Source organism: Larus michahellis, chromosome 6 (genome assembly GCF_964199755.1).
Source record: "Larus michahellis chromosome 6, bLarMic1.1, whole genome shotgun sequence".
NCBI classification, from domain to species: Eukaryota; Metazoa; Chordata; class Aves; order Charadriiformes; family Laridae; genus Larus; species Larus michahellis.
This window is the reverse complement of record NC_133901.1, coordinates 20,385,140-20,457,228: the sequence shown is the minus strand read 5'-3', so window position 1 is coordinate 20,457,228 and position 72,089 is coordinate 20,385,140.

The following is a 72,089-nucleotide window of genomic DNA, read 5'->3' as shown; positions in this document are numbered from 1 at the left end:
GTCATCTTCACCCTGAAAGCACTGTCTGGGATTACGCAATGCATTCAGTAGATACAATACAACTACACACATACAGCAATACATCCTGAGGAATTAGCAACAACTCCAGAAAAACACATCTGAAGTGGTCTGGAACTTTCCACACATAGTGGGGGTTTTATACATCCTTCCAACTCAAGATAAGAAACAGTTAAATTATTTTTAATCATCATGCCGTATTTTATTTAATAAATTGGTGTAAACACCAAATTAAATTCTCTGCCAATGAATTAAGTTGAAACAAATGAAAATGCTTTGATGACGGAAAAGTTGGAGAAGTAATGCAGGACAAATATCCAGATTGAAAGAATTAAAAGCGAGCAATAGATTTTGGTAGGCTATTATAGATTTAATTAATTGTCAACTCAAAAAGTATACAATACTAAAACCATCTGTAATACTGAAAAAAATTAAGCAAAGGGAAAGTGTAAAAGCCAGTAATATTTTTATTAAAAACAAATCCCACCCATATACACAGGGTTAAACATTTACAACTAAACCACACAACACAGTATTTGCATCTGCGCCAGCGGTCCTGATACAAGTGTTAAGAGTCTCATCTGACTCCCTGCAGGGAGAAAAAAAATCCTAATTATAAAAAAAAGATACTAATGTAAACCTTGAGTGCTGCAGATTTAATTCAGATAAGAATTGGACTTTAACTGCCTAGACAGAGTCATTAATAGAGGTCTCATTTTGGATATAGTTTTAGAACTGGATTGTTTGCCCTTGAGCAGCTGGCACAAATCTGGCTCACTAAATGTTCCAACAGGAGACTGCAGTTCCTCCCTCCATGGCAGCACAGTCTCTGAACCTCATTTCTTCCAAAATCATGAGAAGGCCAGAGTTATAATATGTACTAAATCCATTGTCCCTTCACATCAGTCCACAGAAGTGGAGCTGCAGGCTAGAAGAAGTCTTCTAGATCACCCCGACTGCTGATATAATGGGCAGGAAGGGTCTTTAAAAGGACAAGGCTTCCAGTGCTCCTATAAACAGGGTTCCCTAATACCTACTATCTGTAAGTATTAATCAAAAACTTGATTAGACACAAGTACTCTTGCTGTAATGTTAAGGGTGACACAAATAAAATTAAAATAAAAAGAAGCAGTCCTTCAAATAATTTATATTTTAACTTCTGGATGTTTTCTTACTAGATTTCTCCACCAGTGGTTTAAAATCTCAATATTTTAACATTCATGAGTGGGGAGGACATCTCTTAAGAAAACTGCATTTATCAAACTAATGGTAGACTACTTTCAAGCTTAATGCATATCTGTCTATGCTTGTTAAAACAATTACCTGGTCTTCTTACCACTTAATTGGTCATTTACTCCTCAACAGGGATATCAACAGTTATGACAGCTAACACCTAAGAAAAAGAATCTCAGAAGGGAAAAACCTCTTTTCTCAGGCCTTAAACTGTTCTCCGAGTCACACAGATCAGGACACAACCATTAAGGGAGTGAATTTTGCCACCTCTACCTATTGAGAGATTTCTGGGATGCTGTTCTTTAGAGGCAACTACCTGTGTCATAGTCTGATTTGGTAAGACAGCTTCCAGTAGTTTACAGCTTTTGTTCAGTACAAATACTATGCTACAGTCACAAACAAAACATTAGACTTAATCCAAAATGATACGCAGAAAGAATGAAGGAGCTGCAGTACCAGCTTTGCTTTTTCTTCATTCATATCTTCATTTCTGACCTCCATTCACTGAAGGGAAAATCCATGCTAGAAGGAAGCGAATTAAAGAATGAATTGCTAAGTCACAGATTCAATACAAAGACAACAACACCTTACTTTCCTCCGGAAAGAGGGAGGACACAGCCAGAAGAAAGGGTGTGCTGCTGAGGTGTGTTTGTGGCTCCTCAGATCAGCTGTCAACTAGAGCCTGCTCCCAGTTGCTGCACCTCAACACTTGAGATGTGTGGAAGGAAAAAAAATGAATAGTATCAGGATAGGGCAAAGCCAAGCAAGACTTCTAAGCTATACATACACTCCTGAGATGCTCACCACATTGATCACATACACCAGCCCTTTGCCCAAACTGTCCAAATGCCCGTACAGGGGAAGCAAAAAGACTTCATTTAACTCCCGCATATACAGAAATTATTGTTAAACATAGTGGATTAGCCCTCTATTTCAAACAGAGGAAAGCGCTCATAAATCAAGCACAATTTAGCACAGCAAGGTATATTGGTTTGTTTTATTCTGTTCTTTCCAATGTCTTACTAAGACGGGAAAAACTAGTCCCTTCAGTAGCTATTGGAAATGATCCATAATAACCATAATCTGCTAAAAAGGTAATCTCTTCAAAAAAACTACTAGATTTAGCAAGACCTGACTTTGGGCAGTTGGCCTTAGCTGTCCACAGTTCACGGATAATTCTTCCTGTGCTTACAGGCTTCGTAACACATACTACACAGCTGATCTTTAATCCTCACTTCTGTCTTCCGTATATCCTCTACCAGTAAAACAACAGCCTGTAAAAGAGATGCCTCTTTTTTCAGATGAAAAATGGCCTATATCGTGGTCTTGCTCTCAGCATTTTGTTTTAGGATACAGAACTCAAAAAAAAACGAACCACCCAACACTTTTATAATTACTACATCTGGGGCAGGGGAGGAAACCAATGGTAATACTGGGAAATTCCCCTTCCAGATTCTCAAAATTATTCTCCTATGTTCCAAGTGAATCAGCTACTGTAAATAAGCTATTCCTCCACTTAGGCTGTAATTCTCTGGCAGGTTCCTGTAGCCATTGAAAAATATGCAGATTATTAACTTTTCTTTGAACAAAATGTCCTGGAATGGAAATTCATCACTTCATTTACGTACAATAGAAACATGTTCAAAGGGAAACACCACCTGTTCCTAGCAGATGGTAAATTAGCATTGAAAAGGATCACCTGTACTGGAAACCCTATTTTCTAATTCTACCATCAGGAGGCAAATCAGCAATGTAAGTCACAATGACGCGCTATCTGATTTAGCACTTGCTTTTCCTCCAGGAGCATGCCTGTAGCGCATAGTGCTAAGCATCCATTCTCTTACACGGATGTCCATTCATCAAACTTGCAAGAAGCGTGCCAAGCCTGCATCATGGCAAAATGGACTTGGATGTAGGCCATTGCATTTACATTTATTAATGACCCTTGCTAAGGAACTTCAATACATGATATACTAACCCACTTCAGGATTTCTTTACAAATACATGTAGTTATTATTCCCCCCAGCTTTCTTCTTTTGTTTTTTTTGAGGAAGCATCCAGGACCAAAATTGAGATTGATGCAATCACTGCTCTCACTCTTGATCTTCATCTGTAATGCCATCTGACAGTCATATGTGCAACAAAAATTGAAAGTAACCATGAACGATGTAAACATCATCAATCTTTAATGAGGCCTTAATATGTGAAGCTTGTACTACACTGTGAGTCAGAGACCATATCCCTTTTCCACCAATCTTCAGCCCACAGTGAGTTACAATACTTTGAAATTTTTTCAGTGTTATCAAGGCTGCAAGAAAGTAAGAAAGGTGCTTCTGCACTTAAAGCACTTTTATTTTATTAAAAGCCTTTCTAATGTGAAAAATGCTCACACAGTCACTCTTGCGGCAGCTACATTACTGTTATTTTCACCGCTCCAAGTACAAAATGAGATTATGAAGGGAGTTCAAGAGCTGGATTGAAATCCAATTCTGCAGCTTCTGAACGTGAGTTAATGTAATATTGTAGGATTTGGAGGTACGGGCCTCAATAGCTTAATCTACAGCTTTTTCAAACATCTGGGTCATTGGCAATGTCACTGGTGCTTTTATTCTAACTAAATCAAGGGGATAATCAGGAGTATAATCCCTGATCAGTTACTTGCCTGCAAGTCACCAAAAATACACTTACAGCAATGAATCCATCTTTCTGTGAGAGGCCTTGGTACAGCAGCTCGTATTAACCCTTTCAAAATATGGGATGCACTGTTAAAAGAAAAACCCTGGACTTCCGGAGGGCGGACTTTAGCCTGTTCAGAACACTGGTTGAGAGAGTCCCTTGGGAGACGGTCCTGAAGGGCAAAGGCGTCCAAGGAAGGCTGGACGCTCTTCAAGAAGGAAATCTTAAAGGCCCAGGAGCAGGCTGTCCCCAAGTGTCATAAGATTAAAGGGCGGAGAAAACGGCCAGCCTGGATGAACAAGGAACTTCTGATGGGACTTAGGAATAAAAGGAGAGTTTACCACCTTTGGAAGAAGGGACAGGCAACTCAGGAGGAGTACAGAGATCTCGTTAGGTTCTACAGAGAGAAAATTAGGAAGGCAAAAGCCCAGCTGGAGCTCAACTTGGCCACTAACATTAAGGACAATAAAAAAAACTTTTATAAATACATCAACAAAAAGAGAGCCAGGGAGGATCTCCATCCCTTACTGGATGCTGGGGGGAAAGTTGCAACCAATGACGAGGAAAAGGCTGAGATACTTAATGCCTTCTTTGCCTCCGTCTTCAATAGTCAGACCAGCTATCCCCAGGGTGCTCAGCCTCCTGAGCTGGAAGATAAGGATGGAGAGCAGAACAACCCACCCACAATCCAGGAGGAAGTAGTCAATGATCTGCTTCTGCACCTAGACACACGTGAGTATATGGGGCTGGATGGGATTCACCCAAGAGTACTCAGGGAGCTGGCGGGAGAGCTCACCAAGCCTCTCTCCATCATTTATCAACAATCCTGGTCAACGGGGGAGGTACCAGATGACTGGAGGGTGGCTAATGTGACGCCCATGTACAAGAAGGGTTGGAAGGAGGATCCGGGGAACTACAAGCCCGTCAGCCTGACCTCGGTAGCAGGAAAGATCATGGAGAGGATCATCTTGAGTGAGCTCTCACGGCAAGTGCAGGGCAGTCAAGGGATCAGGGCCAGCCAGCATGGGTTTAGGAAAGGGAGGTCCTGCTTAACCACCCTGATCTCTTTCTATGACCATGTGGCCCGCCTTCTGCACGCGGCAGAGGCTGTGGACGATGTCTGTCTGGACTTCGGTAAGGCCTTTGACACCGTCCCCCACAGCATTCTCCTGGAGAAGCTGGCGAATCATGGCATAGACAAGTGTACTCTTCGCTGGGTAAAAAACTGGCTGGATGGCCGTGCCCAGGGAGTTGTGATTAATGGGGTGAAATCCTCTTGGGGGCCGGTCACCAGTGGTGTCCCTCAGGGCTCAGTTTTGGGGCCAGTTTTGTTTAATATCTTTATCAATGACCTGGATGAGGGGATTGAGTGCACCCTCAGTAAGTTTGCAGACGACACCAAACTAGGTGGGAGTGTTGATCTGCTTGAGGGTAGGAAGGCTCTACAGAGGGACCTGGACAGGCTGGACCGATGGGCCAAGGCCAACTGTATGAGGTTTAATAAGGCCAAGTGCCAGGTCCTGCATTTCGGTCACAACAACCCCAAGCAACGCCACAGGCTTGGGGAAGAGTGGCTGGAAAGCTGCCCAGCAGAAAAGGACCTGGGGGTGCTGGTGGACGGCCAGCTTAACATGAGCCAGCAGCGTGCCCAGGTGGCCAAGAAGGCCAACAGCATTCTGGCTTGTATCAGGAATAGCGTGGCCAGCAGGCGCAGGGAAGTGATCGTGCCTCTGTACTCGGCACTGATGAGGCCTCACCTCGAGTACTGTGTTCAGTTCTGGGCCCCTCTGTAGAAGAGGGACATTGAAGTGCTGGAGCGTGTCCAGAGGAGAGCTACCAGGCTGGTGAGGGGTCTGGAGACCAAGTCATATGAGGAGAGGCTGAGGGAACTGGGCATGTTTAGCTTGGAGAAGAGGAGGCTGAGGGGAGGCCTCATTGCCCTCTACAACTACCTGAAAGGAGGTTGTGGAGAGATGGGTGTTGGCCTCTTCTCCCAACTGAATAATGACAGGACCAGAGGAAATGGTCTGAAGTTGGGGCAGGGGAGGTTTAGATTAGATGTTAGGAAGAATGACTTTACTGAAAGAGTGGTCAGGCACTGGAACAGCCTGCCCAGGGAGGTGGTTGAGTCACCATCCCTAGAGGTATTTAAGAAACGTCTAGATGTGGCACTTCAGGGCATGCTCTAGTGGCAGAGATTGTAGGTTTGGGGGGGTGGGTGTGTTTCTGTGTATGGTTGGACTTGATGATCTCAAAGGTCCTTTCCAACCACGAAGATTCTATGATTCTGTGATGTCTTCAAGTCTATCTGAATGATAGTTTAAGAATAAGGGCTAAAGAGCAAGAAGGGAAGCAGGTCTCAAACTGCCACACCAAACACCTGCCCAAATTGCATTCAGTAAAGCTAGAGAATTCTTAAAAATGAAATATATATATATATATATACATACACACACACTCTCTATGTATCCGATTCAGGCACTGAAATAAATGGCTGAGCCTGGGCTTCCCCAGATGCAGGCAGCTGAAAGTTCTGAAAACCCAGCTGCGTTTGCAACAACAGTATTGTGTTTGCCACCTGGTGGCTGGCTACCAACAGCAAGTCTAACAGTTATAACTGTACCTGGATCCACTCTGCATTTAGCTTCCAAACCACTTGCATTAAAATAGTAAGTGGGTGGCAGAAAGAGAGCTCTCAGTTCTTCTCCCACCTTGTTTTGTTACCATCCTGTTAAGAAATGATACTTGTGCATTGTTTTTTTTCTGTTTCCTGCCTGATTAGAAAGAATACCAGCAGTATCACTGGGTTATATGGCCAGGTGTAGGCACAGAGTGGGAAAAGCACATCAGTTGGATTGTAACACACAAAACTGCAGTACTGGCTATAGCAGAAGATGAATCATTCAACCACTGCAGAACTGGGTGTTTTTGCAAACGCTCCTGAAAGAGGCGAGCTCACCATGCCAGTGCAAGAAAGCTGCACAATTGTTTTCCTAATGTCAGCTAAACCACAAGAACCTGATGATTCCTGTGGATACACAAATACAGATCCTTCCTGGACCTGTCTCAAAAGCACACCAAGTATGCTTCAAAGAGTAAGCAAGTATTGCTCAACCCTTCATCCCTTTTACTGCATCTGGTATTCATTCACTATTCCGTTACAGAGGATGGGGAAAAGAACTGCCAGATGGCCTTCACTCTTCATTTAATTCTCTTATCATGTTTTTCCCTCGCTCTCCTTCCCTATCTTTGCTCCACCCCCAGCACTACCTCTTGGAGGACCTGCTCTCTGCTGCTCTCTGACCCCTACCAAGTAATATTACTATTTAAAGATTCTGTAAAAGTGGAAGAAACGGGCCAGAACCACAACCCCACCAGCCAGGGTAACAGAGCCACGCAGTGGCCCTGTGATGGTGTGGTGGTGGACGCACCAGGGGCTCGGGGCGTTCCTGCTCTGCACGGGAAGATGTAACTGAGAAACCAGCAGTGACACTCATCTCCCTTCAGATCCATTCTTTTTTCCACCTTCCACCTCGGGTCTTGGCAAAGGATGCATCACTGAGCACAGTATTCAAAGCAAGATCTAGTACACTACCACACAAATACTACCATCATATTTTTCTGCTCTTCCATTTTATGTTTTTATATCACCCTAGACTCTTACTGGATTTTATGATCCCTATGGTACAATGAGTCGTCTACAGAAATACTTGTGTCTTTCCCACATGAAGTTAAAATTGAATCAGTACTGTAAATGTACAAATGTTACTTTCTTATATGCACTCTTCTGCATTAGTCCACATTGCATCTCACTGCCAAAGGTTACAGTGTGGGTTTTTATTGTTAACTTTCCCAGTGAAACCGAGGTAGAGGTAACACTTTAGAATTTATATTTTATTAGGGCCTTCTGAATTTCCTTGGTTTTCTTCTGATATTTGACAAATATAAATAGCAGCATTATATTTTATCAGTTTCCAGATTACGAATGACTTTTCAGAACAGCAACTCATGTGCTGATGCTTGCGTTTTAGCCTAATTAACAGTACACAGCATGCGCAGCACACATTCTGTCAGGCATTTGGCATGCAAAGCAACCCTGTGCACTGGACTAGGGCAGCGTTCCTCAGCTTCGGCTTGCTGACACCTTCTAGAAGTAAAGAAATGCCCACGTTAGAAATATTGATGCAAACTCTGTAGCAGTCATAATGATACGTGTTTATAACTTCTCTGTGTGTGTACGTATATATGAGTATGTCAAGAGGTTGACAAAACATACAACCTTGAAAATGAAGACTGTACCATAAATGGAGCAATACAATTCCTCACGCTAATATTTTTTTCAATGCCTCGTCTCTGTGCACTCTCTTCAGGCTGAAATGACGTTAACAATTACAAATGACATAATTGACCCTTCTAATAATCTTTAGTGAGCCGATATTATCAAAATGGCAATAATCTGAAAACTGGCACACACCAGCCTGTAGACCTTTACAAAAATCTCTGCACTGCCATGATATCTCCCAAAAAACAGGTGAGCTAACAGGTCAGAAGTGCCAAAATGTTCAGAACGCCTCAAACGATAGAAACCAACGGAAAAAACTATCAGCAGGAAGGTTGTAACAAATAAACAAAATCCCGCTTGGACTAACAAGAAACAAAGTGTTCTGAAACGTAACAGATTGATACGTAAAAATTATCAAATTAGGGAAGTGGTCCTACACAGCAATATACCTCACCAGGACAGCCCCCGACACAGCAGGTTGCTGCCTGCTGCTCCCATCACTTGTCACCTTGTTAGCACTGCGCCTAACATTGAGCTACTTGGATTGGAGAATATGATTCTATTCCCACAGAACTCAAGTGGTTTGGCAACAACTTGTTTAGTGTTTTTTGTCTTACTCTTTTCCTTTGGCTTATGGTAAAATTAGCAAACCCTTGATGCTAGAATTTCTGCACAGATCACTTTTCCTTCCATTAAAAATTTCAAATTTAAGCCACATGCACCTTTTCCTTTCAGGAAGCAGGATGGAGAGAGCTGGAAATTAAAATCTCAATATTCCATTTATCTCATTTGAACCTTAATAACAAGGCTTAGGCATAATGTAATCTCTCCTGTCTGGCTTTGATTGGCTTCATACGATCCAAACCAAACATAACTCACAAAAAAAATCTCTTCCCAATTCAATAGGCTCCTTGTTACCTACTAACCAAGCATATAGCTGCAGTTATATGTTTAAATAAGAATTTATCCAATATTTGAACTATGTGAAGATATCAATCCTGAAAGAAATGCTGTAATGACAGACAACACTTTTTTTTTGTTTGAGAGATTACCCTTTCTTTCAAATTATTAGCATTTTATCAAGAACTGTTCCGATAATGCACTTGCAAAGCCTGGACTTCAACTTGAAATGCACTGCAGCCTTTACTTTCCAAGGTGAAAATCCTCAAAGTTCTACCCTTTACAAAAGTTGGTCTAAAGAAACATGCATGCTTCGCTGTCTCACAGCCATTGCTATTGATCCATTCTCTTCCAGATGAATTCCTACAAAAGGTTTACTCAGGAGACAAAAGAGGAGCACTGGGCCTTCCTGTGGCATTAATAACAACAAAAACAAAGACTGACTTGCAAGTTCTTTGACTTTATCAGAAAAAATTAAAGTTATTTAATCACTATATGTTATCAGAGACTATTTGTGAATATTATCCGTCCCTTCCACTTCTGGAGGACATTAGGGAAAACAGATATTACCTAACAGTCCACTGTGGTCAGCTCGGCACTGAAGTGGAAGCTTAGCTTTCTAAAGGCACTAAAGTCAATGGAAGATTAAAGTTGTCATAAATTGATCATGCAGTAGGGAAAATGAAAAGCCTTCCTGATTCTCCTTGCCACAGAAACGCAGAAGTTGAAGGGACCTCTGGCGATCATTCATCTCAACTAACCCTTGTGCTCAGAACACAGTCCACTACAGCAGGTTGCTCGGGACTATGTCCAGTCGGGTTTTGAGTAGCTCAGATATGGAAGCTTCACAATTCTGGGTGCCCTGTTCCAGTGTTTGATCACCCTTCACAGTAAAACATTTTCTTCTTATGCTTAAGTTGAATTTCCTGTATTTCAATTTGTGCCCGTTTCCTTTTACTTCAGCCAAGTAACCTTTTTACAGGCGAGTAGGAAATTTTATTTGGTGCAAACAAACTGAAAAAAAAAATAGACCCCTTTGCCTCCAGGTTACTGCAAAACATGGCCATGCTCCTACAGTCCTTGCTTATGCATGGCTATTCGCAAGAAAAAGGAGGCCCATCCCACACCGGGTCTAGAAAATACAGCGTTAACCAGATTTTGAAGCTACGTTGTACCTTGGATCATGTGTATGATGTGGAACTGCTCCTCACACAGCACCAACTACTATTACTTCTGTTACAAAGACACAAACTTCAGGATTACAGCAGTAAAACTGTAATTTGCCCTCGGCCAGAGTAGTGCAGTTTGGGTTGTTTTGCGTGTTTGGGGTTACCCAGTACTGCAAATGAGAAAGTGAAAACATTTAAAGGCAGAGACCTTGGAGACAAGGAAAGGCTGGAGTTTTCCAGCTCTGAACAAAAGCAACGATAAAAAGCAATAAGGGAAGAATGTGCTAAACCAACACTGCTACTAGAAATTCTAGACAAGAGCAGCAGAATGCAAAAAAGCTTGATAACAGTTTGGCAAACAACAATCTTTACTGTTCTGGGTTTTTTTTCCTCCTTCTCCTTGCTAACCTGGACTGTACTACTTCCAGCATTGTCCTGGCCAAAATTAAATACAGAAGCCTTCCCTCACAGTACATTTTTCAGCTGAAACGCTATTTTAAAATTATAGTAGGCATACAAGAGAATTTATATCCTTTCAGTATTTATCTTTCCTACAGGAAACAGGTATTAAGGACTATATTAAAGGCTCCCTAAGCAACACAAGCTTGACTAGGTTCGCACAGACTGTCAAAGACAAAGGAAAAGTTGCTGAGCCGTTACAAGTATGGTGGTTTTTCCTGAGACTTGTCCTAGAACAAACTCAGCTGTCCAGTAGTTTAGGAGCTGTAGGAAGGCTCCATAGAGGCATGGATACATGTCCTAGACATGTAGATGCCTTCCTCAACATGCTGGAGCTCCTCTAACTTCATGCTAAAACTTTGATGGAAAAGTTGTCTCAACTATTCTCTGATATTCTCAGAGAGGTTCTAGCACAAGGTGTCCACATCAGCACTCAGTCTTTGTCATACACTCTGCCATCAACAAGCGCGAACAGGGGGAGAACTTCAGATCTCCATGCATGGTCCAGTAACCTTAGTCCTGATACAAAACCACCATCCCTTCCAGGAGAAAGAGATTTAGAGTGGGGAAGTTGAGCCCCTCCGTTCACTCCTTTTCTCTCTGGAGTTTCCTTTTATTTCTAATGAATATTGTAATTAAAGCTGCACTGTTTTTAGGATTCAGTTGAGATCAGCAACTTATTTCCCATTAGCCTAACAGCTACCTCAGGCTGATTGCAAAACACTGACCATTCAGCTCGATTCAGACCTACATCTGCCATCCTCTGAACTATCTGTATTGTCTTTCTCTCCGATAAGTCTGAATACAAAAGGTTACCAAAAAATATATGCATTCTCTTTCAAGGTGAACAAATTTAATTTCCTTCATGCATAACCCAACACTCACATATGAATGAAATATCTCTATAAAGAATCAGAGGAGATTCCAGTTTAGATGGCTTATGTCCACCCACCAGCAGAAATGATGAGAAGTACAACTTGTACATCTATACTCTGTCACACAGATCTTTTTATCTATCGACATTTCTGTATTGTAATTTTCATCTCTAGGATCCTGCTTATCAGCCTGTCCAATTTTTCAAATAAAAGATTTCTTGTATTAAAGTCATGCAAAGTTAAGAAAACGTGGGGAGAATTATCCCAGTAGGTCTCTTTTGTGTAGCACAATGCAACCGTAACTATGGAATGCCTGCCACCTACTCCATCACAGGTTTGAATGGCAGCTGCTTCAGTAAAACAATAGCAGCTATGCAGATGCTAATGCCAGACAATGGCTTGACATGCTGAACCATAGTTCAGCATAGTTACATTGTGCTTGAAATCTGACTGAAGTGATAATACTGGAATGACAGTTGGAATGCTTTTATCTCCTATTCTTATTGTGTTTCTACATAACTTTACTACATTACCTAAGTTAAAAATGACTGACCATCCCATAGTGCTGTAATAAAAAAGTGGTTTTACACAATTGTTTCACTTGCATTGTAAATCTCTTTAATGTATCTTTTCAAACCCCCCAAGTGGACCTCGTTTTTCAAATTGATCTTTAAATGTCTTGTATTACTTAGCATTCTGAGACACCAAAAGAAGGCATTATTTTCAGATCATGGACTTGACTGCACAGGAAATACATGAAAATACAGATAAAACCAAAAAAATAGCAAGATCTTTTCCACCTTTAGGTAATGTCCACCTTTAAAGAATCTCTGTACTATCATTAATTTAGTCTCTTAAGACCAAAACTTTGAAGACATATGCTTGTATGTGTGTATATATTTATTGCCCCAAAAAGCAAAGAAATTACACATCCAGTATATAAACATTCAACACTAAACACTAACAGAACACTAAATGCTAAAGGAAAATGTAGGTTGATCTACAATGTTTATGTTGACTTTAGATGCTTCTGATTAGAGTGATCTGTTTATGTTTTCACAGCAAAGCTAACCTGGAATATTGAGTTACACGAGTCTCAAATCCACTTAATAATGATAATTGTGATGAATAATCAATCAAAAGACACAGTGGTTTGACTATCATGAAGAACAATGCATTTTGGTTGAAAAAAGTGCTTTTTCTTTTAATCTCCCAATTTCAATAAATCTTTTTTATTTTGTTCATATATTTTCTCCATTATTATGCTTTTTAAGATCACAGAATTAGCTTTTCCCCCTCTTCAAAAGTTGATTTTTTCAAAACATATGTTCTATTCTGCCTACCCAGTAACAACAGTGCTTTGAATTTATGACCTTCAAAAAAACCTGGCACAAATTAAACCACAAAGGTCTCCCTGATAAAGGTAATTAAAGATATGGACCTATATGCTCAAAGGAATTCAAACCCTGAACTACCACCAAAACAAAAAGGATTTTAAAAAAACAGGTAGGAGTTAGCAATTCTGGACCTACTTATCCTTCTAATCACTAATGAAGACAACAGAAATGAGGTCATTTGCCTGTGTAATCAAGTCAGCCAGTGCTAGAATTACGACCCAGGTCTCCTGATGTTCCTTCCCAACACACTGCATTTCAATTTCTAAGAAATATATACAGATTAAAATAGTTGAGAAACTTGCAGCCATGTTCTGCTCAATATATGAAGATCCCCAAAAGGATAAATTATGAAAGGGTCTACATAACATAGGTAATTGTACAAGGCTGCACGAAGTTTTTTGCAGCATGTGTTAAGAGGGAGGCACAGCTTGGCTAGCTCCTGTAAAAGCTACTACAATCTAACTATTAGACCAATAAAAATCTAAGTCTCAACCATAATTCTTTGTGGCCTCAGCAGCTCCCAGGTTCATTTACCATTAAATCTGACCACCGGTTCCACTTAGATTTTACTGAGCAATCTACCTAGGTTTGGCACTGAAAGATGGCACACAGGAGATCATGAGGGGGAGAGGCTAGGTAGTGCTGTTATTCTTCACGTCTACATTTTTTAGAAGAAAAAAGATAACTACTCCTAGAAACTTTAAAGGGCACGTACTCTAAAAGGAAAAAAAAGCAAGCAAGCAGCTGTGAATATTCTTTACATTGCTTGTAAAACAATTATCAATATTCCAATCACACGGAAAATAAAACTTCTACTAATACGGACATTTCTAACAGCAGCAAACCCAAGACTAGGACCTAGGTTTGTAAAACGCAAGTTAGTGCCACACCCGGCTCTGTTAACCACAACACACAAGATTATGAGTTCCACATGTTATGCCACTTCACATACATTTGGAACACACCATATGGTAGAAGCAGCTTATTTGTGGAGCTGGGCTGCCCTTTTCTTCTCCTCTCACACACAGACACATTTTTCTCCTCTTTTTCAACTGTTATTTGTGGAAAGATATTACAATCCTCACACTACTGCATTCTTCACAGCAAGAATCCTGTCTGCTTACAAATGTCAACTGGTCTGTTAGCACTAAGAGGAAAAATGCAATACCATCTGACTGGTTAAATAAATAAACGCCTTTTCCACAATTCCAAGTCATCCATCCCATGTGAAACTACAGAGACCATCCTTCTGCTTGATTTATGATACCCTGTTAGCCACAGAATTACTTAGCAAAATCAGTTTGGCTTGATGTAAAGTTCTCTCTCTTCACCAGGAGAAAAAAAAAATAAAAAAAAAATGTAAGCCCCACAAAAAGAAGACATTAATTTAGGAATAGTTGAGCTATCATTGACTTATCAAAATAAAGCTGGAGACATAAATCAATTCTACCGCCCGGACAAAGATAAATCAATAAAGCTCAGAAAGACATTATTGATTCTGTAGCCATCACTCAAAGGCTCTTCATTTGATTCCTCAGCCATCTGTTTAATTGAAATGATAATTCTGATAACTTCTGGTAGGCCCCGTGCATGTTGACTTTGATACAATGTTATTCAATCAAATACAGATGGCGTATGACCTCCTGTCAGTGAGAATCCTAAATGTGTTATCCACATGGATTAGTTTGGATAGATACATTTTTGTATTAAACAAGATGCTTCTGTCTAAACTCCTTCTTACGTGACCTTCAGCAGGTGAGTCTTTTGTTCAAATCATCCTTTAGTTCCAGCTGATTTCCTCTTTTCAACTCACCAGTCGCTGAGGAGTAAACAGTTAAAAGAGTATTTGACATTCACCCTTCAAACATCCTTCCTGTCTTAATTTCTGCACAGGGATCGAATCATTTACTTGTATTTATGCTTAATCGGTACAACCCAAGGAGAAAAGACTGAAGGGGAGAAGCTGTGAAATGCATCTTCAGTATAGACATTTCAGTGTGTTTACGGATTTGTTACTCAAAGTCAAACGGAATGAAAAATGGTATTTGTCGCTAAGCAAAGATGGTAGTGCTGGAGGGTGCATACACTAATTCTAGAAACCTGCAGCTAGGCAAAACTCCTTAAAAGATTACGCGGCAACTCTACAGTGAGAAACTATAACTAAAATTAAACCGTTTCCTCATTTTAGAGAAGTCCTCCATCAAGTACTATAATAGAGACTTGGATTCTTTTCTATGACAATGTACAACAGAGATACTTTCTGTTTTACCCAAAAAGACAGACAGAGCTCCCAGTGCTCTGTAGTGTCCTCCACCACAAAGATACTGTGGCAAAATACACTCTACCATACTGCAGGGAGGCAGCATGCAATATATCGTACACTCTTCTTCCAGTGCTATAATTAGACAGGAGAACAAAACTGGATATCAGAATCTGAGGACACCAACTGAAAATTATTACGGTGTCAAATGTGTTTGGCACAAGCCTTCCCCACCAAAGTTAACTTCATCCCTAACTAGAAGTGCTCAAAGACATAAAACAATATATACATCATAATTAAGGCATAGAAGTCAAAATTTGCAAGCCTGCTACTTTGCTTTTATCATACTGCAAGTACATGAGAAAAATCAGGGCTACAGGAGCAGAGGACTGGCAAGGGTTTTTTCAGCAGGCAAAGTGCTCTCGCACATTTTCAGCCTGCACTGGAGCCAGCGGTGAGATACTGACCTCATCTTACTCTCTTATGACACCGTCTGTAGAGCACAATGTCAGCATAAGTGGGAAATTATGCTTTCTGCAACAATCCTACATTTTAACAGCATTTCCTGGTAGTGCTAAATATAGTTAGAGAAGAATTTTGCTTAGAGAAGCAGGGAATGAAAAAACTGCACACTTTTTCATCCCCATTTTCAGTGGCTGTAGTTGAAGTAACAACTAACATCTGAGTGTATAACGCTGCCCCAGCACACCAATAAATTTTGTAGCTGGAGGGTAAATGTTTAGTACCACAGTGTAAACAATTTCCAACACAGTTACTTCCCACTAACATCAATTAATATGCTATTTGCAACAAACAATACACTTTATTTATGGTGCTAAAATAACTAATCCAAGTCACGTAAGGAGGCATTTTTAAAAAGAAAATATCCCTGAAGTTTTTTTATTTGAATCCTAATTTCTGTGTCTCTCATGATGAAAGAACTTGAAAAAAAGGTATTTTTCCATATATTAAAAACTATCAGCTGTCTATTACTGACATAGTTTATGATTTTTATTACTGGTACAGTTTGTCAGGGAATTAAGTGTCTCAAGGAAGAGAGGGGGCAGACAATGCTACACGATCAGTATTCTGAATAAATATGATTGTATTAAATAGCCTCCTCACTCTCGTTGGTATAGAAAATTGAATTTGAAAAGCAAATACTGAGGCAGATAGTTGCAAAAAAACATTCTGCCTAGAATGCAGCATGCAATCCTATCCAATTAAAGCCAATAAATAACATGTGATGATGCAAGCCTAGGAAAGAACAGTTTGTACAACAAACATTTTGATAAATAATTCTTCCTATAAATTTACCTTTTTCTTCAGCTATCGATTACCATTACAAAGCAGAGAATATTGACATGTGCATGAAACCGTAACGAGTTAAAAATCAAGCTTCAGATAGAGTATCTCTGGTTTGTCTCCGTGTTTAGAATTAAACAGAAATACTCAAGTTCTGCAATAGATTCTGTAACCAGCTCTACCACAGACCTGTCAAGGTTGACTAACCATCCAAAACGTCATTCTCCTGTAATCTCACTGAGAAGCAGTGACAGTGCAAAGATGCCAGTCCTTGACAGGGATTTACCTCCCAGCCAGGTTCCACTGATTACGGGGCTCCTGTGCCACCCTTACTTCACATACAACACAACAAAATCAGAGCAGAAACTTTAATCACACCACCTGATTGGCAGAGGCTGAGGAGTAGAGTACAAAGATTTCTGAAGTAAATGACATTATTAAGTTTAAAAAAAAAAAACAAACCCCAACAAACCAAAAAAACACATCAGGGATCAAGGGATCAAGTTTTCTTACTGCCAAAGTCCTGAGCTTTTCTTTGGTTTCCCCATTTGCAGCAGTGCACAGGAGCTAGTCATCCTGCACAGGATAAAGCACCTTACAATTCAAAATTAAGGTAATAATATACCATTTAAGTTTATATACTTTGTGCACAGAATCCAGACTCTCTGCCAATTCGTCTGGGGGAAAGTGGGCATGTTTTCACTTGTTATTATTAGTGAACTTACTGAAAAGCACTGAGACACCCCTATACAATGAGTGAATTGGTGCAAAATCTAAGAATTTCAAACAAAAACTTTCTTTTTTTTTTTTAGATCCGACAATTCAACATGAATGATTTCACAACAAACCTTGGAGCTTTTCTTTCAAAATGATCTTTCATTTACAGATTAATCTAAATAAAATAAAAAAGAAATATTACATTTTAAATCAAGGGAATTATTCTAGTTTAACCAGGGTGATTGCCATTACACTACTTTACAGAGTGAATAGAAACCATAAAGGATGGCTCCACTCTGCAATTAAATATGCTTTTTATAACTCTTCTATAAAGGACACGTATGATATTTCTCATATGAACAAGAAAATAATTATTTAATCCCCTCAAAATGGGTTTGTCTTACTTTCACAATTCTTAAACAAATTAATAGAAAGAAGCAAACTTTGGTCTGAAATGCAATGTTTTAAATTATATGGGCTATCCAAGCCCACCAAAAAAATTATCCTCAAGTCAAGATTAAAAACTACAATCAAATTACTGCCTAAATTGTAGATCATCTTTATCTTTGGCTGGACAAATGATACCACATGGAAAGCAAATTAAGGAAGAGATAAGCCTTTATCAGATTGTAAATACAGCATTTGAAATATACATTCCTAAAACGCAACCATCCCCCCTGCTTACGAGATGTCTCCAGGAACGATGTAAAAGTGTATTAAAACAGATATTGTTCATTTTCTTCTAAACATCTTTTAATTAATACTGATGCATTAAAAAATTTTTTATGAAGATCTCAATCATCAACAAACTATTCTTAAAAGTCTGTTTTAGAAACATTTTTACAAAGCATTAATAACACCCCCTCCAAGAATGTTGTTTCAAAACAAACTAATATTTTAACTGTGAAAAACAATTCTTTAAAATTCATGTGACCAGATGAACAAGTAAGAAGTATAACATCACGCTAGTCTTTAGAGATTTTTATCTTATTTTAACCAAAAAAAAAAAAGAAAGAAAACAAAAGGTACTACAGAAGTAGCGACTGTTAGAGGGGCATACCAGTACACTGTTTAAGGAAAATGTGGTCAAAACTTGGCTTATAGAAGACATTCTGGTGGGTTAGCTAAATACAGCTTAGATAATTATTTTTTTCATGAGCAAATTCCTCCAGTAATTCCAAACAGAGTTCTCCCCCACATAGTCTGTACTTACTAACTACTTTTGCCTAAGTGTTTAGAAGAACCAAGAGGTGGCTGCATCTCAATGGCAAAGCAACTGTGGTGTTAACATGACAGCCAGCTCAGAGGCTTCACCATATGAAGTTCCGTTCAAATACACGGGAAAACTTCTTTACGGTGAGGGTGACAGAGCACTGAACAGGCTGCCCAGGGAGGTTGTGGAGTCCCCTTCTCTGGAGATTTTCAAGACTCGCCTGGATGCAGCCCTGAGGGATGTGCTTTAGGCAATCCTGCTTTAGCAGGGGAGTTGGACTAGATGATCTCTAGAGGTCCTTTCCAACTCTGAAGTTTCTGTGATTCTGTAATGCACCTGCCCAGAAGCAAGCTGTAACCTGTTCGAGATTTTGTCACTATGGTCCCTTCTACGAAGGATAACATCCTCCAGCCCCACACATGGGTCTATCTCCTCTTTCCAGCCCTTCTGTTCAGCAGGCCGGGTGAAGGAATTGCTGAAGGACTTTTGGCAGCCTTTTGGAAAGGGGACTATTAGAACAACAGAGGCCTGCAATTACTTTCATGGAGGAACTAAAGCGCAACATGCTTCCGTCCTACATCTCTCCCAAAGAAACCTTTCACCCCAACAATCATTTTGACTGACACAGATAGTATTCCTCCTTGATTACACATCCTGCTTTTACAGCAACAGAGGAAGTTGAGGTGTTACACTGCTAACAGTGATCACCTCAGAGACATGCACCTAGGAGGAAAATTGGAAGTGATCTGCATATGACCCATTTCTGTTTGAAAACACAAATTCTGAGGTTCCACTTCTGTCACACTGGTAAAGAACCACTATGCAGATTTGTGCCGCGTTTCTAAGCGGAAGCTAAAGACATCTAAATCTATCCCTCCAGCTGCCTGATAAGTTTATCTGGGGGCCCACAGCATTTAAATAAATGCTTGGTAGTTTAATCTGTGCTTCACAGTGAACTTTCAGAGATGTAGTAACCAATGGATAACCCCAGGCATACACAAACTCTTGGATAGTTTAAATTGAATATTCATTTATTCAAGTCTTAGGATTTAGGAAGGTTCCTTATTAAAAAGGGCAAACAATGAAAGTACAAATTGTATTGAGAAGTATTGACAAAATGGGGGCATTTCAAGCCCTGTCTCCCAGTAAAACATGACTGTTTCGCGACTGGAGTTTGGAGTCTAGTTTTGTTCTGGAGAATAGGTTCAGTACTATACCCAGGTAATGCAATATCTACCAACACAAAAATGTATTATGAATTTTCAGGAACACATTAATTTCACTGATGTGCATGGAATTATCAGTTCTATGAGAATGCTTGCATTTTATGCTGATTAAAAAAAAAATCTTTGAATAACTGTAAAAACAATCATTCTTAATTTAAAAATTTTACTTACTAATTCAGAACATATGGACAATACTGTACGCCTTAGACGATCAGACACATCACACCGTCCAGTGAAAGACAAACAGGGGGGAAAGAGGAATTGCTGTGGGCTTAACATTCTGTACTGGCACACAGAACCTGGCTCAGTTCCTGCCCATACAACAGACCTTTGACGAGTTACTGAATCTCTCAGTAGGAGAGTAATTGGGAATTGGCTGGCTAGAAAATGACAGTTCCATTGGTGGGGGAGGCAGGCGGAATAACGACAATTTAGCACTTCCTTTGCTCTATTAAGACAGAACTGAGATCATTGCAGAATTGTGTAAAGGCCAGAAAGACACACTCATTTGCCAACAGCCTCGTGGCCATGGCACTCACACAGCATAGGGAAGATGGAAGTTTAAGTAATGTTTGATTTGAGCCTCGAAACTTGAGCTTAGGTTATGCCATATCTCTAGCAAATATCGTAATCTCTGGGTTATTCTGACTCTCTCTTTCCCAGCACCAGCATCCCAGCTTGAGAGTGAGAAACAGTTTTGTTTCAGCAAAGCAGTACTACTCAAAAATTAAAACACTATAATGAATCTTTTTTAATCAGCGCTGTTATTATGTGTTTCCCCAGTGTCTTTCCATGGGCCCTCAGATGCTACCAGTGTAAAAAGACACGCCCACCTTCTTGGTAGCATTTTAAAAAATCATTTCTAAGGAACACTGAAAACACAGACACAGTAGCTGTAACTGGGATTATGTAGGATTTTCAAACTGGGGAAGTCAAAATCCTTTGGATATTGCACAAATTATATACAATTCCATGAGATCTACGCCGGACCACATTAATTCAGAGGGATACAGAACATGATACAAGAACACTGCCACATGATTTTTAAGCCTCAGCATCTAAGACTTCTCAAAAACACGAGACCTCGCATTGAGTTCTTTCACAGCTATTTATTCAACAGCAACAGTCTCCTCGGATTCAGAAACTGGTTTCAGGACTGGGTTTTAAATTTTTCAGTCCTTCCCCCATCCTTTAAGAGATTTTTTTCCCCACAATGAAATTTCATCTCTCAGATTTACAACTCTTAATAAGGAATTCAAACTTAAACTCAGAGTTTATTTTGTCTAATTCTTTGAAAAATACTGATTAAAGTCCTCTTAGTCTCCATACCTCTCAGAATACTTAGGCTTACGCTGCCCTTATCCATAAACAGACAGAAGTTGACCAAACCATGCTTCCTACAGCTATTTAGACCTCTTCAGAAAGAATGGTGTGCCACCATCCTGTCATAAGACAGGCCAGGCACAGCTGGTAGGGACATTTGCTTTAAAAGCACAGTGCTTCCTGAGGGAATACCTGGGTTCTTAAGTGCTGAGTTTTTCAACTAGTAACTGCCCAACATCAAGCACATTTATTGTAAGCAGTGAATAAGCAGCATAAAATAATACTAGTCAAGTATATCTTATGCCCCAATGTGCCTTCGAGGCCAAGGCTAGCAAAAGACATAAATAGAAACTCTTGTCCTCTTTCAGAAAAATGTGATCTCTGACAACAACTCTTCAGAAAGAAATGTCCTCAAAGGAGGAAAATGCACAACAAGCTGTTGTAGGGTTTATTTCTCATTTGGTTTGGGGTTTTTTTGAAAATTTGTAAGGTATGCAGTATTAAACATGCCGGCAAGTCCACCTTTTAGGGAAGTTTTCTCCATTTTTCTTTTCTTTGAAAAAAACAGAAAATTGGATCATCCTTTTGAAGAAGTCTCAATTTCCTAAGTGAAGAATTTATGCTCTGAGAAACCCAAACAATTTTTCAGAAAACAAAAGCTGAGCGCAGGCATGTGACACTGCCTCACCTGTTCTGATGTTTTCTTTATTTCCACAATTACACACCATTTTTCAAATAAAACAACATGGCCCATGCTTTTATATATCCTTAGATAAAAGCATAGTGTATACTGCCGGGTACTATGCTACTTATTCCGGACAAACAGAATTCATGTTGTTCAAACAAAAAAGAACAGAGAGATCTGTTTTTACCTACAGCTTAAACAAAACGAAAAGGGTGAAAATTTGCAGCCTTTTGTCAGCCACCTAATTTTGAAGCTAAATTAACTCTGAATTTTAAAAGAAGGTGTCTTTGTTGCTAGTTGAAAATAATTTCACCACGTGACTGCTGATTACATTATTAAAATAAATACCTTGGAGAAAAGAGATCTTATCATATAAAATGTTTAACTTAATAAAAATATTCTGGACTATTATGATAATGTAAGTGATACAGGATTTGAAGAAAAATTACAAGATGTGGTATCTTAATTTCTATAAAAATTGATATTATATTATATTATCTTTTGTTTAATTTTGCCATGTCATAATGTTTGACAATATAATATACAACTTAACATTTTCACAGCAAGTGAAATTTGTGGAATTTTCCATTTCTTGGTTTGAGGCGAGGTCTAATACCTCTGTACTAAAGGCACACAGGGAGCAGGAAACAGCATAGAATCGCACTGCCAAGAACATCCTAGAGATAAATAGGAGAGAACACACAGGCTGTACAAGTCGGGGACGTCTGGCAGGGTTGCCCATAATTCTTTTGTCATTATGTTCTGCAACCAGACCCACAGCACGCACCTTTCGCCTGCAGCCCTGTTTATTAAACAAAGTTTCTGAAGGGATACTTAGAGCAGATGGCAACTACAATTCTCTAAATTTCCCATTCCAGGAACACGCTCAGCTGCGGACTTAAAGAGTCTTAATACCAACCCAAGCCATTCCACATCAGCATCCTTGGGTCTGTGTGAGGCCTGGTCTTTCTAACCCTCTCTCCCTCCCCTTATCTGCTCCTAATGCCACAGAACTCCCCAACAGGGCACATATTGCTACTCCCGCATTCCTCACCACAAGAGCTAACGGTCCCCTTTCCCCAAGCAGCTCCTGAAAAGATTCAGCTTAAAACTCAGCCCCACCTCTTCTTTTATCCACACCACCAACCCTGACAAAGAACAGAACCTTCAAGGGCATCTGCCCACCTCTGTGAAAGGACAGGATAGAAGAAAAGTGTAGTGTTTAATATAACATTCAAACTTACTTTTCATAACTGCTTCTTGTTTCAACATATTTGCAGTTGATAGATGTGAAATATTTAAATCAAGATGTTTATGGAAACAAATACCAAAACAAGCTGTTTCCAAAACACAGAAATCAGCGCAAGAGGAATTTCTGCAAATAAACTTACCATGTGGCCTCCTCACATTACAACATCTGGAAAAAACCTCTTTTCCAAGCTCTTCTGAATTTCCTGATCTTTATTAAATATCCACCTTCCACTCCCACCCCCCCCAGTCCTTAAAAATTCTATTTGCTAAATTTTTCTTTGCTTTGGTCTGACTAACATTAGTCAAGGTGGATTATAGATTACTTTTTCCCCTTCTTTTTTAAGAGACTTTCCTGCTGGCACTTGACTGATGTAGTAATATTGCTGGTCTTAAAGCTTTAAGTCTCAGAAAATACTGTAGAAAAGAAACATCAACATTCAAAAAGTTGCATTTAATGAAAAGAAAAAAGGAAAGACGGAACCCATTTGAAGGTCTAAATTGAGTGCTTAGATACCACCCATCTTCTGAGAAGCTACAAAGCAGGTGTCAATCAAACCAGAGTAGGAGGAAAAAAAAATAATCAATCTAGAATGTTAATGAAAACATATCTACTGCAAAGAGAAAATACGGTAACCACCATTACTGCTTAACTATGGACTGAACAAGTTTTCTCATGCCCACACTTTACTGAGGATTAAGGCGATAATGGGCATATCTGTTAAGTGAAGTCAGTGCTGTAATGTACCATGCTGAAGTGTGCAGTGACTTTCACTTTGATTTGCAGTTATTATCATTTAGCAGTAAATGGACCTTGGTAACCAGGTGGTTAATCTTTCCCTTTCATTACGATCTGTGTGATGTGACAAGAAGAAATGTTATCACAACTTAAAGACAACAAGGATTATGTGAATGATAGTTGTTTGAAGGGCCTTGAGAAACTTCTTTATCCTAAAAAAAAAAAAAAAAAAACAACAAAACCCAAAGGTTCCTAAAAGCTTCTACACCTAGATATCCATCACTCAATACAGTAAAATATGCCTTACAGTACTTATAAGGAGCCTTAGACAAGTTATAAGTAACAGAAAAAGATTAGATTGATTATACTTTGCTTCAGTTTCTATGCTATCAAGGATGATTTTGCATATCGGTCCAAGAACTTCAGCCAGCTGTTAGACACAGTGAAATGTGAAACTTTCATTCACACAGTTTATAGTTTTAAATTCCATTAAAAATACACATACAGTCATTAGGAATTCGGTTAAATTTAGAACGTTTCAAGCCATTCATTGTCATGGAACAGTCATTTGAATTGGGTTTTTGAATATGAATAGGTTCCAGGTGGAGACCCAAGATTTACAGATGGTTCTAAAATGCTGAGAGACACATTTTGATAGCCAGACTAAGGTTGCAGGTTATTACTGTTACAAGCTCTTTAACCAACGTTCTGTCTATATGAGGAAGAAAAAGAAAAAAAACCCTACAAATAAACCTTTCTTCTTTTTTTTTTTTTTCCCTTTTCTAAATGACTACAGATAGATCTGGGGCCCAGATCAGGATTGTTATTGCTCTAATGCTGTTGAATATGTGCAGAATTGATTTAAAATGTTCCAAATGAGCACTAGAATGGTAGGGGAAAAGAGAGCAGGAGAAAAGAAACTGATTTTGCAGGTAAGTTTCCCTTGCTTTCGGGGTGATGAAACAATCCTCTGGATGACAGATATGTGCCCATGTGTCATTATTCCCCTACAATAGGTCTTCATTTGCTCCTGTTATTTTCACTCTTGTTCCTGATCCACATAAAATTACTTTAGAATACAAAAAAATCCAGATGAAAATGATGCTCCTGGTTTTTTACATCCGTGGTAGGAGTGAACCTTTCATAAAACGTTTTTTGTAATCAGAATTTGATTATTCTTCACCATATAATAAAACCAGCTATAGTAGCATTCTCCAAATGCCACTATACCAGACCTAAAGTTCTGTCAAGATTTCCACTGTAAAAGCAATTGCTAGGGCTTTATATCGCAGCAATTTTCAGTCATATAGTTGAAATAAAACTTGTCAGCCCTCATGCATGATCTGTATTTTTAAAATTTTTAAAAATAAATAAATATTTTTTTTCAAAAAGGGCGGGGGTAGAATTAACTGATAAAAATATTTTCTTACTGTAGAATCCTGAAAAGCGTTCTCAGGTAGTTGCAATTATCTGAGCCATGGCAAAACTCTAATGTTTAGCAGTTCTCCAAGTTCAGCACAGATGCATCTTCTGCACTTAATAAACTAGCAAACATTAAACAACAACAGGTCTGAAACAGAACTCCAGGTTCTAACGTTCCTGACGTGCAGATGTGCGGCTCTATGGCTCAAACCTTGTTGCCAAAACCTGCAAGACCACTACAGCTTTAACAGGTCAAATCTGGAAGTAGAGAACCCAAATGTTTGAAAACATGGGAAAAACAGATCTAAGCTCATTGCTAGGATAAATGTTTGTCTTTATATAGATATGTAGCAGAACACCCTTATCATTAAATCTGTTATTCTATCACACAACAAATTTACCCTAATTCAGAATTCCTTTGATACTAGGAATCGTTCTATATGGAAACAATTAAGCTACTAGCTGGGGCAATTTAAGGCAGTCCTGAGACTAATCTCAGCAGCATCAAGGGCTACAAGACTGTTCTTGCTCAAAAGTACATTGAGTCCATCTGACATATTTGAAAAATCAGCCCACAGCCTACTTTTATCGTAGCCTAATAATATATGCACGAAGATCCTCAAGGAAAGTAAAGAGTTGTTTATTTCTGCGCAAGTCACTACACTGATGACTGCATTTTCTTAGTAGTAATAGAGTATGATCATTTCTGGCCTGTTAAACAGTTTTTTAACTGAAAGAAGGCATGTTAGACCAGACACAGGGCTGCCCCATAGGCTTCTGAATCTTTGGTTTCCCCGTACAGCTTCCAGAAGTCAACAGAAGCGGCATGGAACAAACCAGTAGAAAGACCCTTGTAAACAGCACCACATTTAATTATTTTTTTCGCCTCAGAATTCTAACTGGCTAAATTAGGAGAGCTCTCACTGACAGAAAGGTATTTTACCTATAAGACAGACAAAGTTTCTCATATTTTACCCAGACAAAATAGAGTTCAGCATGAGTCAAAATATAGTTTGGAATTAGTTAAGCCTCTTACGGACTTTAAAATTTGCCTAAATAATTAGATACCATCTACTGAGTAAATAATGGATTAAAAGGACTGCTTGTCTCCATATTTTATGAAAGCAATTATGATAGCTCCACCTCTATCCTTCATACTTAAATATTTATTATGCCAGACCAAATTTTCAAAAGTATAGTTCCCTTCAGAATGTCTCAGATGCTTAAAAGTAAGACACTTTTTAGGAGAAGGCAGCAATAAGCAGCTCCAGCTGAGAACAGCAGTGCCATTAATTCTCACAGTGCTGTGTAAAACCAGCCTCTCCACGTTTGTGCTTAAGTGGTCAGATGAACTCTTTGGACAGCAAATGTCTTGGCATCTCAAGATACAAGTGGACTTTACTCCAAAAACAACATCCTTCTCTGAGCATTTCGACACTGATGTCAGTGAAGTCAGGTTACCATCTCCTAAATAAATATATTCACAACCCAAAGCTACCAAGAGAAAGAAAAAAAGAAAAACATTTCAGTCTTGAAGAGGGTGCTAGGCTCTAATTGCCATCCAGCTATTAAGTGATCTTGGTGCCAGATCTTATGGTATCCATATGTTTTCCCACTGTCAAGACAGTACAGTAACGCCAAACTTATTTGCAAAAAGTGCTTTGAGAACTACTGATGAGAAAGGCAATATAAAACCAAAATGTTATTATTTTTATTATTATTTCAAAGTAAATATGGTCCCTTGAGATAGAATTGTTCTCTGTTCAGGGATTTTAAATTCTTGCTGTCTACTGCCGAATCTATGGCACCTGTTTTGTGTTATTGAGGAGGAGTAGGTATAAAAGGATTTAAAATGAGACCCTTTCCACAATAAGTGACAGCCACAGAAGAGTGCCTGATTTATACATACCTAAACTTCTGACACTTCTAGATGCAGGAGACATAGGCGATTTGGCACAAGACGGAACTACTTTTACAAAAAACAGAAGCTGTTGGTCAGAAATCAGACTTCTTTGCTTTGGTTGCTGGAAGTCAGGTTCACAGCACTCTTTCAGCTGAAGTCCTGTTGCAGCAGAACACTCTCCCCCAAAACATCAACGCTCCTCTGGAGTGCTGACATGTCTTTGCAACGGGCACCCGAAGAGGCAGCCAGCAATGTACTTCTATGAGTTAAGAAGCAAGTAGTTTATAGCGGGAGGATTAACCCTCTTGGACCAATTATCAGCACCATCTTAGACAAGAACCCCATCACGCAACCATCTGCCTCTCGGAGAGCTGCCAAAACCAACCACTGAATCCAGGTGCCTAAATCAAGATGGGAGGAGCCTGGTTTTCAAACAGGTTCAAAGCATCCAAAACAAACTTTGTTTATTAGACAGTACTACTTTACACATCTTGACCATGGGTGAAGGTTTTGGCAAGAAGAACTGTTTCAAATGCATGCAATCAGCCAGCTGCTTTACCTTCACTGATACACCACAGCTGTAGTTTAACAGAATTTGCTTTGGGAGCCTAGTTCCAATCACCTTTGCATTAGAGTTGATTAGTAACAATTATACTGAAGTCAGAAGTGCTATACAGATTTAAATTGATTTTAAGATGAGAATCCAGACATTTTGTCCATTTCTAGAAATCAAAGAGGAAGAAGTGGAGACAATGCCAGCATGAAAATATAGAGAAAATGTGGAAGGAAATAAAGCTTCACCAAAAAACTGATGATTCCTGACTTCAGAAAATAAGATATAAGGACTGAAAATCTAAAAGCTGGGGTGAAAAAACCCAACAGCTCTGTCCTATAATACTATGTGAAATAACCGGAGAAGTCAGCATAGCTGGATTGTTTGTACAGCAAATCTATTGTTCAATGCTAAGTTCAGTGTAATTTGATTCCCCAAACAGAATGTGATTCTGTAATAGGAACGCATGCATTTCAATTAACTCATTCATTTCTCGTCCTGAACTTTTGTTCATAGGAAAGTGAAGATGCTGATATCTCCCCAGCACATCTCCTGTTTCATGAAGTGAAAAAAGTGACTGAATTCTTCACAGATGATAATCAGGATGCTCATGTCTTATAGTTGATGCCCATGTCTGCAAAACCTCCTAATTCTTTAAATTATGATTACTTAAAATACATAAAAAAGCATAGCCACTAATTCTAGATCTTCTTAAATGACACAAGCATATAGAGCTGTGAAGCTGAAAATTTTAATTTAAACATCTCAGCAGGAAAACAATCTTAATTCCAAATGAGATTCCAAAAGATATTTCATTCATTTTCACAAATACTTTCTTGCTAAGGGAAAAGACTGTGTTCCTGGAGAAATTTCATTCAAATGCCTCCCTCCTTAGCTTTCTTTTCCTGTGGAGTATATTTTCCTCACAGTTCAGTAGCAATTAAAAGGAATGAAAAATTGGGGTGTTTAACAAAACGGCAATTAATGCTGCTCTCACAAATCAAGGCCACATATATCATAACAAGTGACAGAACTATGAAGTGACATAAGGGGCATGGAGATACTGCCTGGAGACAATAAAAGGACTAATCCATTTTGAGTCAAATCTTAAGGTTTCCATTACCCACTGAAGTTTTTTTCAAAACAAGAATGTGTGTGGCCTTGTGAACACAGAAGGCTGCAAGCCTGCTCTGCCCAATTTTTGGCAAAGTCTCTAGCATATGACTTCAAGTGATATTACCCTGGCTGTCCCACATCCCAGGACAGAACCCTAACTAACAGGTTGTAAAGTATGAGTCAGTCTCTCCTCCTTACAAAATCCGTTTCAAAGGGAACTAAGCTGAAATGGAAACATCTCCATAAGATTTCCTCTGCTGTAAATACCTAGACCAGATCTTAGTACTTCACACAGAAGACAAAGAAACATCTATATATATTTTTTTTTTTTACATACAAAACCCCCCATGTTAAAATGGCACCACACTCAAAATGTTCCAGAGGTTTACATATTCACTTGGGATTGGTAAAACTTTAACAGTTTGAAAGGGAAGAACACACAAGGTGTGATGTCCTCAGGGATCCCTGATTATACCGCGTAACATGAAACATAACATCTTACTTATGCACAAAGGCTGCAGTGAATTAAGCAGCAGTTTATTTTTTACTTATTTAAAGTGAATTCTTCAGCTGAGCCTCAGCCAAGCCTTACATGTGTGTTTTTGTCTTGGAAGGAGGAAAAGAAAAGGAATAAGAAAACAGAGATGAGAGTCAAGCAGCTACCTGCATTCTTGTACTCATGCCATTTTTCAAGGGTTAAACTTAGTAGCTGGCAGGCTAACTGCCATATTTGTATGGTCTAAATAACTCTCTTGCTACCCCATTAATTGTAGTCAATTGATTGTGACAGCAAAAATGTTGGACCAGAAACTGCATCTGTAAAATGGGTAATCATATAGACGATTTTCGGGGAAACTGTCAAATAAATGCCCTTATAATTGCTGCAGCCAATTATGTTTAATTCTTTGTAATATAATCTCTTATGTGAATCCCTTATCTCTATAAAGACAGTGACTACCCGCAGTTGTTCCATCTTTAAGTTTCCCCCAAAAGACGCCTCAAACCTTTCAAAATCAGGTCACAATTAAATGTGATTCTGGCCAAGACCAAGTAATCCATGTCAGGGTAATATAAAAGTGAGGAGCCTCAGAACAACTTCCATACTCCACACAACGGGATTTCTTAGTGAGAGGTTTTTCCGTGTGCTAAGACTGCTCAGTCCCCACAGCAACTTGGGCTGGAGAGATGGTTATGGCTTCACCTTCCTGCCACATTGACCTGTGAAGCACACCGAGATAGTTTTCCTGCATCATTCTCCTGCACAAAATGCATAAAAGACATCTCATTGCCATCAGAGCAGGAGCTTCTATACGAGCTTGGCGCAGGCCTTCAGACCACAGGCACAATCCCTCACAACAGTGAAACCGGCTCTTTCACAGTCCCACTTCCAGTACAGGAGCTGGGTGATACATTTGATAGGTGGTACTTAGCACCTCAGAGGCATCCCTTGTCATTCCTCTGATGACGGCAGACACAACTACAGCTCACCCTACCAATTGCTTGTGCCTATGTCCCATCTTTTACGAATACTTTTGATTGCATTAAACTTCAAAGAATTTAGCAAGTCTTTTGAATTCTTCCCACTGCTTTTCCACCCTTTCAGCAGAACAGAAGAAACACTCTCCACTCCCCAATTTATAAATGGATTTATAAGAAAGAAAACTGTTGACTTGATGTGGTAAAAGTGCTCAGTTAGTAGCGGTCTTTTCCCTGCAGGGGAAACACACTCTTTTCTAAGGTGTCTCACTGAGAGTCTGCCCAACATACAGCCATTCTTCAGAAAAAAAAAAAAAAGAAGAAAAAAAAAAAGGCGTGTTTTCATTTAAAATTATACCTTGGCAGCTTCCTTAGCTTCTGAGTTGCAAACATGTCACTTCTTTCACAGCAGAAGCTTCTCAGAGCTGGTTTTGATGACTTTCTTTGTGAGAAATCAACAGCACACCATGTTGCTGTAAATTTGGGACTGGAGCTTTGAGTCCATCTAAAATTACAAATAAAACAGAATTAGAGGATACAGCAATAACAAAATCCACAGACATGATTACCACATGTTTCCAGTTTGTAGGACAGACAGAGGAGGATACAGAACACAGCATGAATACAGAGTAGAGCAATGGCTGCGTCTATCCCATAGCTGTCTTCTCTTCCCATGCTAAAGCCTTACTTATATTCACAGAAATGAAAGCCCAAGTCTGTTTTCCATATGGCTAAAAAGTCTCCATATCTAAGGATTTAGACTAGTTATGGCACAATCTACTACTGCACTTCAACTGAGGAGAAAGAATGCTCTTGTTGTAGCAGAAACAACACCTCAGTCCTGTAACCCGAAAACATGCATTCCAAGGCTTGTATGACACTTGAAGAGATGAGGAGGAGAACAGATGGAACAGCATAGATGGAAAAACGCTGCTGCCGCTTTCTGTATGAAAAGCTGGAATACCAGCCACAGTACTTCATAACTGTTTCTCCTACTGAGAGGATTTTTTTTGTTGTTGTTAGGTTTAGGTTGTTTTTTTGTTGTTGCTTGGGATTTTTTAGAAAAGCAGCTTTCTCATGGTTGTTTCATATTCTGTTTTCTGGATAATAATCTCATACAAACATGCTGAATACCTGGTTAAAACACTGCACTCAGCCATTTGCAACCACAGATCATTGCTGAAAAAGTCCTGCTGCACATTCGAATATTATTAATGGCACCAACATGCACAACCCATTTCTCCAATGATTAGAGGTAGATCCGAGTTGTGGATGTGGAGGTTTTTGTTCTCTGAATAGAAATACAGTTTTTTTTCCTAACCAACATAGAATGAAATGAAAACTAAAGAGATGAAGTGCTGGAATATATAAAGCAGTAATTCTAGCTTTAGTCACTGACTCGTGAATAGGAATCACAGCAGTTACTGGTAATAAAGCTATATTTTTTGATTCAAATGTTTTGCAATTATGTTGTAGCTGTGCTGTCCCCTGTAGAAAGGGACGTGCGAGCATGTGGGAAAGAAGAGAGACAATTCTTAAGACAGCTGCCTTGTATATCAGAATGGCTTTTGAAGTGCTGTATGAAAGCAAATAAAAATAACATTTGTGTGGAAACAATAACACACTCTTATTAGAGGGGAAACACTAGCACAGAAAGAAAAAAAAATGACAGGGAAAAAAAATCACTAAAACTTTTTGCATTTGTCTAAGGTGTTAATTGAGAAACTGAGTTAGATTTTATATTAAATTTTTTGTCATCATCTTTTGTTTCTTGTACCTGTTCCCTTCCTAAACTACAAATGGAAACAAAGGACCTATAAAAGGATATTCCCACCCCATTTGAGAGCATCCCCATTCACTTTGAAAAATGAAGTGATTCGTAAATATAACAGAAATGGTGACTAATGCTGAACACCTAAGAGCCTGGTGGCTAAGGGAACCGTCCATCTCTAATTGTTACCAAAACACATTCCTTCATGGGCAAGGGCATGAGAAACAGCAGCAATTCACTTTCAGTGAAGCTGAAAGGAAGTATAGGACCAGAGCATGGCTATATTCACAACACATTTAAAGGAGGAAAAAAGAAGAAAAAAAAAAGTGCACACTTTCCACTCTGTTTTATATGGCTTAGACTGTAAAAAGGTTACTTGGAAATAAATTTTGTGGCTTGCATTTGCAATAGGTAGAATCTTTAAAGCAGACATTAGGAGGTGATGTTTTTAAAAGTAGCTAAAAAAATCAGGTTTCAAAGACACTACAGAGAGACCCTAATGCCTAATGATACCAATAGATGCCATGAAGGACTTCAAAAATACTCAAGTTAGATAACCGTGGTCAGGAGTGTGAAACAAAGAACTTCTCAAAAGCTTGTTTGTGTTTTTGTTCAGGTGACTACGTATTTTAAAAAATCCAGCCCCAAATTACTAAGAAACTGCAGGTCCATTTAGAAACAAATGGAGCATGATTCTTCGGAAGTTAAGTGGGTTTCTCATTCATTCTTTAGACCAAGACTTGAACTATGAAGTTATTCATACTCTTCCAAACCTGCAGGCATTTATGCATTATTTCTTCACGGGCATGCTTCTACAGCACAAGCATTTTGAACTATGAGCAGTCTTTCACATGTAAACATTTAAAATCTCATACAGTATTAAATAACTTAAAACCCGCATTCAAACAATATAGTAAGTGCAGTATTTGGTTTTAAACTCACTCGAAAAAAAATAATTAATCTTTAAGTGCTACTTAGCCCCTTTTACTAGACGTTCAAGTACAAATATAGAACAATTCACTAGTATAGACTAATTTTGCATGTATAGCTGCGTAACAGCATATCTCAACAATTAACTTGTAATACTAATAAAGTGCAATAAACTGTTTCTTTCTGATACTGACAATCCCAACCATTTAGTTGAAATCTTAGCACACATTTACATCCACCTTCCATAACTTAGCTTTTTTAAGTGGACGATAAACAGAAAAATATAACTTGTATATCACATCGCTCAAAATGGGGGAGGGAGGGAAGGAGAGGTGGGCAATAGCACATAAATTGTTCTACCTCTGGACAATTACTTTGAAAACCCTGAAATCCTGAAGGTGTAAGTCTTCCTCCTGATGCTTAATGATTTGGTTTACAGGAGGACAGCAAATAGGCACTGTACCTCCCTCAGTAAATTCACTATATGACAGGGACTCTCAGCTTGCTGATCTCTGGGAAAGGTCGTTCTTGGCTACCTGGCTACCACGAGGCTACACATCATAGTGTTAGGCTTTTTAATACAATTTCTGGCAACAGGACTCCAGGAGATCAATAGTGCTGTTTCCTAGGCTCTAAAAATGCTTTTAGTGATATACTGTATCATCAATGTCCAATAAAACAAAACGCTGACGTGTCATCTCTTCCTCATAAGATTTGTCACTATGTTTTCCTTTTACCATGTTGAGAAAAATCTTTATGAATGGAAAACATACACTGTAAGTAATTCAATCTGTCAGTCTCCAAGAAGATGATGAACACGAAGGAGACTAATTCCGTATAAAACTTACGCCCCTTACATTAAAAACTAAAACACTGACAAGGCAGGGGTGTAATGCAAATGATACATCCCACCACCCATCATATTAGCCCCACCGTCAATGCAAGTCAATTCTGGCTGGGCGGAGATCGTGGTCTGTATTGTCAAGCGTATATAGGTATGAGAAATAAAACAAAAACCCCAAATAATACAAAAAAGACATAAGCTGCATTGGCTTCAAATTCAGTCTCATTTCTGAATTTGCACCACAGCACAGAAATAGGAATATAGTATTTTTTACATATGAATTTTAGGAAGCTCAAAACATCACAAGATATATTTCTTTTGTAAAAAAAGAGGAAAGTGTTCTTTCTACGTAGTCACACATTCTAAAACAATTTTAGCAGAATTGAATTGAGAGCATATAAGTCTTGCATGATGTGAAAATACTTTTGGAACATAAAGCTCCCCACAGAATTAAACCTAATCAGCTAAGCAGCCAGCCCCAGAGTCTGACAAACAGGTCTGCTTTTGAAAAGCAATGATGAGAAGTGTGGAAAAATGTCAATTTCTCTCCATCCCTGTTCCATCTGCAGTGCTCTTCTGCAGAAAGGTGGAGTGACAGCAAGTATGATGACACTTTACATGACAGCACTTAAATACAGTGAAGTCCAACATTCAGAGCCCCTGTACAACCTACTTTCTCTTTACCAGTATTTATCCAATGCTGGATGATCAGTTTTTAAACAGCCATGTGGTAAGAACATACTCACTTTTTCTAACAAGGATGCACTTTATTAATACAGGACAGCTACCACAGGCAACTTAAAAAAGCTCTAAAGTTGACACTTGTCTGAGCAATCTTTCAGCGGGGCTTATTTTGCTTATCTCAAAATCACTTTGGGAAAGGTTCGTATGTAACCAAAAAAATCCCAACATGAAAACAAGCAGAAACACGAATGGTTATAATTGAATCACTTCAGGTTCACAGGGTAGATTAGGTCCATCTTTCTTTTATTGCCTTCAAAAGGCCCCAGTATTGCTTGGATAAATTATATAGGGAGGGAGGGGAAACAGAATATCACACTGAAAGACAATAAAAGTCATCCCGATGTCCTAACCCCGGCCCATAGCTGCTAGAGGACCTTGCTCACTCACAGAAGCTGACACAACACACACACAACCTTGGACAAGCCTACACCACCTTACTTTGTTTCTACTGAAAATGATTTTTCGTTCCTACAACACGTTCCTGCCTTTCCATTCCCTAGAGAAAGATTGTCCTGCAGACACTGCAAAAATAAGGAATGTTCCCCAAAATTTTTTGGAAAAGGGGATGTTACTTCCTCCTTGCTTATATAATAACTTAAACACTTTCCTTTAATCTTTAACAAAAACAAAGCATTAAATTTTTCCACAATGGTAAACCCTGGCTTAATTCTGCTCCCACTGGAGAATTTTATTTCATTGTATTTACACAAGTCTCAGTATAAATAAATACCTTTAAAATCCAACCCCCTGATTAGTACAGACATGAAAAGAAATGTGGAAAATGGAAGTAATCTACGGAAGCAATACATGTGAATCAATAATGCCAACCGATATTTATGGATCTCATTATCTCAACATGTGCTTTTTAGGATCATTTTAAATTACTATTAAAAATAGCCATAGGTACATTTAAAATTAATATTTTAGAGTTCAAATGGTCTGCATTTGCCAGTGCAGATATGCATTTGTTATATAGCTCTATTAACTAAAGGAACAAAAGGTATTGCAGAATATAATAATGTTCTGCAGAAGAAGAGATTTCTACAGGAAAATGATTCAATTATTCTAAATCAATTATAACAGGAACAGCTACATAGCTCTATATCAATCTCCTTATGTGTTCCTAATTCTTTTGTCTATTGCCTGTGCATAGTTTAATAGGAATTAACATATAAAAATATATCCCACTGGGAACGAGATTCAAATAGTTTGGACCATTTTTCTTCCTCTAAAGTCTCTTTGTGAGAGATGTGTAAGGGACAAGTCAAACCCATCACTTTGTGCAAGCGACAGCGGTCAGTAATAAGCTTGAAAGACAGCTTTGGGCTTTGCTGGGTGGGACAGCTGGGTTGGCCATGTACACCATCACTACATGGGAGAAACCTGCACCGACGGCAGTACCAGACCCTTGTGGCCAACCCTACATTCAACAGCCACTATTTGACCAAAAGCCTTCACAAAGGACAGCCAAGGCCTTTGCGAAAGGAAAGCAGACTGTTCAACCCTGTCAGCAAAAGCAATAAGGCATTCTTCTCAAGCAGAATAGATGCGGACCATACGATAGAGAGCGGAATGGGACACCTCAGACATTACAGTACTTTTGCCTCTGAAGCCAGCTTTGCAGGCTTCTGCCAGATTTACCAGTCACAGGGTCACAACATGTTAATACAAAGTCCTGTACTCAGAGAAATGAAGAAATCAGTCTATATGATAAGCATCTGCTAACAGGCCAGTCCCTTGGCCCAGCCCTTGAAGAGCACAAAAGTGAGCACTTCCTCTTTCTTTTATCAGAAGGAAATGTCTCCATGCCTCTCCCAGACTCTCCACTCCTCTCTGGAAGCATCAAAGGAGTTACGAAATCAATTACAGAGACAGCTGCTTCTTGGCTGAGAAAATACTGAGGTCCTGCTCTACCTACCAGCTACATATGGCATGTGGGATGAGAAAAAGAAAAAGAAGTAAAGGGAAAAAAAGTTTCATATAGCAACAGCTCATCCACTTCCGTTTATCTAAAGAGATCAACTTTTATTCCTGTTGGTCCTTCTGTCCATCTCAAGCGGTGAAAAAGAGTCATTGATACGTATCTGGCAGACCCCATGTTGAAAAGGCTCCATCAAATCCCTCTGAAATCCAGGGCATTCCCAGAAGGCTGTACAGTAGCAAATACAAGTGGTTAAGAAAAGAAATAGGAAAAAGAAAGAGGGAAAGGAAGATGAGGAGGGAAAGGAAGATGAGGAGGGAAAGGAAGATGAGGAGGGAAAGGAAGATGAGGAGGGAAAGGAAGATGAGGAGGGAAAGGAAGATGAGGAGGGAAAGGAAGATGAGGAGGGAAAGGAAGATGAGGAGGGAAAGGAAGATGAGGAGGGAAAGGAAGATGAGGAGGGAAAGGAAGATGAGGAGGGAAAGGAAGATGAGGAGGGAAAGGAAGCACTGAAGAGACAAAAGAGCAGATGGAAACAAAGATACTACTACTTATTTTCATGCTGTGCTGAAAAATGTCAATCTTACTCTACTATCCCAAGGTAAGAAGAAAGAAAGGACTTACACATATGTTGCATCATTAACATAACTGATAACACTGCAAACAAGCTTGTGAGGAGGGAGAGGACTGGAGACCAATATGTCTGAGTCAAGCTGCTAATGCAAAAATATTAGAAGTAACCAGTTGCCTCCAACAAAGCATTTCAAGCGGTCTCATTTGCTTTGTAAAGGCACAGTTAACACTTAAAACCTAGCATCGCTGATGGCATCAACAGGGTTATAATGAGAAAGACAGGCTTTGGATGGAGATGATGATAAAAGGAGAAACTTGCATTTCTAATATCGGTAGAAAGTGGATATTCTCCAGCTTGCAGACCCAGGTGCCCAGGCTGAACACTGAACCATTGCCACATGTACTGCTGTTTGCCGGGACAGGCTACATCTAATATGCACACTTTCAGTCTATTTCTATTAATTTATGCGACAACATTCATTCTCAGTTAAACAAACTTAACTTCATTTGCAACCACGCTGAAGGAATGCAAACTTTCATGAATCTCTGATACCATCCTGGTGTTCATATTGATGAGGTTGTGAAATATTTCATTAGCGCATCTCGGAGTATGAATAATTTCTCACAGAATTTCACTCGCAGTCTCCTCCTCCTATGTGGCCCATCAAGATAGTACATTATCTTTTAACTTCTAGAAAACATGATTTGCAAGAGATGATTGAAAGACCAGAGTTGTTTATTCTACAGGAGAGGGTGAAGGGCCTTCATGACGATAACCACCAAGTACACAAAAGGGCTGCTGAACAGAAGGGAGCATGCTACTTTCCATGTGTTTTGTGTATAAAACAGTAAATAAAAGGATTAGACATAAGGCAAAGATTTCTAAACACAGGGACAGAACACGCATTGCTTCAGAAGTTCATGGAGTCTCCATAGCAGATAATCTTTAAAGAGAGGTTAGACAAACAACTGAAGCAGTTCACAGTTCAATGGGCACCTCCTTGGACTGTGTTATTCCCTAAGGTTCCATCTTTTCATCAATATTCCTACAAAATTCATACAACTTTGTTAGATACAAAAAGAAGTAGCCCTAATCAATTTATATTTAATGGATTACATAGCACAAAGAACTTGGAAATGCAAAAAGCACAGAAATGCAGACTTTTAAAACAAAAGATACAGAACCCTTTGTGCAAGCAAAAAGTTCAGGAGCTGCATTTTTGTGCACACAAATGCACTCCAAGGTGAAAGACTGCAACGTTGTTCTCCCCTTCTAGGCCATTACTGAAGTAGGAATTCCAGTCCTTTCTTTTTCAGGCCAGCTGTATCTCACACAGGTATCACACCTTCATCACCAGCTTCTACACTGGCATATCATGGCAGGATTCAGGCAATAGACACAATGCAGTCAAAGAACCTTTAGTGTTACTCTATTGATACCCAAAACATGACACTGCATAGGATGGTGACAGCAAGGCTCATTTTACTTTAAAGTATTTGTTGCAGTCTTTACGAGAACAAAACTATTAGTTACATGTGCATAACCATAGTCCTTATTTCCCTTTTAAACCAGTCTAGGTTTGCATTCATTACTCTAGAAAACTTAATTTGAGAAGGAAGGAAAAAAAGAAAATAAAAAGAAGAGTCTGGATGCAAACAAAAGGTTTCTAAGAAAATTTTCTTCTTTTCAGTAGAAGAATGCGTGGAAAATCCAGTCAGTTCCAGCCCACATCTTTATTTGACCTTACTGTCTTGTTTAACCTGAATGACTGTAAAGAGCTTGAAATCATAGCATAAAGGCTAACCATGGATGTGTTCATAATCGCAAAACTAAAATAATCATCAAAAACTATAAATAATTTAAATTGGCACCCCATATCTTACCCATTAGAAGTAGAAAGATGATCTTCAAACTCTTTAGAGTCCATAATAAAGCCAAATACCAGAAGCTTACAGCATCCAATGGGACAGAAAGGTATCCTGCTCTGTCCTTCCTCCTCTCCTCTGGCTATGAGGTTTTAATGTGTAACCTCCATTTAATCATCACCTTTGCCTCCTCTACATAAGGGAACGTCAAGAACAGCTTTTATTACTGCAAATTTATTTCCCTCTTGATAAGCTCTCAGCCAAGAGGCAAATCAACAATCCAAGTTTGATTTCCTTTCTCCACCCCAGACTAATAGTACTGTAACTACAGCCAGGTCCAAACCTCTATTAAAATTAAATCTACCCCTGTGCCCAACAAGTGCCTCCAGCAGGACAAAATAAATCTGGGTAACTATGAGTAATGAAATCATGCTGCAAAAAATTGAAAATACCTGTCAGTCCACAAGAACAAGTGATCTCTCTTTTGAACTCAATTCATGTACAGTCTATAGCCATAGGGATTTTTTTCTTGGCTCCCCTCCAAACCTGCTTCAGCAGCAAAACAGACTACACTATTTCTGCACCCAGGAAAGTGTTTGAAAGTTTTTTTTAACCTTCAAACCACCTTTCAGAGATGTTGGCTGACCTAACTCATTTCCTACAGGTTGGCAAGTTTGAAACACCCCATGTGCTGAGAGCAACAAACACTGAGAGCTGCTGTGTCCATGGCATCCATCCACCCACCCTCCTTCCTGGTGGAAGCAGCACCCCCTTGTATGGGGGCAGAGGAAGAAACCTGCCCACCTCCACACTGATCTCACCAATTGCTGCTTAACAGCAAGGAATATCTCTGTTGCACAGGAAAACTATCAGCAAGAGGAGAAAATATGGAGCCTGACAGTCTCATCCAGTGGCTCCTGAACCAAATGAGGTGTTTTCCACCACTACAAAAGAGCTGATGTGAAACAGTTCAAATACCTCCTGTAATTACACATGTTATTCTAACCAGAAAATTCTTTGTACACCAACTTGTGACTTACAGGGTATTATATATGTCCTGCCATTGTAATAGTTTTTACTACAGGGCTCATATAAATAGATACGGATAGAAAATTAAGCTCTTTTTCTACATTTAAAATGTGCCTTACTAGTAGGTTTTCCACCCCAAGATGTGGAGTGCTTATTTCACTGGAAAATACAAGGTTAATCCAGCTCCAAATCAGAACTCGAAAGAAGAGAAAACAGCACAGGAAAGCAGCTCTCTGTGACACGCAACTACATTGTGTGAATAAGTGAAATCTGGGTTACTTAAAACAGCATAGTACTGCCAGCTTGACACATTCACAAATCATCAGCCAGATCCCCAGGAATTCTAAACATGGCTTAAGAACCATGAATTTTCCAAAATTAAAATAGCATGGATTTCCTGTTATTTCCTAATGTGTACTTAAGCCCCTTGGATCACATTTCAAGTTACATTTCCCCTATGGCAATATCAGCTAAAAAGATTTTTCCTCTATTTTACTTTTTCACTGGAAGTTGAGATGCTCTTGCATTCACACACTCCAAGAGCTGGGACCCTGGCACAGATGCTAATTGCCAGTGTTCAAAAAGTGGAGGCTTGGGAGAGGAGAGCTCTGCTTAGGCTTTAATTCAGTGCTCATCTCTCTCTGCTGTTTGAAAAAACAAAATAATGAATGGAAAAAGACACGAGTGTTGGGGGAGTATATCCTTATACAAATAATCAAGCTTCTTGTTTCTCTGCCTGTCAGCATATGTCAGCACAAGTTTTAATTGTGTAAAATTACTGCATTATTATGAATAGAAATGATGAACTTATCACCTAACTCTGCTAGAGACAGAAGCAGAGATTTTGCAGAGTCCCCAGATGATTGGTGTTACCAGCTGAGTCCTATAAAATGCACTCTACCTTGGATCACAATATATTTCCTGGGAAAGATGTTAAAAAGGCCCCCAGATGAAACAGCACATGTATCTGGTCTGCTGATACCTTTTTTTGTTCCAAGCAGTCACACACAAGCAGTTTAACGGCAAAGAAGAGGTTAAGAAACAGCATAACTAAAAACCCAGGAGTCTTTCCATGAAACTCAATTTTTCTTAGTTAGTAAGAAAATAAACTCTTTTCAGCTCCCTTAATCAAAAACAGCGTGCTTGTGCTTTTAATTATATCCCCTAACTGTGAGAAGAGTAATTTGGCATCATGCAATGCAATATTAGACTGACCTCCAGAATAAGGCAATCAAAATTACATTAAAATGTTATCAATTTTCAAAGACTAATTAAGGAGCACCAAGAAAGCAGAAACGCTAACCTGTTGCTAAATCACTGACAACCAATTTATTGTCTAAGGTTTTATATCTCATCCATGATTTCCCTACCTTCAGATCTGTTTTTCTCTCTGAAGATTTTCCTTAACTTTTTCAAAAGGCTTAGCTAAACAAACAAACAAAAACAACAAAAAAATCCCAAAGACAAAGCACCAAAAGAAACAGTGGGTTCACGATTTTCAATGTAACACAAGAATGCATGGGCCAAATAAATTTAAGTTCTTGCAATTTAAGTGTTATCACTTCTGTAAAAGATTCCACAGATTTTTAAATATTTCCCATATTTAATACTGAGGAAACCAGTAAAAATATTAACATCACAAATCATTTGTGCATGAGCAAAAAAGCAACTAGTGCCTGAACTACTGTACCAGGGTGATTAAATGGAACAAAAGGTAGAGTATGAATCTGACTGTGAAGCTACCAGAAGTATAGGGCAAGTTTGAAGATTTGCTTGCATTTTTCCATTAAAGCAGCTACATCAGAAATGCCCTACAGTTTTTCTAGTATCAAAAGTTCTGTTTAACCCAGATGAAAATTATGGTAAAGATATTTTTAAAACAGAAAATACTGTTCTGCTGGATGACAGTCAGATAAAAGGTTTGCAAATGACTCTCCGCTGATGCCTCTCACTGCAGGACAGCAATTCCCAAGGTGCACAAACTCTACACTGCCCCCTCCGCCTCACTCACCTCTGAATCTCTGCATCTGTCCCTTGCTATTGTCTTGGTCTTGCCTGTTCCACTCCCATTAGCAGGGCCCTGCTCCCCAGTCTGTGCTCCAGCAGGTTCCTTGGCTGAGCACACCCAGCTGCTCACTGGGACAGCACAGTCCGTCCTCCTCTCTCTTCCAAGAGCTCCACATAAACCCAAAGCACATCACCAGACAGGCAGCCAGAAAACATCCTTCTGGCCCAGACAGAGGAAGAGACATATGGTATCCACAGAAAATCAGCTACAAGCAACCAAAACTCACGTACCCCTTGTCACTTTTATCAACATATGTCACAGATCATAGGATGGTTCGGGTTGGAAGGGACCTTAAAGATCATCTAGTTCCAACCCCCCTGCCCTGGGCAGGGACACCTCCCACCAGACCAGGCTGCTCAAAGCCCCATCCAGCCTGGCCTGGAACACCTCCAGGGATGGGGCATCCACAGTTGCTCTGGGCAACCTGTTCCAGTGCCTCACCACCCTCACAGTAAAGAATTTCTTCCTAATATCTAATCTAAATCTCCCCTCTTTCAGTTTAAAACTGTTGCCCCTAATCCTATCATTACACTCCCTGATAGAGTCCCTCCCCAGCTTGCCTGTGGGCCCCCTTTAGGTACTGGAAAGCTGCTATAAGGTCTCCTTGGAGCCTTCTCCAGGCTGAACAACCCCAACTCTCTCAGCCTGTCCTCACAGGAGAGGTGCTCCAGCCCTCTGACGGAATGTGCAAAGTTGTCATAGGCATTTGGACACCTAATTCATAGCTCTGCTTGTTACCTGGGTACAGGGACCTGTGTAACTCTGCCTATTGTACTTAGGCCATTGGGCACACTCTGAGATACTTAGCGGTCATGAGCACAGGACAGAATATCTTACTGCCATAACGGAAGGAAGGGGTATTGTTCCTTTACTATAGGGGACAACCCAACACAAAAGAGCTAAATCAGAAAGCCTACACGTTTCATGTGCCTAAAGCTCACCAGTGACATTTGAAGTCATGCAAGAAACAGTCTGAAACAGAATCAGTGCTGATACTTGGCGCCTGGAGTGCCAGCCCAGCTCTGAATCCCTGGAAGTGTTCAAGGCCAGGCTGGATGGGGCTTTGAGCAGCCTGCTCTAGTGGGAGGTGTCCCTGCCCAGGGACTTTTGATTTGAGTAAAAGCATGCAGTTGACTACTGCTCCTCAATACAGCCTTCAGAGACGATACTTGGTCAAATCAAGCATATTCCATGTACTCTCAAAATACAGACAGGCATAATACATGCCCTGGTGCTGACGACTCAAAAGAAACAAATTCCGTCACTAAGTAATGGCTGTAACAGAGAAGTAGCTAACATATTTTGTGATGGAGAAAATTGCTGGATTTCTCCAGAGCAGTTTTGTCCCCTGAGGTCATTATCACATATGGACATTCTTATTACATTGAGTGCCTGGTATTTTCATTATTCTGTGAGGACTTTATTTAACTGGCATCTACAAAAATAAACTGTCTTTCCTATTACAAGACAGTCTGAATGAGGTATCAACAGGTATAATAACTTCTAAAGTAGCTTCAATGACCTGATGAGATGGTATAGCTCACGGGAAGTACCTCTTGAAGAGATGATGGTATTTACGCTGTCACAGACCATGCCAAATTAAACCCATCATCACTTAGAACCTCTCCCCTAAGGAGCAGGCAGCATGCCATTCAAGCAGATGGGCCAGGAGCACACACAGCCAAGAGACATTGTTATGTGTATTAAGTATGTTTGTTGAGGGCAAGGTTCCCCATCTGGAATAATGAATTAGCTATCAAGGATCCTCTATCCATATGCAAACGGTATCATCTAGGCCTGTAACAGCTTAGCTTTTAAAAAATAAAACCTCACAGCATCTATGAAAAGCAAAGGAGAGGCTAAACCCACCATGGCAACAAAGCCCTGCAAAGACACATTTCTAATAACATCTTCATCCTCCTTGTGCATTTTTGACAGAAGCCAAGTATATTTGAGGAACACAACGAAAGTCCCAAAGCCAGATTCACTAAGTCCAGAGGACAGTAACATACAAACACTTAGTGAATAAATTCAGAGCCACTTGAGAAATAAATGTAAGCAAGGTATCATTACTCTCTTTTTCGCTCGAGGCTTATTTTCATGTTATGTAAATAGTTATGTTGAACAAAACCCCTTCCTCTAATTAGTGATTTCACCCTATTTGCCACAAGACATTCTAAGATGGGCAGATATAATTACCCAGGTAAAGTGTGAGGAGTAGGTTTCAGGGAGAATGATATTCTCCCATCTGCTTCTTGGAAGTTAGGGTAAAACAGCACAACAAAGCTTGCCTAAATTTGGACCCAGCAAAACCGATGGCTCTAACCCATGTAAACTGCTCCACTTATGCCACAGAAACCAGGGAAATCTGACACTTCCCTGTTTCCCATCTTAATGAGAAATCAAGTTTTTTGCTTTAGGGAGGCCTGCAGCAGTTTATTTTCCTTTTGAATTTCCACTTTTTTAATTCCTCTACCTTCTTCAGTTGGATTGGGGTATATGTACTGTGTTTAGAGCGGCCCGCTGCAAGACTCGTAAGACCATGCTTTTTGTATGGCCTCACTGTCTGAAAACACACTTTTCCTGTCGGCAGAGTTGGACAAAAGCCTATCTGAAGACTCTCCAGCTACTGAAGTTTCAAAGGGTTTGTGACAGTAGGTGGCACACATGCATACAACCATTAGGAAAAAAAGATCAATAGGTTATTTAGGAACAAAGCATCCATGTCTCTCCTCAGAATTATCATGATTCTTCTAATGAAAGTGCTTAGGTTGACTAAATCTGTGCAATTTATCAAATGGCAATGCTACAAACATGAAAGCTCTCCAAGCACCATATTTAGTCTTAACAAGCATCAGACTGTGATTAGCAAAAAGTTGCCAAACCTCATCACAGTGGAAACATTGATTGTACTCTACTCCAGATGTTATTAATGTTATCTGGAAGCCTGCTGCTGCCAGTCAAGCCAAAGCTATTCTCCTCTTCAGTGACTCCAGCAGCTGACATGGTATGGCTGCAGATGTTCCAAAACAGCTGTTGTTTTAAAAAGAACTAACTTGGGGAAAACTACAGATATGCCTTCCACCTTACTTTTAGAAAACTCTTGACTAGAGTCATACATAGCAACTTCCTCTGTGTGTGTGCATGCACGCACATTTGTGGTTAGTGACCAGGTTTTTTTATAGGATTTAAAGCAGGCAAGCAAAGAAAATTTTAGGTAGTTACAAATCTACCCATCCAGCCTATTCCACCCACAGATAACAGCAAAAGGGATGGCCAAGGAACCAGAAAATATATTTGCTGAAACTTTGGTACCCCTGAATTGCAGTAAAGTAGACCTCAAGGCAGCTCTCTTTACTGTATAATTACTTACTGAAATCTTTGCACAGACTTCACTATTTCTCTTCCATAAAATAACCTGTGGCTTTCAAATGGCAAGGTTGGAATCACTTGTTTGGACTCGCAGAACATGCAACGATGGCCTGCTTAGCATGGTCTCCTAAGCCTCTGACTCCTTTGGCTTGCTCTGAACACTTCTACTCAGGAGCTTGGACTTTCCAGCCAGGGTCTCCGGTTTCACAGGGTTTATGATCAGCAACTGTGATCAGATCATCTGGCCTTTCCCATATTACTAGATGTGGAGGAAATCATGGAACAATCCACATGTGGAAAAGATGACTTACATTATAAAAAAAATAAAAAAAACCCACGCAACAGAGTCACATCCTCAGCTGGTATGAACTAATGTAATTCCATTAACTGGGTATTAGGTATTAACTAGGAGATCTACAAAAACCTCCACCAAACAGTGCATCACCACAGGCAGTTATGCTGCTCATAGATGACTGTCAGGACTATCTTTCAATAAGAAGGTAGTAAAAAACAGAAGAGCTGGCATTTTGAGGCGCTAAATCTGAAGACGACTGGCTGTTTTTTTCTTTTCTTTTTTCTTTATACAATGAAAAAGATTGAACTATCACTTAAAAAAAAAAAATCTTTTCATTGGCAAAAGTTGGGAGATGGGATGTAGGTTGAACTTTATCCCAACCCTATCACTATGTGGGATTGCGGTATTCGCTATGTGCTTTCAGGCATATGATCTAGGAATCCAGGTCAGGCAGCCTGCTTCACTGTGCACTCAAGAGAAAAAGGCAGGTTTTTCTGGAGGCCAAGTCAGAACAACTAAATTATCTTCCTGCCTCTGAAGTGCATTCTAGAGTTTCCTCCTTTACTTTGTTCAGTATACTGAGAGCCTATTCTTACAACTTACGCATATCAGGAGCAAACAGCACCTGTCCTCTACTCCTTATTATAAGACTCCTGAAGAAAGAAAAATAACTGAGTGGCCACTTTCAAGTCCTCTAACCAACCTCAGATGCACTGCAGATACTGGGATATTGAACAGTAACTCACTGCAATTAGCAAAGGCTTGAAAAATACCCATATTTACCTCTCTCTGCTGCAGTTTTTGCCAAGCCTCATCTGGTGTAATATTTGCCCATCTTTTGCAGGCGTGCTTTGAAATCAATAACAGAGAGAGAAAATACAAAATGTTATCATCTGTTATTGCTTATTTATTATAGGCAGTAATTTGGTAAGAGTTGCTAACATGCAAGTATTACATGTATTTTTTAGATTTTAGTACAGGATTGCAGCTCAACTTAGGGGTTTAATTCATGAAAAGTAACAGGAGTCAGGGAGAGAGAACTTCAGCAAAAAAAAAAAATCACAGTCTACAACAGATGGAAGAAACAATGTCAACATACCCTTTCACCTCAGACACCATAGACAGGCATGTTCCCTCACCACTTTGGCAGCGCTCAACGGGAAGAATAGAAACATAAAATGAAACCAAGCTTATTGGTAAAGTTAAAGGTACAAAAATTTACAGACACAGTATTTTAACTTTGATGGTGAAACAGAGGTTGGCTGACAGGGAACCACACACTTCAAAAAAGGCTCCCAATAATTAAGATTGCTGCCCATCCATCTATAACCCATTTTAGACTAATCATAGAATCATAGGGTTGTAAGGGACCTCTGGAGATCATCTAGTCCAAGCCCCCTGCCAGAGCAGGGTCACCCAGAGCAGGTTGCACAGGAACACATCCAGGTGGGTTTGGAATGTCTCCAGAGATGGAGACTCCACCACCTCTCTGGGCAGCCTGTGCCAGGGCTCTGCCACCCTCAAAGAAAAGACGTTCCTCCTCGTGTTTAGGTGGAACTTCCTATGCTCAAGTTTGTGCCCATTACCTCTTGTCCTGTCACTGGGCACCACTGAAAAGAGCCTGACCCCATCCTCCTGACACCCACCCTTTAAGTATTTAGAAGTGTTGATAAGGTCACCCCTCAGCCGTCTGTTTTCCAGACTGAAGAGACCCAAATCCCTCAGCCTTTCCTCATAAGAGAGGTGTTCCAGTCCCCTAATCATCTTGGTAGCCCTTTGCTGTACCCTCTCCAGCAGTTCCCTGTCCTTCTTGAGCCGGGGAGCCCAGAACTGGACACAGTACTCCAGGTGCGGCCTCAATCCCTTTGGTCATGTTGGTCCGGCAGAAGAGATTTGAATACTGACAATTTTTTCCTCTCTTCTTTTACTCCCTATAGCTTACAGGTCTGTACTTTCAGTGTTGTCATGAGGCAATGTTCTGGGTTTTAACAAGGAATCAGTCATATTTGGAACTAAGGTCTGCAGACAGGATCCTCTCCTGACTAACAGCTCGCAGAGAAGATTCTGCCTAAAAAGCACCCAGAAAGATCAGCTGGCCACAAAGAATCCGTTTCCATCAGTCTGGCTGTCATTTAAGTCCCAAGAGCGCTCGTGCTTTCACTGTGGAAGCCAAAGCCAAGGATACACCAAATTCTTGGAAATGCCAAGTACAGAGAGCACCAATCAGAACAGAAATACTACCTAGAGCAATGAAGACACAGCAGAATTCACACTGGACGGCAGCCAGAGAAATTACCAGGGTGAGATATTAGTCTTTTACAAAAAGAAGACAAGAGGTATCTTTTATTTCCCTCCAAGGCTATTGCATATTATTAGGGCTTTGCAGTAGAGCAATCCAAATGAAACACATGATGCAGCTGTTTTTGTGATTTCACTTCTTGGCTAGAAGGTTTTTGCAAAATCAGCCATTTCTTGATAATTAAAAATCTTCAACCAGTCATAGAAACAGATCAGATAATCCAGGTGCTTGACCTTCCTGCAGGACGACTTCTAAAACCTTAGCAAAATACCATAAACTAACTTTTTTTCTACCAGGATCCATTGTAGATCTGTCTTCCAAAAGGACCTTACTATTACTAGAGCTTAGTTTTGCCACCAGTTGCATATTAAAAAATGCCTCTGTTAGAGACAAACTGTTTTCCATTTCCTATTCCCATCTGCAATGAAACTGGAGGCTCTGCCAATGGAGGATAAGTCAGTGACTGGATGTGGTCTCCCCAGTCTTTGTGGCTAGACCAGTGGAATGCACAAACTGTTCCTAGAATTTACATGCTGAAAGAAGGATTTAGCTTTTATATATTTGATATTTTATTTGCAGATGGAGGTGACAGCTAATGAGCTGTCCTCTCTTTCCAATATCTTTCTGATTTAAGCTTTTCACATGAAAGAACCAAAGTATGCATTATACACGTTCCCTGTGTTTGTCCATATCAGGCAGAAAGATTAGATGCAAACCAGAAAGAATTTTCTTGAAAAATAAATAAAAGCATCATTTTATTTTCTAGGAACCAGCTGGTTCCATGGTCCTGTCTATACCTGTCTTTTTTTCACTCCTCTTTTTCTTTCATTTCCTTCCCCACTTTTGATTTTCCCCACCCTGTCTGTCCTTGTGTGGACATGAAAAAGTACGTGAAGAAAGAGCAAGCTCGCATCCTTACAGCAAACCAGCCATAACTGGATACTGTTGTAACAGCAATATAAATCCTCTGAAGCCAAAACGAATACAGCGCAGCCAACAACAGCACAGTCACCAAAAAAAAAAAGAGGTAAATAAGTGTCTACGGCATCTGCAGCACTTGGGCAGCCAGCAGATCTGAGGTGGGAGAGACGCAACAGCATTCCCATAAGAAGAAAGGGTTACCATGCTCATTCTGGTGACACTAGCCCTTGCCAGGCTTTCACCCTTTCCACCCACACACTCAGTTTGCTCCCAGGAGCACTTCTGCGAAAAGATTCCCAAGTACTTACACTCTGCACCTCTTTCTGTCACAAATTTGGGCTTAAAGAATTAAATGGATTGAATTCTAAAAATAAGATTAGATACCTGAATCCTATTTTGAGAATTAAAACCCTTCCAGTGGCATTCGCACATTTTTGTTTGCCTTTATACCACCTTGCACAGTTCTGGGTTGTCTGCAATGTAATAAGGAACAATTAATGCTAAACAGGCTGTCAAGACCTCACATCTTTAATAGAAAATGCATATTGTTTAAAGCAAAACAGAGTGGGGGGCATTGTGGGGGAAAAGACTGAAATATGTAGTCTGAAAAATCCTTTGCCTCCTTTGCTTACCTGCCAGAACTGAACTATAGGGACTTTGTGTTGCCTATTGTATTTGATGACTTCCCTAACACCTAAAGTACTCCAAGGAATGCAGCTCCGGGCTCTTTCAGGTGTTATTTGTGTCACCTGCTATTCTAGGGAAATTGGAGGAGTGCGAGGCCCTGAACTTAGGTCTTGTAAGGTAAGAAATTTTCAGTTCTCTCTTAAATAACAGTAATCTCAAAGGACTTAAAACTGTATTGTTCAAGGCGGTGGGAGTTTTGACATTGAATTTTTTTGAGAACAAGCCAGGGTCCTAGGAAGTAGTTAATAGCATCTCTTCAGGAACTCTGAAAATTTCCTTTCTCATGAACATTACAAAAGTATGTTGAGTGATTCTCAGATTTCCATGTCTGCATATGGGGTATTCTCCAGCCTTTGGCAAGACCAGATCTCCATTGCCATTACTTTAATTTTTTCAGTCAGACATTTGTTTTTGTAAACCTGGGAGAACTACATCTGTGAATAAATATTGTGAAATTAGCAAATCTCCTGAATAGAAAGGTTCTTTGAATAACTAGAAACAGCATTTTGTATTGTTCCTTTGTTTGGTTTTGATCAATTAAGAATTAAAGTTTGGGAACCTGAATAGGAAGTGTTTGAACTCTGATTTTCCCACTTCTCTTTCAGTCCAAGGCAATACTCTTGCTTATTTCATGCTTTCTTTGGGTAAAACACTGGCCCTGCTGAACTCAGTGTGAGCCCTGCCATTTATTTCAGCAAAGCCAGCACTTCCTTTTCCGTCTCTTGGAAGATTCTGTGGGGTACGTGCAAGTTAGCCTGCAAACAGTAATTAACTGCACTCTCTCTAAATCATTATAACTTCCCAGGAGCATAAAAACTAGAAATGTTTATGCTTTGTTTCTTTCTCTAAGCTGTACGAAACCTTAATAGATAACCAACTGATACAGTGTGCAGGCAACTCTTAGGAATTTCCACTGAAAAGGAAGATAAAGCCTTAAACTAGCACTACTCAAACCATTGGGTTCTTCCAAGAACTACACCAACTTGGAAACAGCCTTTTTTTAAAACTGCCTGAAAAATAAAGGCAATCGCTTTCCACCCATGACCAGCTACTCTTTCTCTTTCATAAGGGCAAAGGTTTTAAAGGGAGCACCTGGGTCAGAGGCTCCGAGGCCACTGAGCGCATGCAGCCACGCTGGACACTTTTAGGCCAGCGTGGCCTATGGAATCTCTTTTCCATGATTCCTCATGTACCACAAAATATTCTCTCGTGCCCTCCAGCAAGCTGAGAAAAGGTTAGCTCCAACATCAAAGCATCTCAAACCATGATGTAAACTTTTTCTCTTCCTGTGACATCTTCTGTGTCCTACAACCTTTGCAGGGGAGCTCAACACACACAACCTCACTTTAACCAACCTCCACTTCAAGTTATTTTAACTAAAAGCCTATTTTACTGGTAGAACCCGGAAAACAGAAAAGCATGAAATTGAAATGGAATAAGTTATAAACACGGCTTGTTCAGCACAGCTAACCGGGCACAAAGTTTATGCTGTTACAATCTACCAAAAGGTAACTTGCAGCAGAAAATCCTTGCTCTATCCAAGTATCCAACGCATCAGGATAATTGTGTCACATCTCACAGCAACTATCTGTCAGAGTGTGATACCCGAGAGATTCCTTGCCCACAGGTCTCAGAGGGAACTAATCTCTGCTTTCTGTCAGATAAAAGGGTATTTATTTAGGAAGTGAAAAAAGCCTACAATGACTGTTGTTGTGTTCTGGTACCTCACTGTGTCATCATCCAAAAAGCATCTTTATCACAAGTTAACCTTCAACCCAGTAATCCCCAAAACAGGGTAAAAAAACTGATCTTCCAATTTCGTTTGCCTAGTCCTCAGCCACACTGACCATCTATTCACACTTTCAAATTACAGTATTTTTGTAACAAGTGATTTCTCCCTAATGGAAAGCGGAATACACAAGCCCTTATCTTTACAAGTAATTAGTTTATTCAATGGCATTTTCATGGTGCTCAGTGCATTTAATGAGTAAAAAAATCAGCATTTTAAAAAAAGGCACAGAAATAAACCAGTATGGTTCCAAAACTCACTCACTCTCTCTCCCCACTGTTCATCAGGCCTGATGCTTAAGTCATAATTTATAGTTTGGGGTGATCTCAGAACCTGTATGGACTGTATATATTCACAGTCAGGCTCAGTTTAGTTTCAACTTCTTGAAAGGAGACACATGAGATGTAAGAGGATGCTGTTACCACTTTAGAGAGCTTCTGCTCTCCAAACTGGAGCTTACTGAATCCAAAGAGACTAGCAACTCTACAAAATACAACTCATGTTTTACTTCTAACTCCATGCAAAGCGTTTGAGTCTTGGGTAAAATGATCCTATACTACGAAGAAATTGGTGGGAATTTTGCCTCAGAGATTTACTTTCTGAACATCCTATAGTGCAAACAGGCTGGTAAGTAATTAACAGTTGAGACAACAAATTTCTTTTACACGATGCAGCTCAGTATGTACTTATATCATTCCTTCCCTACCCAAGAAGAGTATATTTGGATGCTTTCATAGGAATAAATGCTGCCTCAGGCCATATTATGCCAAGGGATGATGCTACACGTGCACAATCTGCTTGTGCCTTGGCTCCTGGGCCATGGCAGACTCCTTAGAGACTGCAAAGCAAATCCCGCCTCTCCTGGAAATTATTGCAAGCTGTTTTCATTGTATCTTTTCTCTGGTCCATGTCCTGGGATTTCTAGAGGTCGGTGGAACTGCTGAAGTAGGCGTTGTCCATTTAGGTCAGGGACTTAGTGTGCTTATCTAGGCTTTCATGTTTTCTTTCTGCCCCTGCCCTCTTCAGCTCAGGACTTCCTAAACTATAAAAACCCCTACCAATTCTCCTCTTTTCAAGCTCACTCTTCTCAAGTATTCACTTGCTTCAGGACTTCAAGTTTGCCTGTCCTCTGTGACTTTTCCCAAAGGACTAGGTACTAACCTCTTCCTGGGAACAGCATGCAAGAACCTAATCATTACCTCAATCGCTCTTAAGTCAGCCTGAATCAGAAAAGAGCCTGAGTCAATCAAAAGAGTACAGTAACTATTTTGCAACATTTCCTGACTCAAAGTCCTCAAAAAAGTTACTTTCCTTACCTAGTCACTAACTGTTCCTTAGGGCCATCCTTTTCTCTTCTAAATAATTTTTGAAATATTTGAGACAACTTGTCTCTCTCAAACATGGACCAATGGAGCCAAAAATCTTGCAAATCTTAAACGAATAGGCTCCCGCATAGTTATTTTTAGGTCTGCTTTTGAATGTACGGCAGTCAATAGCAAGAGTCAAAAGCAGCATGAGCAAATCATACTGTCACTGCAAGAAATACCTGAAATAGCCTGCCAAGTCCCCCTGTCTTGGATTTATTTTTATGCAGTCCAATATAGCACGAAGACATACATGTATTATTCCAGCTATTTAATATATGACACTTTTTCTACCAAATTAATCCACTGAGATATTCACAAGCTGAAAATTCCTTAGAACGGCCACACTTCCATTGAAATACCTACTGATTCAATAAAAATATGTCTGGCTTATATATTGCAAGTCTAGTTGAAACCACAGAAGTCAGTAATTCACATGTTCCATGGACCAATGCAGAAATATGACGCTTATTTTGTGAGATTGTGACCTTACTAATATTACCTGATTAAATATTTGCATTCAGCTATATGTACTCATTTAGCCATTAGCCAACTAAGATCTCATTGAAGACAATGGAATTTAATGACTTAAGACTGAATTTCATATTCATTTACTCATTCCATGTACAGCACCTGCATCTTCCAGCATTTTCTGTGTTAACTGAACAGCTAGAGAGGCTAGACAACTCATGTGAAGCAGAAGCTCGTAACAACCTGGCATATGAAAAAGATCAGCATTTGAGCACTGACATTTGGGTTTAGAAAAGGAGAGCATTAAAAAAGGTTTTTCTGCAACTTTGCAAAATATTTTACCTGCTAAGATGAGTTCTATTGTAACGAGACAGGTTGAAGTCTGAAACTCAGTCACAAAGTTTAAAATCAGACTTTTACCACTTTTTTGAATAACTCAACAGACAAGAAAAGGAATACATATATTCCAGAAAAAAAGTTGCTTCTCCTCTTTTGGTGGTAGAGGAACAATATTCTGTAGGTGAAGGAAGTTCTTGGGTCTTTGTACCAAAAGCAAGACTGGTGACTTTGACGCTATCAACTTCAGAACCATCAACGACAGAGAATGTTAAATCCAAGTTGCCATTTAAGCATACAAAACTTGCAGAGGTGGATGGGGTTCAAACAGAATTACAGCAGAAGGAGTATTCCCCTGAAATTTTATTCCTAATTCCAAAAAGTACCCTCCATAAAACATCCACTTCTACTATATTATATCTACTTCTACTGCCCAGGCAAAGGCTATGGAAGACGAGGCAGCCCAGATCTCTCTCCATCCCCCCACATGCATTTTCCGTGAGCTCCTACGTCTTAAGTCTTCACTAAATTGTGAAGGAGAAAGGGTTAGCTGCTCACAATCTCAGATTCTGAAATACTCTATGAAAATGATAATTCGAGTGTTAATAGATTGCAAGGCTCTTCGTTTCAAATATCATTTAACTTCCACAGCCTACAACTGATGCCTGGGAGAAGTTTGTTAGTATCGAAAAGTGCTTATTTTTTCTGAAGAGCCACAAAAAATGGCTCACCCATATTATAAATATATGCGTTATGTGAATACACGCTTTCTCACAAGTTTCAAGAAGCATACACTTAAGTGCCAAGGAATACAATACTCCCTAGCACTGACTGTGAACATCACATAACAGCTTTTCAAAATACGTCTGGACAAAACACTGGAGAATTAACTACACAAAACAATCCTACTTTGGCATGTGTATTTGAATGATACTTCATAGTCTCTTTCCATCTGTAATTTCTAGGATTCTGTAACTGTTCAGGGATTCCAGATTCATAAATTCCTTGGCCAAATTGGCAACAGGCTGCAACAATTTCCCACCCTTAAATCAACTACAGACCACAGACCTCCCCGGGGAAAGTACAGGGGAATTAGTGTACCTGAGAATTCAACTTACAAGAGGATAATTTGCTGAGTCCAAGTCCTCAGATACATCCCATATACCTCCGGTGACATCAACACATATATGCGGGGTGTAACAGCACAGTCTGGGTTCAGTATCACAGTCAATGCTTCACCATGAAAGTTTGATGTACAAAGAAAGGAAGCATTTTATAAAAAGGGAAGAGGTGTTATCTTTGATATAAAATCAGATACAGTTACTGTGCTCCACTGATACATTAATTGACCATTATTAGTGAAATATTTAACCTTACTCAGGAATTCAACTTGTATTAGGACAACTTCTATGCTGATAAAAGCTGTGTTTTCAGAGGTAGTACAAAAGTAAGGCATTTAACAGAACTCATTAAGGAATTGTGATCCCCCTTAAGGTTAAGTCTTTGCTGTGCAGACTTTTGCCCATCTGAGGAAAGGGGCATTACAAAGCCAAATTCTGCCCCTTTATGCAGAAGGCTACCCCCAGCCCTAATGCGTAAGTGCAGGCAGTTTAACATAGCTTATGGGCTTTTAAGATACTGTTGGTTACAGGGGTTTGTTAGGTTCCTTATCTGCCCCATTCTCTCTCCAAAATAACCCCTCCACAACAAACTCCACAGTAACACACGCCGTATGTTGGGGCTAGAAGACAGCATCTATAGGGTCCAGAGTTGAAGTACGCCCTCCCAGAGTCCCTTGCTTGGGAGTTTGTACATAACTCCACTCCCCTTAATATTACTTCATGAGCAGAAACTCCACCCCCAAGTACTTTGCTTATTAAGGTCTAGAGCTTCATTATTAAGGTCTAGAGCTTATGCTATCAATTACATTAGTGCTAGTGAGCACAGCCCAAACAATCTTTGAATAGCTGTACTTCATGCATGCCTACACAACGATGTACACAAGTGTAAGCAAAGCCTACATCAGATTTTAGAGGGGGAAGAGCTATCACTATCATTAGTCTGTAGCAGTAAGTATAGACCAAAAGTCTATTTGGCTTAAACACATTTCACACATTCTCCCTCTTCAGTCTAGCTACTTTTATAAAAACTGTAAGACCATATGAGCTAAAAGATCGGATCAGTCCAAAACACAATAGATACCTACAAAACAGTACAGAAAAAGGGAAAACATGCATTGAACATCCTCTAACACTCACAGTGATTTGTGCAGCAAGAACTCTCCAGTCTGAAGCACTTTCTTTGCACTTGATTGTTCTTGAGAGACTTTTCTTCCATAAGTGTAGTCAGTCTCCTTTTTAAACCATGTAAGTTTTTTGTAGCCACTGAATCCTTCAGTAGGGAGTGCCACAGTTTATCGTCACATTATGGGAATAACTCACACGGTTTGTTTTGAATTTGTCACTTCAGTTATAGAAGTTCACGTCAGTATCAGCCAGTAGATTTAAGTCACGGCACAGGAAGTGATCTATTTGGGTGTATTGATGTTAAATAATAAAAGCAACTTCTGTTCCTTAATTATTTAAAAAAGAAAAAACAAAACAACAAACAACCAAACACTCACACAAATTAGTGTGCCTACACAAAATCCAACAGGCAGAAGGGCACACCCACTTGTGATATGGAAAATCACTGTATGGAAATAAAATTAAATGATATGACAGAGTATAGTACATGTCCTTGGCACATCAGCATAGGCAGTAAAACACTACAGTGTAAAGGGTGCAGACATGTTATTTCCTTCCCTTACTACATTTTGATGCCATAAAATAAAATGAAAGGTACTTTGTCATCACTATAAATACCAAGGAGAGAAACAAGTAATGGGATTAGCATAAGAATCATCTTTGGAACTAATGTATCACTTAAACACATCTATAGCATGCTGTATGTCAAACAGGAACAGGGAACAGAATTTGAATCAAACCTAAACCCAGCAAGATGATAAAAGAAACTGTCTCAAGAGAACCCACAGCTTGTCACTTAAAACTGTGACATTAAAGTATCTTACACATTTATCCATCATATTTTAGGGCGTTTTTCCTGGAATTTAAATAAAAGAGTCTGAGGCAGTGAGCGAAATTAAAGACCCTAACCAGAACAACATACAAATGCAGGATCTCTTAGCTAGCCCACCACACAATGCAGCCTACCTCGTAAATTATAGTTTAATAATACTTTTGTATATGATGATATGGGTTATTGGTCATTGGGTATTAACACAACGATGCCTGGAAATGGGAATTTTACGATCTTTTAAAATGCACTTATCACTTCACTTGGTCCAATTCATTGTTCCTTGCTGTTATGGATAATTATGGGTGCTGTCCTATAGTAGGCAAAATTACAATTGATGTGAGCAGGTATTTTGATCAAAGGGAGCCTGTAGTTTCATGTCCTGTTTTACTTCATATAAATCGATACTGGAATTATTTAAGGAAAAAACAAACAAAAACCCCCCAAAACTAAACACCTGTTCCCATTCCTGAGCCCAAGAAATTCACATCAGCAGCAAGGTTTTCAATCAGCTTCAGTGAGTTTTGGGCTGAGCCCTTATACATGCACCTTCTGAGCAATGCTAATAGATACAAGTAAAGAAGCCAGTTTTTTATTCCAAAGATGTTCTCCTGAAATACGAGGTCACTACTTACCTACTTCCAAATTTGAAAGAGATTTACAGAGTTATCTACATGCACAAAAGGCGGGGGGGGGGGCTGCAGGGAAAATAGAAATTATGAACCCATTTTCTGTGGGGAGCTGGTGACACTTCAGTGCTTTGGTTGTCCAGTGGTTGTCCAGCTGATTTAAGATGGTCATATTGTTGAATCAGTTGGAAAAAAAGGAATGAGAGTTCAAAACAAGTGTAAGTGGGAGGAAGATCAAACTGTGGCCTTCAGCGCTCAGTTCAGATGGTGTGCCTAAAGAAGCTCTTGGTCCTAACTATTGCTCAACACATCTGCTTTCAGTTACCGTCATCGTTGAAGAAGTAACAGACAGCAAAATGTGGCAGTGTTCTCATTTACTGAAGTTCACTGTTTAGCCTGTCAACTGAAATCAGCATCAGTTCAGCTCATCTTAATACAGGCAGTGAACTGTACTTGCTGAACAGAGACCATATCCTTGCTACCGTCTTTTTGGTAGGAAGAGCAAAGTTCAGGAAAGGGGAAGGACGTACAGCCACGAACAGTAACCTTTTCTGTTCCTGCCAGGTGACTCTCTAGAAATCATGAGTCAGAGCCTTACACACTCCATACACTTTGCTGATGAGGCTTTATTCCTCCCTGCATTTCATCATTTTCAGACTTCAGATATCTACAGGTACGCATTCATTACACAAATATTGTGAGACTGCAGCAGTCTATACCACCTTGAGCCTAGGTGTTCAAATATTTTAAAATGTTCAGTCTGTACAGCTTTGATTTTCCTAATCTGCCTTTACATTTGACTCTGGAGTCAAGAGTACTTCCCCCCGCCACCCTTTTTAAACAAAGCAACATTTGCTGGAGTTAACACATGCACCGCATGTGGCTCAAGCTGCTAGTAAGCAGAAGGATAAACGTATTTACTTACACTCCCTCAAAAGTTGATCTTCTAGAATGCATTTTTATGTGGCTTGGTAGCCTTCCAAGTGCAAAGGATTAAATCACCAGGAAGTGCTATCTTTCCGTTTTCAATTCCCTTTTAAAATGTGTTATTTTGTGATGCCATCGGATATCAGTAGTGATGCTTGGCAACATTACATACTGTTTAATTGCCTTAAAAACTATTTCCCTAGTAGTATCATTAATAATACCAAGCCTAAATTGGATTAAGCACTACACCACTATAAAGTTAATTCACTGTGATACTAATGAAATGTCATGTGAAGCTTCCTGTAAATCCAGCTAAACAGTAACTGCCAAGGATCATTAAATCAATGGCATGTTCAGCTATTCTGCTTAGAAAGTGTTGTTTTAATTACTACCAGGTGATTTTCATTAATGTAAGCATCTTCCATTTGACTGGCTTTTTAAGTCTGATGGCATATACAGCCTTTTGTAGTTCAATAATGACAATACTTTGCCATTCCTAGGAAAGGAATGAAGCCCGCTTGAGAAGGTGGTCGAACTGGAATGGCAAAACTTCCATCAAATTATTCCACTGCATATTTATGAAGCACCCAAGACCTGCTCTAATGCTGAAGCAAGTTAGCAGCTTCTGGCTTGAACATCATCTGAAGCAATTCGAGATGTTAAGAATCTACAGCTCTCACAGATTTCCCATTGGACACCCAAGTTTGAAAAACCTCAGCCTTCACCTCTCTGCATCAGCTTACTCAGGTAAAAAATAGGAATAACACTTCCCTGCCTTTGTGAAATATTTTTAAATTCACTTAAGGGGAAGGAGCGCAACTGACACTGTAAGTGTTAGGCTCAAACATTGGCTAAAAATGTTTGCTAAGTGGCTAAAAGTTTGCCGCGATCTTGACCTGCACATCATGCTGCCTTAAGTTTAGTGTTCATATTCTCAGAGAGGGGTGTCTTTGTTTTCAGTTTTGCCCAGAATCCCATTGGTTTTGTTCTGCTTTTTCTCTTATTTTCCAAAAAATACAAGCATATGTAAAACAGCCTTTCCAATTACAGTGTATTCTTTGTCCCCCAGGTTTGCTCATAGCAACAATTCACAATCTGAAGATCTTGGCTACAATCTTAAACAAAGTTCTCAGATTGCTAACAGTTGGAAGGGGGGGGGGAGAAAACAAACAAACAAACAAAAAATCCCTCAAAAAAAAAAGAACCAAAAAAAAACAAAACCAAAAGGAGGACCACTACTTACTTAAACAGAGAGGAAAGGTCAACAGGAATGCCCAAAAGAGCTCAGGACACGCACACCAGCCGATACACTTTTCAGATTTATGGGGTAAGAAATACAGGTCAATTTACTGCCCAGAAGACAGGAGGGGAAATGTAGCTTTAGAAGACAAAGGTGAAGTTGTTTCACCCATCTCTGAGCCTGCCGGAAGTTACGCAGTGCCATTGCACTAAATCCCTCACTAATAAAGCTACCTCTCAGCAGTCTCTCGTATTAGCTTAATACCAGGCCCAGGCTGATGCAGTTAAATGGCTTCTTGGCAGAGTAAGCTTGCATCTGTCTGGAGAAGACTGTGCAAACATATGCTTTAGCATTGGCTGTTGGCTGATCCAGAAGCTGGAAAGACTCTTTCAGCCTTGAGTTACAGCAGCCTCTTTTAGATGTCCAGGAAAGGAGGATTTCCCAGAATCTCAGCATTACTTTCGGCTGTGCAAGTTACATCTTCTGTATTCTGTATTTTTGGTCCCCAGACTTCAATGGTAGCTCTACTCTAGATAAGAGGATATAGTTCATTCTGAATGTCTTATAAGCGTTAGTGGGAGAAAGCAGGATTTCACCCTACTTCACTGATATTGCACAAACAATGCAATGAAATCCATGTCTTCCTAAAGGAGAGGCTAATGGGGCAGAAATCTTACTCCCAATAATCAACTTCAGTTGCAAACACTCCTTTCTCCTTAACAGCCCTTCTGTATACTAACTTTCATTCGACTCAAGGCAATGATAAAACCTCATTTCAAAGAAACCACATACATCCAAGGTCACTTTTGGTAATGACACTGCTTTAAATCTTGCTGATCTGACACATAAAATCGTTGCTAAAAATCTCCCTTTTCTCTCAGAGATATTCTTCAGCAATACTTACACTGAGCGGCAACATTCTTTCTCTTCTGTTATGACCCTGCCTGCCCAAAGCACTATTAACGTAGAAAAGCTGTAAATCACTACCAATCAGATCTCATTCTGTGTCTTTCTGCTTCGTAGCCACATTTCCCAATGGGGGGTCAGAGGCATTGGGCAATGTCTAGTAGTGGGGAAAGGCATCTCTGAACCACCTGTGGAGGATTTACAAGAACTAATATCTTTACCAGTGAAAATGTAATTCTCCTCTTAAGCAATAGAAGGACACAGACCTGGCTTTCTATCCTCACATCCATTTGCCAACTTTCAGGGACATTTTAATTTTACATTTTAATAATATTTTTAGGGATTCCCCTAAGAAACCGAAGATTAGCCCAGAACACCATAAAGTCTGAAATCTTCTCATAGTATTTCTTTGATTGTAAAAGTCTTCCTGGTTAAGCACCTGCCCTCTGAACTTATCAAGCAACTAATGAAAGTCTCGGGTTTCATACAGCGGAAGTCCAGTTCGCGTCAAATACAGCAAAAGAGTCTCAGGGACAGCTGTGGCTGTTACAATTACTGCAAGCTCTTTGCTGGCCTGTGGATGTTTAGTTTGTCTCCTGAGCAGTCAGCATAGCCTCTTGCTATAAAGGGGGCAAACTGAATAACAAGAAAGTCAAGGACACTATAAAGGAGACTAAAAACAAGTTTTTTGGCACTAATTTTGACATCAATACTCCCAGGACAGGAAGGTGGCCTTAGTGTAAATGAGGAGCAGACATTTAACGTCTTTGCCTTAGTTTTCACTTATGAAGCTATTAGATTTAGTTCATGTTTATAATCTATTATGCTAATTCTCTTATACTATACTACTCACATTCTATGCTGATTCTCTTTACTGATTTTTATATATACATATATGCTTGCTCACACTAGGAAAGTTAATTCAGAAGATAATAATCTAAGTATTCCATTTTCAGCACAATGCTTTTCCCTAGAAGTAAAGAAATGCTGGGTTTCCTTTTGATAGAGACCTATACAGTGGCAGTGATGTTTCTATTTTCCCATTCTTTTCACCAGGTCAGACTTAAAAAAAAAAAAAAAAAAAGAAAAAAGAAAAAAAGAAAAAAGAGCACTCAGAATAAACACAACATCTATTTGTTTCCTGTGTTACCACCTCTTCAGTTCCATTTCTATGTAGCAGTTATTCTTTTATCGTGAATGGCTTATCAAACATTGTCAACTCCATGTCTCTCCAGACAATTAAAGGCTGTAGATCGTATAATAAACTACTCCACTGTCAGCTGGCATCATAAACCACAAGGAGCCAGTTGTTCAGGATGTCATCCAGCCTCTGACCAGAGGCAAGGATGAAAGCTGAACTCTGACCTGCGCGAGTGATTGAGAATATACGGTTTGTCACTGTCTACAGAAAACGTGAACTGCCTTCAGTGGCACCCAGACTTTCTAAATTTAGCTCCATGCTAAAGTCTTCAGATCAGTGAAACCTTTCAGAGGAGATGATAATGCTCTGTGTTTCACCCCAGGACAAAGTTTAATCATGTTCCTTCCCAGAGGACCTTACAGCACATTTCTGAAATAATAAAATTCTGGATGTGTAAATTTGGACAGGAGACAGTCATTCAGATTTTATGCTCATGTAAACGGGATCAGCAACCTAGGCTTGTCAGTTCAGGAATTCAGTCTACTTAAAACACTCCATCACAATATCTGGCAGTTCATCTTCAGATAATTATGGTGCTTTCTGTATGCGTTTTCAAATGCTGGCCTTCCATGCATATATTTTACACATTTCTTATGACTCGGGAAGAGCTGCGGTTATGAAAACATTTGAGTCAGAACTGAAAGCCTGGTGTGGTGCTTTGCAAGTTACTGACAATACCTGTCAGTCTTTGCTGGGCTTTAACATAATTTCTGAATGCCCTACCGAAGAGGATGAAAATGCAGTATCTCCTCTGAAACAGCAATTCTCAGCTGTCTCTCCCTCACCTTCTTCATCTTCCCTCCTCAGCACACACACTGGGAATTAGGCAGGGTGGTGCTCTCAGCCTTACCATTTGCTGCCTTTTCAGAGGGTAGCCTGTCGTCCTTCTACACCACAGCTTGTCCTCCTAGTACCTGCCTCTGTCCCGTTTCTCACAGCTCTCTCAAAAATAACTGGTGTAACTTTTAGCTTGGAATCCACTGCTGTATAATGTGGAGCTCATCAAGTCAGAGACGGCAGTTTAGTATCATTGTACCATTTCTTCCCACACGGACAGGTCTACAAGATTTAAGTTAATGGTGAAACAGCAGCACTAGGATCCAGGAGCTTGATACTGTTTCACCTGCACCAAGAGCTATCCCAGCTTGTACATGGGATTTCAGCCCTCCTTGCTGAAAGTAACGGGAAGACTGAACTATTTTTAAAAATCTCGGATCAGATACACAGCTATAAAGGGTATCCTCTGTGGAACAGTCTACATGAAGCCTTCCAAAGAAGATAAAAGGAATTTTGTTGAATTTTTTACTTTTAAATGGAGCCCAGTGGTTTTGAGTCCAACCCAGAAACTACAGAACATACACAATGTATGTATACATCTATAACAGATTTTTAATTACGCACATTTTAGGACACTGAGCCTATTATAACTCAGTATTAATGCCTTCTCCCCCTTCTCTGTGATGCTGTCTGCTTATGTGACTCCCCACTGCTGAAAGTTCAATATATAGAGATGGGTAGCACCGACTCATAGCAGCTTGTCACACAGTAAGAAACACTACAAAATACACATCTTTCTGCATGTTTATGCCATGAGGACTGACATCTGTGGGGCCCTGTGTGACTACAGGAGTCAGTCAGTATGCGTGAACTTGAAGGAGTAGAGTCTTCAAGTACCTAATTTAATGCACCCAAGCCAGTGGCTCAAGGCCAGAGAGAAAGTCATTGTCACTCTGACACAGAGGCTAAAGAGTCCTGACTCAGTCCTTTGAGCTAACCACCCAACCATGCTTCATTTCACAGCCTTCTCAAGAGTCATTAAATGTCTCTTCAAGTGCAACATAAAATTTGCTGCATTCAGTGCCTAGTTTTTATTCTCATACCAAATTTATCAAATCTGATGTTTTATTAGGACCCCCAAAGAAAACCCCAAACCAAAACAGAAAATAAAAAATACCAAAAGGAGTGTCACTTATTTCCCCATTTTAGTGGAAAAAAGCAAAGGATACCTTCTTCCCCATAACATACTCACTAATTATATGCACTACCAATTTAAAACATAGCAAGAAACATTCTTTGTAATCACAGCAATAAAAGACGACCTTGCCAGATTTAAGTTGTACTTGGAACTCCAAAAATTGGTTTGGTGAACTCTCAAAAGATATTTCTGATAAAAAAAGCCATTAAAGTGATCTGACACTGTATGTATAAAACTACTCTGTTGCCTAGCAATTTCCAGCTGCTTCAAAATTAAGGTTTTAAACATCATTTCTTTCTGTTTGACAAGCTCAGCAAAATCCATGAGCAATGAATACTGAGTTGGTTCTCAAATTGTGAAACATTCTAGTGTTTCTAGTTTTCCACACATTTCTAAAATTACAGTATTTTGATTTCTATCTTTGCAGTTTTAATTATAAGACTAAAATGCTCTACTAAAAAAACAACCAAACAAAAAAAAAGGTTATGTGCTTCACAGCTAATTTGTAATGCAATTGCACCTAGGTGTCAGGGACTGAGACTCCCTCCGCTACTTACTAAACCATAATAGGGAAAGAATATGTGTATATTTACTTTACTAACTTAGAGTCTACTGACTAGATCAGATCCAGACGACTGACCAGGCACCAGTTTGCTAATTCCTGGCTTCAGCACTGAGACCCCTACTTTGCACACCACAGCTAAAACATTAGCTGTCTGCTCTATGAGGCAATAGGTCCTAAAAAACTGCGGTACTAAACCTTACTAATTACAAAACAGACCTTCTGTGCAAGTTCCAAAGAAGACAAATCCCGTCTGATCTCCGTTTTCACCCTGATGTCCTATTCATCATACCACCATCATTCTATTATTTCGTGACCCAGCATGTATCCAGTGTGATTTCCACATCCACCATTCATCATTGCCTCTGTGGAGCTTAAAGGAGCAGTAGATGTTGCATACAGCTACAAGGGCAAAGGAAAAAAAAGAAAGATAGCAGGGGTTTGGAATCCCAAGTTGTTGCTTCCCTGTCAGTAAACTAACATCATTTGCGGTCAACTTTTTTTTTTTCCTTTTTTCCCATTGTTGAATGAGTGACAGTATTGTACTAGCACGTAATCTGCAGATTATTAAATGAAGGAATTAGAAGAATTTTATTTTATGACGAGAAGTGGGCAGAGCTAACTGGCCAGAACTGACATGCCTTAAACTGCATCCTGCTGGAGGATACAGCCCCCAGGTTCAAGCAGTATGTTCATTTATAAAAGTGTATTAAGTTTTCATAAAAATTCAGTAATGGGAGTTACATGCTGAGGAGGAAGACTTGGGATTGTTAGTTGATGAGAAGCTGGACATGAACCAGCAATGTGCACTCACAACCCAGAAAGCCAACCACATCCTGGACTGCATCAAAGGAAGTGTGGCCAGCAGGTCGAGGGAGGCGATTCTGCTCCTCTGGTCTGCTCTGGTGAGACCCCCTCTGCGGAGTACTGCATCCAGCTCTGGAGCCCCCAACGTAGGAAGGACATGAACCTGTTGGAATGAGTCCAGAGGAGGGCCATGAAGATGATCAGAGGGCTAGAACACCTCTGCTATGAGGACAGGCTGAGAGACTTAGGGCTGTTCAGCCTGGAGAAGCCTACAAGACAACCTTGTAGCCCCTTCCAGTACCAAAAGGGGGCCCACAGGAAAGATGGGAAGGGACTCTTTATCAGGGAGTATAGTGATAGGATGAGGGGTATCAGTTTTACGCTGAAAGAGGAGAGATTTAGATTGGATATTAGGAAGAAACTCTTTACTGTGAGGGTGGTGAGTCACTGGGAAAGGCTGCCCAGAGAAGCTGTGGATGCCCCATCCCTGGAAGTGTTCAAGGCCAGGCTGGATGGGGCTTTGGGCAACCTGGTCTAGCAGGAGGTGTCCCTGCTCATGGCAGGGGGGGTTTGGAACTAGATAATCTTTAAGTTCCCTTCCAACCCAAACCATTCTATGCTCAACAAAATAAAGCTAGAGCAGGGCAAACATTTTCAGTGAACAATTTATCTGACATTTTTACCTACTTCTGTGTGAGCAGTCTCTCTTCTTAGAGACAGAGTCACCCACTTCATTTTAAAATAGCATTTCGGTTTTGTGAACTATCATGCATGGGTTGCCGTGTTGCCACATATATTGCTTATTTGTACATGTGACATGCAATTGGTTAGACAAGTTATTCTCCAAGTTTGAATATTTGTACAAACACTTCCAACATGAGCAGGCCAGACCCATTCTCCTTCATTCACGCCAGCTACTTCACCTCTCCAGAAACATTATGCACATCCGTTCCCACAGACAAGAAATAAAAGGGGACCAAAATATCATCCAAGGAAAGAAATGATCCTCATGCAAATACATATTTGCAAATACATCTCTGAAGAAAGCACACACTTGTGCATCAAACAACAGGTGGAGACACCTGATGGTAAGGTAATCATCTTCCTCTTACTTACTCATATCAGAAGAAACCGTTGTTCTGCAGCCACAGACGAACAACACAAGTGCTTTACAGCTGCAATGACAGTAACTAAAAGAAAGACCATGGTCGGACGGCACCCAAATCCAAATCCGTAATTTCTACAAGCAGCAACCAAAACTTACACAGTAGTCGAGTAGCTAATATCACTCTAAAACAGGTCTTTTTCATGCTGTTGAGGCATCAAGTGGGAGGTGTTCTGAACTGTAAACCAGCTCAATCTACTTCTGAAATCCCTTAAAATGGATTCTTCTTTCTCTGCCCAGAGATTCCCTTCAAATTCCCATTCCCTTCCAAAAAGTTTACTAACCCAAATGGTGGAAAATCAAGGTTATATTGACATCAAGAATTCATTCAGAAAAGAAGTATTTTGAATTAAGAGGAAGCCACTTTCAGACAAAATGAAGGCACGAAAGAACTTGGCAGGGGGAATGACAAGAGGTGAGGAGGAAAAGAAGGGGAGGAATGAGGAAAATGCCCTAATACCTCTCCTGCATTAAGAACATATATCCTCATGAAAGAATTTCCTGCTCTTTAGGAAAGAGCTCTTTGATTCATCTGATTAGAAACAAAACATCAGTATGATCACAATATTTTCACTCCCATTCCTCCATGCCCTAATTACAAACCCACTAGCTTTACTGACCTTAGCATGAAGGATGTCAAACGGATGGAAAGGAGCCTTCATATTTTATTACGTTCACTCCAGTACACTAAACTAAATTACAATTAGTTACTACTCGTAAAAACTTAACAGCAGAAACCTGTTGCTGTGCATTCCAATGGTTGTAATGTTTGTCCTAGGCATCATATCACTTACAGGTCTGCTATTAAGCCCCTGACATTTTTGTATTAGGCTCCAACAATGCTACTAACCCTACAAATCTCTAATGCTTAGCTGTACTATGTACAGCTTTTAAAGAAAGGAAGGACTGACTTTGTGGAATCAGGACAGCAAACAAAAGTCTGGTTTTAACTGTAGAGAAAAAGAAAAAGCCCAATAAAAAGCATTTGCGCTCCACATTAGCTGTCCAATGTGCAAGGCACTGAAGTGTCTTCACCTGCCTTGTAACTCATCAGTTTGTGGGCTACTGGCCCTGTTCAGAAGCTAGTGGCTGGTCTACAAGGCATACTGGAGCCCTGACAGCGTGAGCTATTCTTGACCTCTTCATAGCGGACATAAGAGAGCAGAACTTTCTCTCTTCTGTTAGTCACACAAACTATCTGGAACTCATGAAATGAGAAGACCACTCCTCCAGAAGCATACAGATATATCATACCTCTTCTCCTCAGCAAGAAAACATTCATGAAAATTCATTGTCTTATCCTAATATAGTAAGCATTCCATATTCTGCTAACAAAACCTTAACCACTGTAAATTTTGCAGACACAGACTTCTGTGACAGTAGTAAGGCCTGCCATACCTCTGTGTGCTTCACTACCACATTTTATGCTGTAAAGCAGATTTATTCCACTACTGTATCTTATGCCAACAGCAACATTCTGTGGTGTACAGCATCCACCAATGTTCTGTCTTAGTCTTTAGCTATGGAGAGACAGAAGCTTTAGCTTCTGTCTAAGTCTTTAGCTTAGTCTTCCATAACTGCTATGGAAGTAGAAAACTACTACAAGTCACTCAAAACACACTTCCAGAAGGCTTCCCTGCTGAGTCAGTTCAAGAAAATGGAGAAATACCACTGAATAATATTAAAAATAAATAACTGAGATTTCTCTTACTTCTAGCATACTACAAAATCGTTTGGTCACACGAAACTGTGTCTAAGAGCAGCAGCAGGTCATGGTGAGAGGTTCATTCATTGCTACTCACCATAGCAGCAGTCACAAGCTCCCACCACAAAGCAAGACCCTTTTTTCTGGCCTCTGTACACATACAACAGGGAGATAGCAAAGCGGTACCTAGTATTGGGAACATGCTCTACCAGCAGGCAACTGCATCATAGAGAAACAAGCTCAGCATAGTATTTTCTGTACCTTTAATCCAGAGGTGTTACTGCAGCTCTAACATTGGTCTTGAGATTCTTGCTGGCTTTGTGTTCCCATGACACCCTGTGGCCAGCAGGAAGGAGGTAGCATAGAAGGGCAGAGGGGGCAAGAATCATCCTCATAATATGTAAAACCTGTGGTGGAAATGATAAAGCACAAAGCAGCTGTAGTTAGCAATTATATTAAGCACCATGTGTCTACCCTAGCTGTTTGTTTAGCCACAACCACCTCCTGTGGGGAGAATTAAGAACAAATAACTCTGGGGCTAGGATTGGGGATTTAACGGTAAGGCCAGCAAGGCAAATAATGTAAGAGTCTTATGGTCCTCTTCCCTCACATTTGTAGAGAACAGTAACCAAATGATCTATTTACTGATAAATCAGACACAGATGTGGGCAGGCCCCTGGCAGCCAGAAACCCACTGCTTAGTTTTGCAGAGATTCCAGGGACACCTCACAGCCCCCTTAAGAACTAACTTTTGTTCCAGCTGCTTCCTTAAGGCCAGGTCCTCCGCAGGCATAAATCATACCAAGCTCCAGTGAATTCCTTGTAAAACCACCCTGATTTACATAAACAGAAAAACCAGCCCTTTTTGCCTCTCCCTGCAATTCCAAGCGTTTGTTTCCTTTTTATCCATCAGTTGTGCTGCTGAATGCTAATGAGATGAGAGGTGATTCATTCCCAATCAACCATTTCCAGAGTAATTAGCTTGAGCATCTAACCTTCACTCCCCCTGCTTTTTCAGGTACTCCACAGCCTCTACTATCCACAGATATTGGGAAACTGCATAGAGTATTTCAGCTGTAGCCCAGCTGTAATTATTTCCTCAAGCATTCAAGACATTTTGAAGAATCACAACCACCCCTTAGTGTTCTGATGGAAATGAAGTTGTTATTTTTCTATGTAATTATTTCATCATATTTATTACTTAAACCATCTCTGAGAACAAAAGCTACACAGCAAAAGCAAGGCTTCATTTCACCAGGTGCTCTCCTGACAGTTTGAGGAAAGCTATTTAGAAAAGAAAAAAAAAAACAAAACCCACAACAAAAAAAACCCCTTTTCTTTTAACATCACTGCTCTGACAACCACAAAGGCTGCCTGACAATCTTGATAGCTCTATTTATGATGTTACATTATCCTGCAACTGTGAGGAATGCTATTTCTACTAACCAGGCTTAGGTCTAAATAGAGCTGTGAGGCAAACTCTCTTTCCCTCTTTCCAACCGTGTGACCTCCTGGAGAGCAAACAAAAAGGGAATCGGAAACTACTGAAGGGTTGCAAAGATGAAAATAGTCAGTGTCCCACTTCTTCCCCCACCTGGAGGCCAGTGTGTCTAAGGGAGTCTCAGATTGTGAAGTTTCCCTGGTGGGGAAACAGCAAATCTATCACCAAGCTGTGAACAACTGCAATGTATAACACGATGAAGAAAGCCATTTCAGCAGCTTGTATTCTTTCTTTTATATGACTTCAAGTAGAAGACGTCTTGGACATTAGTGATGGATTGTGGCCTTTTGGAACTTTAGACAGAAAAAGTAAGGCAGTGGATTCCTGACCCAGCCAAAACAAGGGGATCCCAGCCTGTAAACCCCAGGTGGCCAGCTGCCTGCGTTTACCAGATTTGCTCTCTCACTTAGGGATTTGTTGGGTTTTTTTTCATCACATCCAAAATCATGCACAGAAGGTTTAGAAGGAGCTTCAGGATTTTCTCAGTGCCCACATTCATACAACATGTCTCTTAACCTCTCAAAAACTATAGCTACTTTTGGATAGAGCTCCATAGCCTTCTCTACAAGCAATACAATAATATTTGATGCTTATAAAGATTTTGTTTACGAAAAGTCCTTTACAAAGGACATCACAACCATTTATCACCATTTTACAAATGGAGAAAATGAGGTGAAGTGACTTCCTCATAGCAGAGGGCAACTGGAGCCAGATATTCCATGTTTCTGCAGGATGATGCTGCCAAATACTTCCTAGCAGAGATAACTTTTTGCTAATCCCTAGGGAGAGCTACAAGGAAGTTCTGTTAGGAAAAAAGCTGGATAAATAGAGCAAGTGAAAGGGATTAAGAATTTAAATCCTCTCACTTTAAGGCCTGTAAACTGTTCTTTTGGTTACACCCTTAAACAGGTTTAAGTCAATTTGCTAGCTTTTTTGAGCCTGACTTCTTAATGAAACAGGACTTTTGCGATTGTGCTGTCTATTCCTGCTTTGAATCTGCTAGCTAATTTAAACCAAATACAGAATAGGTGTGGAAGTTTCAAAGGTAATTATATTCCCATAGATCTTCAGACTGGTCCCAGATAGAGCAGAGTTGGAAGCAGATTAGTCCTGTCACTCAAAGATCCTGCCAGATACGGCAGCAGACAGAACTTAGAGAAGCAACATAACAGACGCATTTAAAAAATAACCTATTTTTTGGTGTTCATTAATCTTCAATTTCCTGTTGTTCACTGTATGTGTGAGTTTGTATTTCAGTGCAGCATAACGACAGCCTATCTACAAGTGCAGCAGATTGTCAGACTGGAACTGCTGCTTCAAAGCATGCTGAAATCCATGTAGGTGCGTCGTAGTAAAAATAACAGCTATTAGCTGGCTTTCTGGTTGATTACTTTCTTACCATAAAACAACTAATTCATCAAATTAAAATAATTAATTGATCAGATTAGAAATTTCCAAAGAAATAAAGTTTTAAAGCTTTTACTTTTTGGTAGTTACAAGACAATTTACTACCATTTTTTACTACAATTTACTACAAACATTTTACAAATTCTATTCCATTACCTTCGGAACTGCTATAACACATCAGGAATTAGACCTTCAGTATATTATAAAATTTTTATCTTAATTTGATCAAGAGTTTCCCAAATTATATCTTCTTTTAAAAAATGACAGATATTAATATGCCAGATCTCTATTGTCATTTCCAGAAACCAGATTCAACAAAAAAGTCCATTGCTAAATTTGTGGAACAAAATCTGAACTCCCCTGTATGTTAAAAAGTAGCCCCTGTTGAAGCTGAAGCATTTGTAGGCCTATGGACAAAAATAAACTACTTCTGAATGACAATATAATCTAATACACAGTCTCACATAACGGCACATTTTGTAAGAAATACTCCATATAGTTTCTCCTATAGCTCCTGTCAATTATCACGCAGCAAAATCACTCCCACCACAGCACTGAAGCTATTTTTAGTATTTCTGACTGTTTTCTATTAACTCTGTTAAAAACTGCCCGTTGCCCTTGAAGCTACATATCTAAATAAATGGAATAACTTGCTGAAACATGCCTAGTCCTAAACATTAATATACATCATTTTGACATTTGCATTTATCCACAAACAGTAATACCACAAGCCCCCATGAAAATACTGCAAAAAGAGGACGGCAGTACACTTATCATATAATTATTCACAAATTAAAGAAAAGGTGCGTTAAACATTATTTTCTATTAGAAATGGTACAGCCCAGTCTCCTGTCAAAAACAAAGTTATCACAACAGTTTTCAGCTCCACATACACAAGAGAAATAGAAGCAACTGGTGATTTTGTGTAGAAATAACAACTACTCACACAGGGTCAATATCCTGAACTCAGATTCTGACTTCCACTTCACTATAAAAAACCATGAAGTACATGTAGATGAGAAACTCTCCTTTCAATCCATGACAAACCTTCTTAGGCCAATAAGGCTGTGGCTTAAGTACAATCTTGGTATTTGAAATTCAAACGGGACGTGCAAAGTTTTCGCTTTCCTTCTTCAACCCCTCTAGAAGTCTGCTCCTTGCGTTGGTGACAAACTTTACACTCTTTTGCTTTGCAGGAGAGCAGGCATGGAAAAATCCCACCAACCCATTAGTACACCCAACACAACACTCTACTAGGAAGATTAGAAATCTCTTGCCCCCTCAATTGCAAGCTACCTGTCTAAACTCAGGGCTGGATAGCCATTGCCTTTCCTAATTCTCCCAAATGAAAAATTTTAGCAAAAAGATTTTTTTCCTCATAGAATATTCTGGGGTATTTATGACTTTTACAGTGTTTTCTACATGCATTTGATAGCCAAATAAAAATTGTAGCTATGGCTACCCATAAGTATTGAGGACTTTTCTGCCATCACAATCCTCTTGGCCACCCTTTG